The 65,978-nt window shown below is 40.4% G+C and overlaps 3 protein-coding genes across 9 annotated transcripts; 1 reads left to right on the forward strand and 2 right to left on the reverse strand.

Annotated features, from left to right (window-relative positions):
* Nucleotides 1-34,075: 34,075 nt before the first annotated feature.
* Nucleotides 34,076-38,703, forward strand: xaf1 (XIAP associated factor 1). 2 transcript variants are annotated; one of them, XM_017491020.3, is made up of 8 exons: nt 34,076-34,222; nt 36,206-36,341; nt 36,460-36,516; nt 36,608-36,800; nt 37,457-37,515; nt 37,605-37,808; nt 37,902-37,988; nt 38,136-38,703. In XM_017491020.3, the coding sequence occupies exons 1-7, from the start codon at nt 34,185-34,187 to the stop codon at nt 37,968-37,970; spliced, it is 756 nt and encodes a 251-aa protein (XP_017346509.1). In that variant the 5' UTR covers nt 34,076-34,184; the 3' UTR covers nt 37,971-37,988; nt 38,136-38,703. The 2 variants fall into 2 exon arrangements, with proteins under 2 accessions (XP_017346509.1, XP_017346510.1); XM_017491021.3 differs by having other exon boundaries at nt 37,902-37,981.
* Nucleotides 38,704-39,262: 559 nt separating this feature from the next.
* tekt1 (tektin 1) lies at nt 39,263-47,004 on the reverse strand. 2 transcript variants are annotated; one of them, XM_017491018.2, is made up of 8 exons: nt 46,898-47,004; nt 45,396-45,589; nt 45,121-45,286; nt 44,874-45,002; nt 44,533-44,679; nt 43,956-44,181; nt 42,911-43,107; nt 39,263-42,212 (listed from the first exon to the last, which is right to left on the reverse strand). In XM_017491018.2, the coding sequence occupies exons 2-8, from the start codon at nt 45,583-45,585 to the stop codon at nt 42,053-42,055; spliced, it is 1,215 nt and encodes a 404-aa protein (XP_017346507.1). In that variant the 5' UTR covers nt 45,586-45,589; nt 46,898-47,004; the 3' UTR covers nt 39,263-42,052. The 2 variants fall into 2 exon arrangements, with proteins under 2 accessions (XP_017346507.1, XP_017346508.1); XM_017491019.2 differs by having other exon boundaries at nt 46,894-46,997.
* Nucleotides 47,005-47,110: 106 nt separating this feature from the next.
* On the reverse strand, nt 47,111-60,034 carry inpp5ka (inositol polyphosphate-5-phosphatase Ka). Of its 5 annotated transcripts, none has more exons than XM_017491015.3 (14): nt 59,779-60,034; nt 59,144-59,225; nt 55,621-55,725; nt 55,189-55,297; nt 54,838-54,954; nt 54,052-54,227; nt 52,357-52,468; nt 52,173-52,282; nt 52,060-52,086; nt 49,933-50,179; nt 49,493-49,630; nt 48,508-48,591; nt 48,275-48,379; nt 47,111-48,150 (listed from the first exon to the last, which is right to left on the reverse strand). In XM_017491015.3, exons 2-14 carry the CDS (start codon nt 59,215-59,217, stop codon nt 48,070-48,072), a joined length of 1,485 nt encoding a protein of 494 aa, XP_017346504.1. In that variant the 5' UTR covers nt 59,218-59,225; nt 59,779-60,034; the 3' UTR covers nt 47,111-48,069. The 5 variants fall into 5 exon arrangements, with proteins under 5 accessions (XP_017346504.1, XP_017346503.2, XP_017346502.1 ...); XM_017491014.3 differs by having other exon boundaries at nt 59,679-60,034; XM_017491013.3 differs by having other exon boundaries at nt 59,769-60,033.
* Nucleotides 60,035-65,978: the final 5,944 nt, after the last annotated feature.

Genomic DNA, 65,978 nt, shown 5'->3' on the forward strand with positions numbered 1-65,978 from the left:
TTGCAAGGAACTGCAAATGACACAGGTGACTTGCCCCTTGCTAATGTCAATAATGGCTCTGCTGTATCTCCAGCTGAGATTGCAAATTGAATGATTACATTGCGAGTGTTGGAGGAATTCCAGTTGAGTGTAACTCAATCTGCTGAGTAACAGGAGTATGTTTCGCTCTTCGGTGTTCAAAGCATGTCGCAGAGAATTCAAACACCATTTCCTTCCTTCCTTCCTTCCTCCTTTGCTCCTCTCTGATGTGCTGATATGGTTTTCTGATCAAAGCCGCTGTTGCGATTTGAATGGAAACGCATTGTCTGATTCACTCCAGCTAAGGACAGCTGAAGTGCACGGGATGGATAATGGATCACGGTCGTCATCGGGGACGCACATCCTCTTCACTCCCCTTCTGTTCTCTCTCTCAGGGGATTAATGCAGGATGTGTCAGAACATCAATCTGTGTGTTAATGAGATGAAGAGCGCCAGTTGAACGTTTCTCTTTAGCCTGTTGGAGTGGGTGAGAACTTTCATGGCTCGCGGCCTTTTTGTGAGAGCAATTCTCCATTGATTCATGAGAATTAAATGGCACATAGTAATGTCACACCTATAAACGCACACACCGAGGTACATTCTGTCCAGTCGCGTCAGACCAGATCCAATAAGTGTAGCTACATGATGAAACTAACCAACTTGGGTCACCTTCAATTCATCATTAGAGCTTTGTTTGTGCTGGAAAAGCATACAAGCATGCCAGGTTCAGACTGACGGTGCACTTTTTTCACCTGTAGACACTCATTATTTACACAAAACAAATACTTGATCATTACAGCCCAGACCAGGTTGAGAAAGTCAGTCCAGACTTGGTCAGTCAATACCCATCCATTGAATCCAGTTCGTCCTGGAGGATTCCCAGAGAAGTCACCTGGGAGACAGAATCTCTCCTTGGGACCTGGGTTTGTCCCAGGGGCTCCGTCCAGTAGGTAGTTACAGTAGCTCCTTTTGATTTGGAGGCGCAGCGTCTCTAAGTGAGTTCCTCACATTTGGGTAATTACCTCCTTCCCATTACCTCGGGTGAGGACAAGGACATAGATGGGCTACCTGCATTCCATGTTATGAAGCATTTCCGTATTGAAATTTAGCGACTCTTGCATCTCTGCCAACATTGCTTACATTCGGCAGTGCAGTGAGACAGGTCATTTCATCTCAAGTGGTCCAATGCAGGTTGCTCAATTGTTTTTAATTTTCCTAATGTTTTTTTTGAGTGATTACCTCTATGTATTGGCATTCCAGAACCACCAGTTGTTGTTTTTTTATTATTAATTTACTTGGTTTAACTATGATGGTCATCTTTGTGTAATGGCATACAACAAATTTTGGTCATACAGCTTGTTACGGAAACCTCAGTATCGTGGTTCAGCATGAGCCTAGCTCATTGAAACAAAAACTAAACTCTAGAGCACATTATAAGGTACATGAACGTATATAAACATTTTCCACATTCTTGTTCCTTAGACTTAGAACTCAAGTCTAAATGTAATGCTGAAGATTGCTCACGGTTCCACTTTTAGGGTCAGTTTATAATGGGAAAGGTTCGAGTCTAAGTCTTAATATTTTTAGGGGGGTACCTAGGTAAGTTTAGTGTGCATGCAGAACATTTCATGTTTAAAATTTCTCTTATTTTTTATGGAGGCGAGAAAGTGCAATTTATTTAAATTCCCGTCTTTCGGATTGAATATCTCTGGTGAGGGACCAGATACAAACCTGAAATTTTCACAGAAATAAGTCCTCTATAGTAGCATTCTACTGTAAAAAAATGTGAATTTGAGTTTGGGGATAATCTCTGCAGGAGAGTAAACCTTCGGGGCCAGATTTGAAGAACCAGCCTGATCTATCATGTTGGTACAGGTGTACAGTTGGCATGCGTGAATAGATTTTATGCAAATATGGAATCAACAAAAACAATTACAAAAATTAAAAATGGTCAAGCAAACCAACTTTGCAATTATTGGACATCTTGAAATAGAATGACACTTACATTTATAGGTGTGTGTGTGTATGGCAAAGCATACAGCTTAAATCCTTTCTTCAGACTGCTACAAAAGTATTCTTACATATCTGATCAGTGCCATTGACATTCATCTTCAGGAGCTCTTGTAGACACTGAGTGTAATCAAAAGAGCCTGAAAGTTACCACCGCAAACCACTAAATTAACCTGACTTCATCTGTTTGTCAATCTCACAAGGTCCACTCAGATCATGGCAAGAACAACATCATCTGCAAATAACATGGATGTTTTTCATCCAACAGAACCACAAGCAGTAGTGGAAACAAGACACACCCTTGAGAGACTCTGACCCCAAACAGTATATACCACTTATATATCCACAAAAATAGACAGGCAAATTAATATGTCACGTATTGTCACATATTGAGTCAAGTCAGCACCAGTTTCAGCTACCTTGGACTTCTTTTCCCATCAGCCCTCACAGATTCGGTTTGTCTTGTACTTACATTTTACAGATGCTTTCATCCAAAGCAACTTACGAATCAGGAAATAGAAAGCAAAGCCATATATCAAGCAGAGAACAGTACAAGGAGTGTTATCATACAAGATTTTGAATTGAGTTCTAGAGTCAATTTGAAGGGTCTGGAAAGAATACCTCATACCTCTTTGAGTAGCTACTACCAGGCACGTAATTCCCCCTCACGCCGCTATGGTACATACTTCTGAGTTGTCCAGTGTTTGTTTACATTGGCACGTGTGTTTTGTTTTGGTTCGTGTCTTGTCGTCTCACATGTCTCGTCACTGGCTGCCTCTCTATTGTGTCATGATTACTCTCACCTGTTTTCAGTTTGCCCTTTGATTAGTCTGTGTATTGAAGCCCTGGTGTTTCTTTGTTCGTGGTGAAGTATACACTCTGTGTCTTTTGTTCCAGTTGATACCAAGCTGTTGATTCATTGTCTTACTGTATCTAGTTTCTGGTGTGTTTTTTTTGTGTGTTTTTCTTTTATCTTGCCTGCCATAGTTCACACTGTTTGTTAATAACCTGAACCTAGCCTGAATCTTGACTCTGTCTTTGGATTAAGTCCCTGTTTTGTTTGCTGCACTTGCGTCCGTACCTGCATCGTGACCGAATTTTAATAAAAAGCCTGCACGTGCATCCACCATGCTTATCTGATGGTTTATATTAGTAAATACGGTATGTTTTCAGTATAATGTATAATACTATAAAACATGCATTATACTATAGGAAGGCTATTGTATACAAAAATTATTTATTATAAAAAAATATATATTATTATTTATATAAATTGTATACTAAAACAGTCAGAGAGACACACAGGGAAAGAAAGAGAGAGAGAGAGAGAGAGAAAGGGAGTGTGACAGAGAGAATTGGCACACTGCCGGCGAGTCAAGGTTAATCATAAATACAAATGAAAGAGGCGGAATGGAAAGAAATTATGTGAAAGGAAGAGCCACTCATGGACGATTGAAAACGGGACCAAACTGGTGATTATGAAAGTGTGCTTTGAGTTTGACTTTAGTCACTGCAATCTAGGATTTAATTTCGTTTTTACGAGCAGAATCAACGAAGGATTGTTGTTGTTGTTTTTTTTTTCTTCACATGAGCAAAATAACACATCTGGTCGGTTTTCCCAATTTGTCTTAATGAATATGCAAATTGGTCAGTTTCTATTTAGCATACCATGGGAGGCAGGATGCAAGTGTTTTATTAAGAGAGATCCAAGAAGTTCATCGCGGGAGTCAGACGGAGTAATCACAGTCATTTCCACATTTACAGGTCAGGTACACAGGCATGGGTCAAACACAACAACAGGGGTGCGTAGAAACAACCGCTTGATAATGTAAAACAGTTGGTGGCAAACAAGGGGCCTCATTTACTGTGTCGAGCTGGAGACAAACCGATTTATTCACAAATCGTTCTCGGGTGAATGTCGGTATTCAAGAAAATCGCGTGATTTCAGAAAAACATTCGTATCCTACTTTACGCATATGAAGATTAACTTATCTAAATCTTTACTGATCGGCTTCAAATCATATATATTGTGATGAGTTACTGCACTTTTATATGCAGATTGCACGGTTAAGTTTAAACAGCTTGTGTTCTTCAGTTACACATACAAATTTCATGAATATTTTATGAAACCCTGACAATTCTTATTAATGGCATTAAGTAAAGAAAAAATCCATCCATCCTCTATACCGCTTATCCTTTTTAGGGTCATGGGGAGCCTGGAGCCTATCCCAGGGAGCATCGGGCACAAGGCAGGGTACACCCTGGACAGGGTGCCAATCCATTGCAGGGCGCAATCACATACACACTCATTCATACACTACGGACACGCCAGTCAGCCTACCACGCATGTGTTTGGACTGGGGGAGGAAACCGGAGCACCCCCCCGCAGCACGGGGAGAACATGCAAACTCCACACACACAGGGTCGCAGTGGGAATCGAACCCCCGACCCTGGCGGCGTGAGGCGAACGTGTTAACCTCTAATCCACCGTACTCCCTTAAGGAAAAAATAAATATGAAATAAATAAAGAAAGTAAACAAACAGAAATGCATAAATTAAGGGGGCATTCACATTGGGCAGTTCAGTCCGAAACAGTGCACGGTTTGCATGAAAAATCGCAATGTGAAAGCTGTCATGCGGACCGGGAAGCGCACCGTGGTACTGAACCCGAGAACTATAGGAGGTTGTCTGAATTCGGTCGCACTGGAACTGTGCCGCGATTCCCATGAATGTGAACACAACTCGTATTCGGGTCTTGTTCAGGAAGTAAAGTAAGCTTCGTGTGTGTTGATGACATCTGACAGCTGATGACGACATCATTAGTTTCCACAACACACATGTCCCATGAGTGACAGGAGAACACTGTGGAACACACAATAAGCTATTATGCTGTGCATAATAGCACCAAAATAATAATTTTTTTTTCATGCTGAGTCGCCCTGTGTTCTCTGTGATCAAGTGATCAAGGCAGCAGGGGGCGCTGGGAGCAATCGCACTTGGATTCGGACGGCAGCAAATGCGCCCAGTGTGAAAACCACCTAAGATTAATAAGACCAGTCATTCAATTAAGAATGTCGTGATTTAATGCTGTGCGACACTTTATCAAAGCCGGCACTAAGTTACCGATAAGTTATGGTATGGATATGGTATGTCTCAAGCTGTTACGTGCCGTATACTCCCTAGTGTGCTGTGGATCATTCGCTTCCTATAGACATATGTTCTTCTGCTTTTCTAAAGAGAAGCCACGAGGGATTTCTTTCCAAGAGTCACTAAAACTCTTCTCTCTGGAGGAAGAAAAGTATTGCAGATACTCTGCGAGATCTGTTGTTGTCAATGATCAGCTGTGCAACTGGTCATTTACAGCCAACTGGCATTCGTTCATCAACATAATGTCCACACTCAAGTGCAAATACAATCAGAGTTTCGGCAATTTTTGTAAATCTAGTGGAAACGTTTAGTTCAGTTCGGTTTGCACAAACATTTACACACAGCATTACTAAAGACGGATAAATAAGGCCCACTGACACACAGAGGAGATAAGAAGGCAAACTCATCAGGAGCCAAACACAGAACAGGTGAACACACTCAGGCAACAAAGCAATGACGGAACAGGGGCGTCATAGCAGAAACAAAGGCACAGGTGCGTAGTAAACAAATGCACAACGAGAATACAAAACAAAACTCGTGATGCGAATCTCACTGGGAATCACGATGCGCGCTAACAATGGGAAATAATAGAAGAATTTAACATTAACGGTGTTTACTGCAGCCTGAAAATAATACGCGCAAATCAGTACAACTAAAGGGCAGGTTATTATGACTGTATCTCACAGAGAGAGCATCAGAGAGGAGAAAGAGACAGAGAGAGACAGAGAGGAGAAAGAGACAGAGAGAGACAGAGAGGAGAAAGAGACAGAGAGAGACAGAGAGGAGAAAGAGAAAGAAAGAGACAGAGAGGAGAAAGAGATAGAGAGAGACAGAGGGGAGAAAGAGACAGAGAGAGACAGAGAGGAGAAAGAGAAAGAAAGAGACAGAGAGAGACAGAGAGGAGAAAGAGATAGAGAGAGACAGAGAGGAGAAAGAGACAGAGAGAGACAGAGAGGAGAAAGAGATAGAGAGAGACAGAGAGGAGAAAGAGACAGAGAGAGACAGAGAGGAGAAAGAGATAGAGAGAGACAGAGAGGAGAAAGAGACAGAGAGAGACAGAGAGGAGAAAGAGACAGAGAGAGACAGAGAGGAGAAAGAGACAGAGAGAGACAGAGAGGAGAAAGAGACAGAGAGAGAGCATCAGAGAGGAGAAAGAGACAGAGAGAGACAGAGACCGGAAAGAGACAGAGAGGAGAAAGAGACAGAGAGAAGAAAGAGACAGAGAGAGAGCATCAGAGAGGGGAGAGAGAGAGACAGAGGAGAAAGAGAGAGAAATATGAAAGAGACAGAGAGAGAGATAGCAAGAGAGAGAGAGAGAGCAGAGGAAGAGACAGAAAGAAGGACAAGAAGGAGAGACAGAGAGTATGATAGAGGAGGAAGAGACAGAGAGAGAGTATGATAGAGGAGGAAGAGACAGAGAGAGAGTATGAGAGGAGGAAGAGACAGAGAGAGAGTATGAGAGAGGAGGAAGAGACAGAGAGAGAGTATGAGAGAGGAGGAAGAGAGAGAGGGGAGAAAGAGACAGAGAGAGTATGAGAGAGGAGGAAGAGACAGAGAGAGAGTGTGAGAGAGGAGGAAGATAGAGAGAGAGAGGAGGAAGAGAGAGAGAGTATGAGAGAGGAGGAAGAGAGAGAGGGAGTATGAGAGAGGAGGAAGAGAGAGAGGGAGTATGAGAGAGGAGGAAGAGAGAGAGGGAGTATGAGAGAGGAGGAAGAGAGAGAGGGAGTATGAGAGAGGAGGAAGAGAGAGAGGGAGTATGAGAGAGGAGGAAGAGAGAGAGAGGGAGTATGAGAGAGGAGGAAGAGAGAGAGGGAGTATGAGAGAGGAGGAAGAGAGAGAGAGAGTATGAGAGAGGAGGAAGAGAGAGGGAGTATGAGAGAGGAGGAAGAGAGAGAGAGAGTATGAGAGAGGAGGAAGAGAGAGAGAGTATGAGAGAGGAGGAAGAGAGAGAGAGTATGAGAGAGGAGGAAGAGAGAGTATGAGAGAGGAGGAAGAGAGAGAGGGAGTATGAGAGAGGAGGGAGAGAGTATGAGGGAGGAGGAAGAGAGAGAGGGAGTGTGAGAGAGGAGGAAGAGAGAGAGGGAGTATGAGAGAGGAGGAAGAGAGAGAGGGAGTATGAGAGAGGAGGAAGAGAGAGAGGGAGTATGAGAGAGGAGGAAGAGAGAGAGGGAGTATGAGAGAGGAGGAAGAGAGAGAGAGAGAGTATGAGAGAGGAGGAAGAGAGAGGGAGTATGAGAGAGGAGGGAGAGAGTATGAGGGAGGAGGAAGAGAGAGGGAGTATGAGAGAGGAGGAAGAAAGAGAGGGAGTATGAGAGAGGAGGAAGAGAGAGAGGGAGTATGAGAGAGGAGGAAGAGAGAGAGGGAGTATGAGAGAGGAGGAAGAAAGAGAGGGAGTATGAGAGAGGAGGAAGAGAGAGAGGGAGTATGAGAGAGGAGGAAGAGAGAGAGGGAGTATGAGAGAGGAGGAAGAGAGAGAGGGAGTATGAGAGAGGAGGAAGAGAGAGAGGGAGTATGAGAGAGGAGGAAGAGAGAGAGGGAGTATGAGAGAGGAGGAAGAGAGAGAGGGAGTATGAGAGAGGAGGAAGAGAGAGAGGGAGTATGAGAGAGGAGGAAGAGAGAGAGGGAGTATGAGAGAGGAAGAAGAGAGAGAGGGAGTATGAGAGAGGAGGAAGAGAGAGAGGGAGTATGAGAGAGGAGGAAGAGAGAGAGGGAGTATGAGAGAGGAGGAAGAGAGAGAGACAGACAGAAACTTGGCTCTGAGGTCATGGCTCATGGACTTTATCTTCATCTCCCACTGTAACCCTGATGTTGTTGCTGCGTTGTTTATCTTTCCTCTCTTCCGCTTCTCTTCAGTCACACACACTCCTCCTGCCATGTTTCCCTTCTTCCTCCCTCCCTTCTTCCATCTGCCCTTTCCTTGTCTTTTTTTCTCATTTTCTCTCCATTCATGGCTCATTAGATCCTCTGTTGGATGTCGACTGTACAGTAATCTGGCTGAAGCTCACACACTGCTTTTTCTTCCTTGTTTTGTTTTATTCTCTCCTCCTTTCATCCTTTTCTCTCCTTCCCTTATACTTATCTCTGTCGTTCTCTTCACTCTCCTCATTCATGCACTTCCGCCATGTCTTCCTGTCTTCTTCTCTATAGTCAACACCTTTCCTTGTGTTTCCTGTCTTCTTTGCCTTATCACATTACATTTCCTTGTCTTCTCTTCATTCCTCTCCCCCTTGCCTCATGCATTCTGTTTTTTCATCTATCAGTTCATCCGTCCTTGTCTCAAACTGTGGCCCTCAATTATCTGCCCTTTCCTCATTTACTCCTCTTCCCTCGTTCTTCTTCTACTTCCTCATGTACTCCTCTTCCCTCGTTCTTCTTCTACTTCCTCATTTTCTCTTCTTCCCTCGTTCTTCTTTCACTTCCTCGTTTACTCCTCTTCCCTCGTTCTTCTTATACTTCCTCATTTACTCTTCTTCCCTCGTTCTTCTTTCACTTCCTCATTTACTCTTCTTCCCTCGTTCTTCTTTTACTTCCTCATTTACTCTTCTTCCCTCGTTCTTCTTTCACTTCCTCATTTACTCTTCTTCCCTCGTTCTTCTTTTACTTCCTCATTTACTCTTCTTCCCTCATTCTTCTTTCACTTCCTCATTTACTCTTCTTCCCTCATTCTTCGTTCACTTCCTTGTTTTCTCTTCTTCCCTCGTTCTTCTTTCACTTCCTCATTTACTCTTCTTCCCTCGTTCTTCTTTCACTTCCTTGTTTTCTCTTCTTCCCTCGTTCTTCTTTCACTTCCTCGTTTACTCTTCTTCCCTCGTTCTTCTTCTACTTCCTCATTTACTCTTCTTCCCTCGTTCTTCTTCTACTTCCTCATTTACTCTTCTTCCCTCGTTCTTCTTCTACTTCCTCATTTACTCTTCTTCCCTCGTTCTTCTTCTACTTCCTCATTTACTCTTCTTCCCTCGTTCTTCTTTCACTTCCTCGTTTACTCTTCTTCCCTCGTTCTTCTTCTCCTTCCTCGTTTACTCTTCTTCCCTCATTCATCTACTTCCTCGTTTACTCTTCTTCCCTCGTTCTTCTTTCACTTCCTCGTTTACTCTTCTTCCCTCGTTCTTCTTCTACTTCCTCATTTACTCTTCTTCCCTCGTTCTTCTTCTACTTCCTCATTTACTCTTCTTCCCTCGTTCTTCTTCTACTTCCTCATTTACTCTTCTTCCCTCATTCTTCTTCTACTTCCTCATTTACTCTTCTTCCCTCGTTCTTCTTCTACTTCCTCGTTTACTCTTCTTCCCTCATTCTTCTTCTCCTTCCTCGTTTACTCTTCTTCCCTCATTCATCTACTTCCTCGTTTACTCTTCTTCCCTTATTCTTCTCGTCTTTTCTTTCCTCATTTTCCTTCTTTTCCCTTTTTTCCCCTCATTTACCGTTTCCTCCCTCATTCTCCTATCCCTTCTTCACGTTCCTACTCTTCCCTCCTTCCTATTTCCTTTCTTCGTTTTCTTCCGCTTCCTGCATTCTTTTCCTCTCCCCTTATTCGCTCTCCTTTCCCGATTTCCGCCTTCTCCCTCATTCTTCTTCCCTTTCTGTATTCTCTTCACCTTCCCTCGTTCCCCTAACCATGCTTTCCTCTCTTCTTTCCCACGTTTCTTTCCATTCATTTGTACTTTCCTTGTGTCTTTCCTCCTCTTCTTCATTCATTTTCTCTTTCGCGTTTTCCCGTCTTCCTCCGTCCATCTGTTTCTCTTTTCTTTCCTCAGATTTCTTCAATCATCTGCCCTGTCCTCGTGCTCTCCTCTCCCCCCCCCCCATCCACTTTCCTTCATTCATCTTTCCTTCGTGTTTTCCTATCTTCTTCTCCTTTTCCATTCATCTCTTCATCTCTCCATCCACATTTTCTTCTCTCAGCCTTTTATCCTGTTTTCTTCTCTCTATTCATCCCCCTTTGCGTGTGCTTTCATTCTCTCCATCCATGTGCACTTTCTTTGTGCGCTTCTTTCGTCTTCTCCCCATCTATTTATTTATTTATTTCCTCATTGATCTTTATTCGTTTGTTTTTTCCTTCTTCGTGTCAGATCTATAACTCGGCTTCTCTTAAGCTCTCTATTACGAGCTGCTATTGTCTACTGTACGCGCACACTTTTCTCTTTCTTTATCAGAGTCCCCCCCCCCCCCCCCCCACACACACACACACACACACACACAAACACAAATCCAATATTCACAACACCCACCCAACCACCTACACTCTCCTTCCTTACACACACACACACACACACACACACACACACACACACACACACACACACACAAATCCAATATTCACAACACCCACCCAACCACCTACACTCTCCTTCCTTACACACACACACACACACACACACACACACACACAAATCCAATATTCACAACACCCACCCAACCACCTACACTCTCCTTCCTTACACACACACACACACACACACACACACACACACACACACACACACACACAAATCCAATATTCACAACACCCACCCAACCACCTACACTCTCCTTCCTTACACACACACACACACACACACACATCCAATATTCACACCTATGCAACCACCTACTCTCTCCTTCTTTACACACACACACACACACACACACACACAGAGTAAATATTCACTTACGAGTCATGTTTAGCTTTTTTTTTAAGTTGACTAACTTTTTAAGATGCATTCACACACACACAGCAAGTTTAGCGCTCCCAGTCGCCAGTCGCTGTACTATGAAGTCGACAGTGGGTGTTCCTACTACTGGTTTCCATAGTAACATATCTCAGTGGGTGGCGCAACTAGCCAGTTTTCTTGCCGCTAAAATGAAACGTTCTAGAGGGAGAGCGTTTGTATATAAAATTCACCAGTGCATCTATGCATCATATCCTACGAGATGAAGGCGAAGCAGTGTGTGTGTGTGTGTGTGTGTGTGTGTGTGTGTGTGTGTGTGTGTGTGTGTGTGTGTGTGTATCTATCTGAGGCGAAAGCACGAGCGCTGGACTGTCTGGGTCCACAAAAGAATTCGGACCACGTTCGGATCTACTGTCTTCACTCCCATTGGTAGCCACCGTACCAAGTCACTCCTAATTTGCATAAAGTTCAACTTTTCTCAACTTTATCGCATCGCTGGACACGCCCACATCTAGACACATCGCTCACGCCGCCCGAGTCGCTGCGAGAGTCGCTGTATGTGTGAACGGACCTTCACGTTAAGGTTCGCTTCGCTTAGCGCCGTACGACTCCGAGTTCTTTCATGAGACTTGAGATTTTCGGTATTGACTTGGACTTATCGGCATTTGTACTCGATCTTGGGAACTGGTCTTGCTAAATATCTCTGAACACTGTCTATCACGTCTATCTTCGCTGAGACTTAAGAAAAAAAACATGGATGAAGCGCTTTTTTGCGGTGTTCACATTAGAATTGTTTACTGCGAATATTATTAACGAATGAAATTATTCACTGTTTTATATAAACAATAAGACACTTTAGCGCAGGGGTGTTCCGATCTGACTCCTGCTCGGTTGGAACGAAAACCTGCACCCACACAGGGCCTTTCCGAATAAGATCAGACACCCCTGTTTTAGAGTGGGCCTTTCCAGGATATTATAATAGGTAGGGGGGTTTGGGGTAGAGATAAATTCGGTGTAATGCGCACCCTCTCATGACTGAGTGCTTTATTAAATAAATTCCAGGCCAAAATCCGCCCACCACGGCCCCCTTTTCAGGGACCAAAATTCCTTGCACTGGGGCTTCGGCCACTAGGGGGCGTTGGTGAGAATATATTTAGAACTAAATCAAACCATCATGCTATCACACACAACAAGACACGTAGAACATGAGCCGATGAATGTAAAGTCACAGTACTGGAAACAAACAAACAAGCAAATAAATAAATACATTTTTTTTAAATAATATAAATAAATAAATAAAGGAAAGAGAAGCATCAGAAGATAACCGAAGGAAATCCGCAGTACGCTTAAATCAGTGTTCGACGGTGTGGACGTGGACGGTGTAGAGCTGAAGTTTTCTATGCGTACGCACGCGTACACATCCGGCACGTACGCAGAAAAGCGTACGCGACCCCCACTCACGCCTGAACAGGTCCTCACGGTGCACCGTTCTGCTCTGCCTCTGTACATTTCCTCTGATGTTCAGAAATAGACAGTCGCGTTCATAATCGTCACATGCATCAGGGTTTCACAAGCACAGATTTCTCACTAACAGATGATGGTCACACTTCACACAGTGTTGCTCTGCAATATGGGTGCATGCGCACACACACACACACACACACACAGACGTATTTGAAGATTGATTTTGACTAATACAAAGCTAAGGTGACATTTCAGATCCTGCTGTTATTTTCTATTAGCATTCAGCAGCTCTTGTGTAACACACACACACACGCACCCCACACGCACACGCACACATACGCACACACACACACATGCATACACATACACCCACGCACTCACACCCCCACATGCACCAACACATGCACCCACTCACACACACACACACACACACACAATCATACTATCCTTATGAGGACCTTCCATCGACCCACCATTAATTATTAACACGGCTAATTCATGTTCCGCTCCACATAAATCTAACCCTAACCCTACTACAGTAACCAGTATGAAACCCCTCGTCTCTTTTTTTCTCTTTCTTTTTCTTTTTTTTAATAAAGCCTGCAGTTTTGGTTTAAAAAAATAAATTAATTAATAATTTAAAAAAGCACTTTTCCTTGTGAGGACCAACAAAATATCCAGCCAGCATCAGAACTGTCACATACTTATATCCTTGTGGGGACATTTGGTCCCTGCCATGATATTAAAACTATGAAAACACACACAAACACACACTCCAGAGCAGGAGAAAGTGAGAGACAAAAGCAGAGCTTTATAAAAGGTTTAATCGTGTATTGATTTTCTTTCCCGGATGATGACGTTGCTATAGATATGATGTTTGTATTTCTTACAGCAGACTGATTGAATAGTATAGAAGTGTGTGTGTGTGTGTGTCCATCAATCTAATCTCTACAGCTTTTGCAGTGTATAGTTTGATGGTCACACTTTCTTTCAGACTTCAGTGTATGTCGGGGCTAAAAAAAAATAAAAAAAACAACAAGTACACAGCAAAAAACTAGCAAAAACAGGTAAAGGTCAAAAACACACAACCGGAACTAGAAAATAAGGCTTTGCCATGAGACAAAGAAACAGACAATGTAATTAAGGACTAAACACAGAACAGGTGGATACTGTCAGCTAGTACACCAATAACCAGACAGACACCGAAACAAAAACGCACGGGGATGTAAACAAAAGCCCACGACGTGACCCGAAAACAAACGATAACACGCAAGCAGCGCTGGAAACCGTGACGTGACGAGAAAGGGAATTGACGAAACAGACCTTTCAGATCATGTATTTGTTTTTGCCTTCGAAATTCAAGCACTTCAATTTCACTTTCATTTCACCACCAGTAATTATTTGGGGAGACAAGACCTGATCACTGTGATGCATGTTGCATAGAAACTTCGCTACTACAAGTTATCGCTAAACGTATGCAAGAACCTCGGAGTCTTCAGCCCGCCCCTTCCTCAAATAAAAACAGCAGATGAGCCAGTCGAGCTGTGAATCTAAAATGATTGACAGGTGTGTATGCTTTTGGAGCTCTCTGGGCGCGTTTCAATTCAGTAGTCCAGGCACTGATCAGGGAGTCGGCCATTTTAAGGGCTGTGTCGATTGCGAAATCCTTCCAGTGCACTGAAACGCTGGCCTGCTATAAAACATCCCACAATGCACCGCAAAAAATCAGGGCGCATCGATGCTCACTATGTTGCCTTACTGAAAAATGGTGGACAAACTCTCAGACAACGTCGTCTACCAAAGTAAGCAGTCCTTGTTGTTGTAGCCTTCAAATTGCTTAGAGATGTTTCACTTCATGTGACGTTCTATATACGGTCTGTTTGAGTCTTTTCAGTGATTAATGATTTTTTTTTTTTTAAAAACCACAAGCTACTGTAGTCTACGATCCTGCTTGACGTACCGTGACAGAAACGCATGTGATTGAGCTAACGAATTTATAATGATATATCATGTCAGGAAGATATCGGTCCTGCCTGCTGTCGATAAATGCCATGTTTTTATTTTTAATTTTACGAACGCTTCAAGTGCGGTTAATTATTTATCGTGCTGTACGTGCAAATAGATGACCGCTTGAAGCCGTGGGCTGCGTCCCAAACCGCGTACTTACCGTCTATATAGTAGCCGAAACACGTGTATTTCTCCTACTATATAGCGGGTGAGTACGCGGTTTGGGACGCGGCCGTGCTCTCTCGTTTGCCGTCAAACGGTCGAGCGCTGCCGTGTGTGTACGTGTCCTGTCGCGGAATGCGGTGAAAACTCCCACACGACGTTAATAGCGTGATTAAGGTGTGTACGTGTCTGTAACGCACGTCGATAACGCGACTGAAACAGGAACACTCCACACGTCTTAATTCGATTTTAGTCGGATTACGGCGGCTTTTAGTGGAATTAAGGTCATCGACAATCTCTGTTTACATGCTAGTTCATTAATCAGAGTATCGTCTCAATCGGGTTCATATCGGATTATTGTAGTCCATGCAAACGCACTGAGTGAGTGCCACACAGCCTTGCAAAATGACAACGGACGATTCCAACGGCTGCTAATTTCAACCCCTAGAGTTCTCACTGTGAAAGGAAGGAGTACGGCATAGTCGTGATCTGTTCATGACGGACAATATGTGAACTCTAAACCTGAAATATCAGGAATAAAATGCACGTGCGGCGGTAATGACGGCGCTACACGCTGCAGAGAGAGAGTGCAATCGTACAGCCGCAGTCCTCAGTAATGACCGCTGAGTTTACAGAGGAATTTGTTTTGAGCAGCACAACGCCACCTGTTTGGCTTAATGAGCTCTGCCTCTTAACAAACGGAGGGAGAAGGACAAACGAAGGCAGCCTAATTAGTGGAAACAGGTGTTGTGGTGCATGTTGGGAAAAATGAATTTGGACATTCGCGGCCCCTTGGACCAGAGTGAGGAGTCATTATAAAACCGCAGGTGAAAGTGAGAAAAATCTAATAAGAGACTTCCCGCAGGACATGAAAAATGATGAGATCCATTTCTGCACTTTGTGCGTCAATGCATGACTCATCCGTCAGCTTAGATTCGGGGTGATAAAAGCGGGTCACTGTAGTGTTTTTCAGTTTTTAATATCGTGTTTTAACTGCTTTTGGATGGAACATTTAGATTGTTTTGTTTTGGGCTTTTTAATAATCGTTTTTGAACAAATGCAGTTTAAATCCACGGGAAAATAAAGCTTCCATTGCATCCCACACGTACACACACACACACACACACACACACACACAAACACACACACACAACTATTGTTGGGATAATGTGTACAGTTTACACCGGAATGATGTCATCTGCAGCTTGTTTGGAATCTATTTTTCAGTTGCTAGTCAGTCGTGCACCCTAGGCAGCTTAACAAATTTAATTAATCACAGGAGGAAAGTTGTGTGAAGGGAATATGAACAAAATTTACTTATCACATAGTGAGTGTGTAGACTGAATAAATCATCACCAGACGGGGTGCTGTCTTACATCATTCTGCAAGGATGGTCGAAGTAAACAAAACACTGTGCAGACGTCTTACCAAGAAGCAAACGTTTCTACCTACTTACTCACCTACTTACATACTTACTTACTTACTTACCTACTTACCTACTTACATACTTACCTACTTACTTACCTACTTACCTACTTACATACTTACCTACTTACTTACCTACTTACCTACTTACATATTTACCTACTTACATACCTACTTACATACTTACCTAGTTACATACCTACTTACTTATATACTTACTTACTTACCTACCTAATTACATACTTACCTACTTACATATTTACCTACTTACATACCTACTTACCTACTTACCTACTTACTTACCTACTTACCTACTTACCTACTTACATATTTACCTACTTACATACCTACTTACATACTTACCTAGTTACATACCTACTTACTTATATACTTACTTACTTACCTACCTAATTACATACTTACCTACTTACATAACCTACTTACATACTTACCTAGTTACATACCTACTTACTTACCTACTTACATATTTACCTACTTACTTACTTACATACCTACTTTCTTACATACTTACTTACTTACATATTTACCTACTTACTTACTTACCTACTTAATTACGTACTTACTTACTTACTTACACACTTATTTACTTACCTACTTACTTACCTACTTACATACATACTTACTTACATACTTACTTACTTACTTACTTACCTACTTACCTACTTACCTACTAACATACCTACTTACTTAAATACTTACTTACTTACTTACTTACCTCCTTACATATTTACCTACTTACTTACTTACTTACATACTTACTTACGTACTTACTTACGTACTTACTTACTTATGTACTTACTTACTTACTTACCTCCTTACATATTTACCTACTTACTTACATACTTACTTACTTACATACTTACTTACCTACTTACATACCTACTTACTTACATACTTACTTACTTACTTACCTACTTACATATTTACCTACTTACTTACTTAGATACTTACTTACGTACTTACTTACTTACACACTTATTTACTTACCTACTTACTTACTTACCTACTTACTTACATACTTACCTACTTACTTACCTACTTACTTACCTACTTACATACAGTGAGGGAAAGAAGTATTTGATCCCCTGCTGATTTTGTACGTTTGCCCACTGACAAAGAAATGATCAGTCTATAATTTTAATGGTAGGTTTATTTGAACAGTGAGAGACAGAATAACAACAAGAAAATTCAGAAAAACGCACGTCAAAAATGTTATAAATTGATTTGCATTTTAATGAGGGAAAAAAGTATTTGACCCCCTCTCAATCAGAAAGATTTCTGGCTCCCAGGTGTCTTTTATACAGGTAACGAGCTGAGATCAAGAGCACACTCTTAAAGGGAGTTCTCCTAATCTCAGTTTGTTACCTGTATAAAAGAGACCTGTCCACAGAAGCAATCAATCAATCAGATTCCAAACTCTCCACCATGGCCAAGACCAAAGAGCTCTCCAAGGATGTCAGGGACAAGACTGTAGACCTACACAAGTCTGGAATGGGCTACAAGACCATTCCAAGCAGCTTGGTGAGAAGGGGACAACAGTTGATGCGATTATTCTCAAATGGAAGAAGCACAAAAGAACTGTCGATCTCCCTCGGCCTGGGGCTCCATGCAAGATCTCACCTCGTGAAGTTGCATTGATCATGAGAACAGTGAGGAATCAGCCCAGAACTACACGGGAGGATCTTGTCAATGATCTCAAGGCAGCTGGGACCATAGTCACCAAGAAAACAATTGGTAACACATTACGCCGTGAAGGACTGAAATCCTGCAGCGCGCGCAAGGTCCGCTGCTCAAGAAAGCACATATACATGCTCGTCTGAAGTTTGCCAATGAACATCTGAATGATTCAGAGGACAACTGGGTGAAAGTGTTGAGGTCAGATGAGACCAAAATAGAGCTCTTTGGCATCAACTCAACTCGCCGTGTTTGGAGGAGGAGGAATGCTGCCTATGACCCCTGGAACACCATCCCCACCGTCAAACATGGAGGTGAAAACATTATGCTTTGGGGGTTTTTTTCTGCTAAGGGGACAGGACAACTTCACCGCATCAAAGGGACGATGGACGGGGCCATGTACTGTCAAATCTTGGGTGAGAACCTCCTTCCCTCAGACAGGGCACTGAAAATGGGTCGTGGATGGGTATTCCAGCATGACAATGACCCAAAACACACGGCCAAGGCAACAAAGGAGTGGCTCAAGAAGAAGCACATTAAGGTCCTGGAGTGGCCTAGCCAGTCTCCAGACCTTAATCCCATAGAAAATCTGTGGAGGGAGCTGAAGGTTCAAGTTGCCAAACGTCAGCCTCGAAACCTTAATGACTTGGAGAAGATCTGCAAAGAGGAGTGGGACAAAATCCCTCCTGAGATGTGTGCAAACCTGGTGGCCAACTACAAGAAACGTCTGACCTCTGTGATTGCCAACAAGGGTTTTTAAACCAAGTACTAAGTCATGTTTTGCAGAGGGGTCAAATACTTATTTCCCTCATTAAAATGCAAATTAATTTATAACATTTTTGACATGTGTTTTTCTGAATTTTCTTGTTGTTATTCTGTCTCTCACTGTTCAAATAAATCTACCATTAAAATTATAGACTGATCATTTCTTTGTCAGTGGGCAAACGTACAAAATCAGCAGGGGATCAAATACTTTTTTCCCTCACTGTACATACCTACTTACATACCTACTTACTTACATACTTACTTACTTACTTACCTACTTACATATTTACCTACTTACTTACTTACTTACCTACTTACATACCTACTTACTTACATACTTACTTACTTACTTACCTACTTACCTACTTACTTACATACCTACTTACATATCTACTTACTTACATACTTACTTACTTACTTACCTCCTTACATATTTACCTACTTACTTACCAACTTACTTACATACTTACTTACTTACTTACCTCCTTACATATTTACCTACTTACTTACCAACTTACTTACATACTTACTTACTTACTTACCTCCTTACATATATACCTACTTACATACCTACTTACTTACATACTTACTTACTTACTTAATTACCTACTAACATACCTACTTACCTACATACTTACGTACTTACTTACTTACATACTTACTTACTTACTTACCTACTTACTTACCTACTCACATATTTACCTACTTACTTACCTACTTACATACTTACCTAGTTACATACCTACTTACTTACATACTTGCTTACTTACTTACCTACTTACATATTTACCTACTTACTTATTTACATACCTACTTACTTACATACTTACTTACTTACATATTTACCTACTTACTTACTTATGTACTTACTTACTTACCTACTTAATTACGTACTTACTTACTTACTTACACACTTATTTACTTACCTACTTACATACATACTTACTTACTTACTTACCTACTTACCTACTTACATACTTACCTACTTACATACTTACCTACTTACTTACCTACTTACCTACTTACATACATACCTACTTACATATCTACTTACTTACATACTTACTTACTTACTTACCTCCTTACATATATACCTACTAACATACCTACTTACTTAAATACTTACTTACTTACTTACCTCCTTACATATTTACCTACTTACTTACGTACTTACTTACTTACATACTTACTTACCTACTTACATACCTACTTACTTACATACTTACTTACTTACATACTTACTTACCTACTTACATACCTACTTACTTACATACTTACTTACTTACCTACTTACCTACTTACATACTTACCTACTCACTTACATACTTACTTACTTACTTACCTCCTTACATATTTACCTACTTACTTACGTACTTACCTATTTACATACCTACTTACCTACTTACTTACCTACTTACCTACTTACTTACCTACTTACCTACTTACATACCTACTTACTTACATACTTACTTACTTACCTACTTACATACTTACCTATTAACATACCTACTTACCTACTTACATACATACCTACTTACATACCTACTTACTTACATACTTACATACTTACATACCTACTTACTTACATACTTACTTACTTACCTACTTACATACTTACCTATTAACATACCTACTTACCTACTTACATACTTACCTACTTACTTACCTACTTACCTACTTACATACATACCTACTTACATACCTACTTACTTACATACTTACCTACTTACATACCTACTTACTTACATACTTACTTACTTACTTACCTACTTACATATTTACCTACTTACTTACTTACTTTCTTAGATACTTACTTACGTACTTACTTACTTACACACTTATTTACTTACCTATTTACTTACTTACCTACTTACATACCTACTTACTTACCTACTTACCTACTTACATACATACCTACTTACTTACTTACTTACTTACCTCCTTACATATTTACCTACTTACTTACTTACTTACTTACATACTTACTTACTTACTTACCTACTTACTTACCTACTTACTTACATACTTACGTACTTACTTACTTACATACTTACTTACCTACTTACATACATACTTACTTACATACTTACTTACTTACTTACCTACTTACATAATTACCTACTTACTTACCTACTTACCTACTTACATACTTACCTACTTACTTACCTACTTACTTACCTACTTACATATTTACCTACTTACTTACCTACTTACCTACTTACATACTTACCTACTTACTTACCTACTTACTTACTTACTTACTTACTTACCTACTTACATATTTACCTACTTATTTACCTACTTACATACTTACCTAGTTACATACCTACTTACTTACATACTTACATACTTACCTACTTACTTACCTACTTACTTACATACTTACATAAATACATACTTACTTACCTACTTACTTACCTACTTACTTACCTACTTACATACTTACCTAGTTACATACCTACTTACTTACATACTTACTTACTTACCTACTTACATATTTACCTACTTACTTATTTACATACCTACTTACTTACATACCTACTTACTTACTTATGTACTTACTTACTTACTTACCTACTTAATTACGTACTTACTTACTTACACACTTATTTACTTACCTACTTACTTACTTACCTACTTACCTACTTACTTACCTACTTACATACCTACTTACCTACTTACATACATACCTACTTACTTACATACATACTTACTTACTTACCTCCTTACATATTTACCTACTTACATACATACCTACTTACATACCTACTTACTTACCTACTTACATATTTACCTACTTACTTACTTACTTAGATACTTACTTACGAACTTACTTACTTACATACTTATTTACTTACCTACGTACTTACTTACCTACCTACTTACCTCCTTACATACTTACTTACTTACTTACCTACTCACATATTTACTTATTTACTTACATACTTACTTACTTACCTCCTTACCTACTTACTTACTTACATACTTACTTAATTACTTACTTACTTACTTACTTACATACCTACTTACTTACTTACCTCCTTATTTATTTACTTACCTACTTAATTACATACTTACTTACTTACATACTTATTTACTTGCCTACTTACTTACTTACCTACCTACTTACATACTAACCTCCTTACATACTTACTTACATACTTACCTACTTACTTACCTCCTTACATACTTAATTACCTACTTACTTACCTACTTAAATACTTACTTACTTACCTACTTATTTACCTACCTACATACTTACATACTTACCTCCTTACCTACCTACCTACTTATTTAACTACTTACTTACTTACTTACCTACTTACTTACTTACTGACTTACTTACTGACTTACTTACTGACTTACTTACTGACTTACTAACCTACCTATCTACTTACATACTTACCTACTTACCTACCTACTTACATACTTACATACTTACCTACTTACTTACTTACCTACCTACTTACTTACTTACCTACCTACCTACTTACCTACCTACTTACTTACTTACATACTTTCCTACTTACTTACATACCTACTTACTTACTTACTTACTTTGCTACCTACCTACTTACCTACCTACTTACATACTTACATACTTACCTACTTACTTACTTACTTACCTACCTACCTACTTACCTACCTACTTACTTACTTACATACTTTCCTACTTACTTACATACCTACTTACTTACTTTGCTACCTACCTACTTACATATATACCTACTTCCTTACTTACATACCTACGTACTTACATACTTAGTTATTTACCTACTTACTTACTTACCTACTTACTTACATACTTACATATTTACCTCCTTACCTACTTACTTACATACTTTCCTACTTACTTACTTACATACTTACATACCTACTTACCTCCCTACTTACTTACTTACTTACTTACTTACTTTGCTACCTACCTATTACATACTTACCTACTTACCTACCTACTTACTTATGTACTTACATATATACCTACTTACTTACTTACATACTTAGTTATTTACCTACTTACTTACTTACCTACTTACTTACTTACTTACTTACATACTTACCTACTTATTTACTTACCTACCTACTTACTTACTTACCTACTTACCTACTTACTTACCTACTTACCTCCTTACATACTTACCTAGTTACATACCTACTTACTTACCTACTTACTTACGTACCTACTTACTTACTTACGTACCTACTTACTTATCTACTTAGTTACTTATATACTTACCTACTTACTTACTGACTTACTTATTTACTAACCTACTTGTCTACTTACTTACTTAAATACTTACATACTTACTTACCAACTTACATACTTACTTACGTACTTACTTATGTACTTACTTACATATTTACATACTTACCTACTTACTTACCAACTTACTTATCTACTTACCTACTTACTTACTTACCTACTTACATACTTACTTACTTACTTACATACTTACTTACCAACTTACTTACCTACTTACCTACTTACATACTTGCCTACTTACTTACATACTTACTTACATACTTACTTATGTACTTACTTACTTACATATTTACCTACTTACAAACTTACCTACTTACTTACTTACTTACTTACCTACTTACTTACTTACTTACTTACTTACTTACATACTTACCTACTTATTTACTTACCTTCCTACCTACTTACTTACTTACCTACTTTCCTACCTACTTACATACTTACTTACTTACTAACTTACTTACTCACCTACTTACCTACCTACCGACTTACTTACTTACCTACTTCCCTACCTACTTACTAACTTACCTACTTACTTACTTACTTACTTACATACCTACTTACTTATTGGTTCTGTTCACCAGCCTTGGCCCTTTAGAGCCATGCTCCATGGGGTATTAGGAGCGCCACATGAGCTGGATACCAGGGTTCTGAGGACGTGATTCTCCCTTCCTAGTGTTTATTTGAGGCAGACGGGAACCTTGTGGGCGTTGGAACATGAAACCAGGTTGCTGTGATCTGAAGGTGCCACACGGACAGTCCATTTGGCTGTGTTGGCAGTGTGATTATTAATCCTGCTCTGTCCAGTCCAGTCATGTGGCCACACCCGACCTGCTTGTGATCCATCATATCAGCTAGAATTTGCACTACAGAGTTTAAACTGAGACCTGTCCATACTGGCTTCCAATGGGTTCAGGTACTGGCTGTGTGAACGCAAGCCTTGCAGCATGCTTCTTTCAGCTAAAGATTCTTTGGGAAATCCAACCAAGGTGAAGAGAAAAATGAGATCTGTCAGGTGGAGAGAAAAACCACCAAAAACTCTGCATATTAGGGCAAATTAAGCTAATTTGTTGTGGCATGGCAAGGGAAAACTACTCAACCATGCTCGCCTACGCATCTCCTCAGGCGTGCTCGTCGGCCAGACAGTGCCTAGACTCAGAGGTGGAAGTGCAGTAGGAGAAACCGACCAAGCAGGGAGAGGTAAGTGGTAATATGACTCTTACTTATTACAGTGTAAAAGCAATACAGTGCAATCTTGTCTAAATAACATACCAAACAATGCACTGAGTGATAGCAAATACAGGCCAACGTGGGGAAATGACTTAAAGCTAACGGACACCGCGCGGTTTTGTAGCATACTATTAAAAACGCTTGTAATATTTTTTAAAAATTACACTCACTTAGGTAGAAGAGATGTTATCTCCAGGTTTGGGGCACAGGGTACCTGTAGCTCTGACCGTAATCACAAGCTGCTAAGCAGATGCTCCATATGGTGTACATGGTTTTTCGACAAATTAAGAAAGTTCCACAGCAAGGTGGCTGCATGACAGCCATCTTTCCGTGGCTTTGCAAACACTTCATCATACACTACTGCTGGACTTTTTTTTGAAGGTGCACACGCGAGAAGATTTCCTGGTGTTACACACTGCCCCTAGTGGTTAGGAGTAATATGAAATACATACATCCATGTTCAACACCGCTTAATCCGTTTCAGGGTCACGGGGAAACCTGGAGTCTATCCCAGGGAGCATCGGGCACGAGGCGGGGTACACCCTGGACAGGGAGCCAATCCATCACAGGGCACAATCACACACACACTCACACACCCATTCATACACTACGGACACTTTGGACACGCCAATCAGCCTACCATGCATGTCTTTGGACCGGGGGAGGAAACCAGAGTACCCGGAGGAAACCCCCGCAGCTCGGGGAGAACATGCAAACTCCGCACACACAGGGCCACGGTGGGAATCCAACCCCCGACCCTGGAGGTGTGAGGCGAACGTGCGAACCACTAAGACACCGTGCGCTAAGAAATACAACTCACTGAAATTGTAAATATTTGTGCTTTTAGGTAGAGTCATAGCACAACAGGTTTGTTTAAAATATAATAGTAAATCATTTAAGCATTTATTATATATTGTATCGTATATTTTGTGTACTGAGTTCACTGGCACGTTTCGCAGTGGGTTGGTTGCTGTGAGCAGTGCGCCAAGCAGATTGATGAACCATGTTCTTAATGTTCAAATTACACTTCCCAATATGCAAACACATGCCATCACACCTTATTTCGCACGTTCGAAAAAGCAAACCCAGTGTTGCGAAATTACAGCTTTAATTCAGTTTATATCATAAATGACACACGGCACGTGCTGAACAAAATCGCAGAACACCGTGCAGGGTAAATAAAGGAAAGACTGATTCTCTGAGTCGTTGGACTGACAGTGACTAACGACTCATGTCCAGATTTATAACAATATACAGTAATGCTCATGAAGATATTTAATACCATACGAGAGAGAGAGAGAGAGAGAGAGAGAGAGAGAGAGAGTCTCACAGTAACAGTTGGGCAGTATCTCACCTATTCTCTCTCTCTCTTTCATTCTCTCTCTCTCTCTCTCTCTCTCTCTCTCTCACATACACACACACACACACAGAGACACACACAATATGAAAATATGAAACATGAGATAGTAAGCGAAACATGTGTTATAAAAGATGCATCAAGCTTTGAGTTAGGATTAAAACATCTTACCTTGAGTCTGCCATCAGTGACTTGCAGGCTGGAGTAAACATAGCACGCAGTGGGGATGGAGTGTTTCTACACACGAGCTCTGAGACTGTGAGAGCTCGGTGTACTACAGGGAGAGGGAGAGAGAGAGAGAGAGAGAGAGAGAGAGAGAGAGAGCGAGAGAGAGAGAGAGAGAGAGAGAGAGAGAGAGAGAGAGAGAGAGAGAGAGAGAGAGAGATGGATGGATGGATGGATGAGGGGAGGGAATTATGAGAAAGGCACCGATGGGAAAATGAGAGAGAGTCTGTGTGTGTGTGTGTGTGTGTGTGTGTGTGTGTGTGTGTGTGTGTGTGCGTGTGTGTGTGTGTGTGTGTGTGTGTGTGTGCGTGCGTGCTTAAGCATGTGGGGATGCAGTATAGTTTTTGTTTTTTTTCCCTTGCAAAACAGTGGTTGCAAAAGTATTGGCGCCCCTAAATTTAATACACAGTGATGCCTCCCCTGCAGAGAAGAACAGCACTGAGTCACATGCACATCTCCTGCATGCACAACATTTTAAGCTTCTTTATTTTTCTTGGATTTGTTTAAATGAACGCGCTTCTGGAGTCCGACTACAGATTTTCCACTTAGTTCAAATCTGGGACTGAGATCATCATGTCACAACACTGATTTATTTAGGTATTTATTTGGGAGGGGGATGGGGGAGGGGGATGGGGGGGGGGGGGGGTGTTAGATAGGTGTATTTTTGTAGTCATTATCTGTTGACAAATTTATCTGCAGCCAAATCAACCAAATTTCCTGTTACTTATTGGAATTCATGGTGCTATCAGACTTCATCAAAGCCCCTGGACCGCCAACCACAAAACCGCTCCAAATCATCAATCATCATGTTTTGCCGTAATTTTCGGTATTCTTATTTTTCTCCCCATCATACACGTCGGTTATTTCATCCCCATTTTTATATCCATCACCTGAATTTGTTTTTTTTAATGATCACATGCTGAAAGATCTGTTTAACCTCATAATAATCTCACAATAATGCATTTAATAATGTTGCTCCATCCACTTTCCATACCGTTTATCCTACACAGGGTCACAGGGAACCTGGAGCCTATCCCAGGACACAAGGCAGGGGACACCCTGGACGGGGTGCCAACCCATCGCAGGGCACGATCTCACACACATTCACACACTTCGGACAATTTGGAAATGTCAATCCGCGTACAGAGCATGTCTTTGGACTCGGAGAGGAAACCCCCGTGCTCTGTACCCGGAGGAAACCCCTGAAGCACGAGAGAACTCCACACACACAGGGAGGAGGCGGGATTCAAACCCACTAACACACTAAGCCAGTATGTTATTAAACAGTAAATAACTAAAGTAGTGCTAATGTAAATTCTTCTGAGCTGGGAGAATAGTTTTCTCTGCTACCTGTCCAGGTCTCGTTGCTGAGGCGATCGATTTCTAACGCTATAACATCCCTTTCGTTCTTCCCCTCCATGAGACATGAGAAGGTCTTAATCGTGTCTGTAATTCGAATTGGTGATATGCACGGTATGACAAATCAAAATCTGTGTTTATTTCTCATTCTTCATTCCGTGATTCATCTGAATGATGGATGAACTGTTCTTCAGCCCATGACAGAGTCGCTGCTGTGATTCACACAAATCTGCTGATAAACATCAGCGTTTCACACTGACTGTTCTTCTGACACACTGCTTCCTTCATGAATGAAATTCTCGAACCATTCAGAAAGATTTTCTTCTTAATGGTCTTTTCTTGTTTTCGTTTTTTTTTTTGTTGTTGTTGTTGTTTTTTTGACTTCTTATAATAAATATCTAATTTCTTACCTGCAACACCTCCATTTCTTCAGCACCTTTTCCTCACAGGTAAATAATTTACTTGGCTATGGAATTTTTTTTGTCTGGATTTTTTTCTGTGACATGATATAATAATATAATTTATTATTATTATTATTATTATTATTATTATTATTATTATTATTACCTTTAAGCTGCAGATGTTTTTTTTTGTTTTTTTGGTCTTCTACTGCATTCAATTTCCTTTATTAGGCTCAGTTTCTTCACACTTGCTTTAAATTCTATTTTAAAAAATCCAGTTTCAGTAATAACAACCTCGCTGCTAAAAAAAAAAAAAAAAAAAAAAAAAAAGCTGCCCGTGACTGTCATGTTTATAATTCGATATGATTAGATAACCATCCCACCACTAGCACACCTTATTGGGTAAATAATGCACAAATATTTTTAATCATATATACTGTACTGGTGCTGGAATGTAAATATATCTGAGGAGGGGTTTAGTGGAAAATAATCAATGAATTTCATTGTATTAATGTTAAAGTTATACTCCAAGAATATATTTTTTGTTTTACATAACCTCTATCCACCACATCCGTGGTGTGTGCGCGTGTGATTAAGCGCAAATGTCAAGTCAATAATCAGTAAATGTTTAAACGTGTGATTTTACAGTTGTGTGCAAAAGTTTAGGCACCCCTGGCCAAGTTACATATTTGTTTTTTTTTGGGTTTTGTTTTGGGTTTTTTTTAAGAGAAAAGAAATAAACACAACCTCTGCAGAGTTATTATTTAAATAAAATAAAAATAATGATCGTTATTTGTAGTACTGTTGCTTGTATGCCCTGCCTAATCGGTTATAAACACTAACACCCCGTTTGGCAGGTATCACAGCTTGCAAACCCCTTTTTATAACCAACCCAGGAGTCTTACTATTCATGTTTTATCAATTTTCACCCACTTTTCCTTGCGAAAGTTTCTGGTTCTGAGATATTCTTGGGCCATCTTGTATGCACAGTAGAAAGTGAGTGTATATTAATAAAATACGTTGTTTAGCCAGGGGTGCAAAAACTTTTGCATGCGACCGTATGAATGTGTTAGGTATCCGTGTGCCATCAGATCAACACAAATTCTCAGACTTTGCAGCTTCAGTTACAAACGCTTTCGCAGAAATATTCTGCTCTGGACGTCTGTTATAAGAGAAGGATCTTTTCTCAGTACAGGGGAATGTACTGAAAAGGCCTGTTCACGCCGGGACGTTTTTCACAGCGCCCCAATGGCTGTCAATGGGAGCGTTCACACCCACACGTAAAAAGGCATGGCATCAAAGCATCCATTTTTTAACGTCGAGGGGTTCATTTTTTGTGTGTGTTTGGCCGACCAATGAGATTCATACTTTTGTTCACGTGCCCGGAGCCGCTGAAACTACATAAAACTACGACTCGGTGACGCTCAAGTACAAAACTGTCTTGCTGTTGAAGAAGAAGCCGGAAAAAAAGACAAAGAAGAAGATGCAAGCAAGTAGCGAGTTGAGCTGCTGGTGTCTTTGGAGTCTGAACGCTGAGAGCTTTATGATAAACGCCACAGCGAGTACAAGAATAAAGAGAGAAAGAATAGAGCAAAAGAGAGAGCTAAAGAAACATGATATTTACTTTTTTCTTCATGGCTTAGTACCTGCACTAAACAGATTGTCCCCATCCCAGCTTTCTTGGTCAAAGTCCAAATATAACAATTATTGTACGATGCTGAGTTTGGGCAGTCCTCTGTTTCTCAGTTTCCTCACCAATCACCTGTGTCCTACCATCAGGTCACCCCTCAGACCTCCACAAACTATATTTGGCCACAACATTAGGTCTTGACAACAACTGTAAACTGTCAAATGCGTGTATGTATATATATATATATATATATATATATATATATATATATATATATATATATATATATATATATATATATATATATAACTTGAAGGATTTAGCTTTAAAGTATTTGTTGCAGTGGCCAAATCACCAAATAGCTTACATTAGCATGCATAACTTCCGTTCTCAGTTAGCCAGTTCGCAAAAAGTGTGCGAAAGGCGTTTTGCAAAGACGTAAATACTGGCTCTCTTCTTCTTCTCAGTGATAAGCGGGTGTCCGAAACGGAAAGTTGTGCAGCTCCACCTTGTGCACGGGGGCTTTTTCTGCTTTTCGATAAGCGCCATCTACTGTCAGGGAGTGAATTTGCACTTTCATTCAGCGCATCGCCCGCGTTTAACGCCCGGGTGTGAACACAAAAAACCACTCTGCGAAAAACGTCCCGGTGTGAACAGGCCTAAATTCTTATTTGTGGTACATTTACATATGCTACAGATGTGCTGAAATAAGATTAGGTTGAAAAATGCTGGAGTATTCATTTAAGATAATGCAAATACTTGTGGGCCACACTTGTGGCCTAGATCAATTTAAGGATACCTCAGGTGGTGAAGAGATATCATTAATGTGAAGCTCCTCACTCACAGCCCTATGAGTGCCCATGATCTCAAATACAGAAGTATTAGTATTGATTTGAGCTCCTGGTGACATCAGTGCCCAAGTAATAGATGCAAATAATCAACCATGATCTGGTGAGGCAGCTAGAATCTCTCTCACACACATACACACCCACACACACACACACATGCCTTTAGGGTGTGTTAGATCCAAGCTTTCCTCCTGTCGAACCTGTCTTTCTCATTGCTTTTGATTGCTTAACGCCGTTGTGCGAGTCTCCTCCAATCTCTTGGCAGATTAGCTTTCTGAGAACCAGCGTGCCTTCGAACTCGTGCACTTTCTTGGGTTGCCTTGGTAACCCTTCAAAATGTTCTCGCAGTGCTCTTTTTGGAGTTCTGCCAATGCAGTACATATGAATAATCTACATATGCACATAGAGCTACATATACACATGAATCTTCTACATATACACATGAATCTTTTCACATATTTACATTTAATGTTTCCCGACCATTGAGCTGGGGGATTTTGGAACACGTGTATGATAACATTTGTCAGGATTTAGGAACATTAGGGTTGCCAGACTGCACAGAATCCCATGGATTTTATCGAATGATTTCTCAAGGGTTATTTTGAGAGTCCTAGGTTTATAAATGGTTTATAAATTGCTTTATAAATGGTTCTATTTGGAAGCCACTCTAAAAAGAAAAGGAACCCCTAGAAAAGGAACCCTTCTCTTCAGAGTCTCTTCGGTGTCCTGTAGTGTATTTGTTGGTTTATATAAACAGCTGGGACGTGTTCCAGGTTGAAATAATGGTGCTTTTTTGGAGGGGAATTACATAATCGTTCTAAATATTACAATCCACCACAATAATAAAGTCTGTGTGTGCTCCAGAGCACAAATTAGAGTCATCACGCTGAGGCCAGACCTGCAAGCCAACCAACAATAGGCTCCATTGATCTGACCTTTTCCAGCCTCCCAGCACACAACATTTAGCACTCGCTGAAAAATGAGATATGACACATCCGGTCAGTGCAGTCAGATGCCCTCGGAGCTATTTCCCACCTACAAAAACATTCGACTGGTACATGAGGACAATCCAGTCATGCACTAGTACGTGCAATGAGTAAATGAGCATGCAATAAAGCATAACACTGCAGAGACGAGGCTAGCAGTGAGTGTGTATAATTAGTGTCACTATGACAGTGTGAGTGCTGAACTGAAATAGACACCAGTGTTCAGTTACCGGCACGGAAGCTCATAACCGCAAGATAAGATGGCTTCAAATAAAGTGTTATTCCTATTCTCCTGCCATCAGGCACCAATAATAAACCTTCTTTCAAACCTATTTATCTTCATTAACAGCATTTCTAGCATTTCAGGTTTAAGGAACTGCTTGCGACAGTCAGGAAGTAGGAAGTAGACCTTCTTATTACTAATTTGTATGCCTAAAAATATATCTTGTATTAATGCCAAATTGTAATCTGCTGGTAGCAAGGATAAGTCCATAAAAATTCCTACCAATGGACTGACAGATGGATGGCCCAATGGCAAACATGGCCAGAAAATTGGCCGCGAGTTCCCGAACATGAGTGCGTAAATAACAATAATCTGTGTATGACAAACAGGAAGGACGCTATTAAAGAATAACCTATTCGAGACTTTTGACCTGCTGTGACCTCAACCCTGATTGGATCAACTTCATATAAATCCAAAATATAAATAATTCCATATAAATCCTTCAAACACTCGATCACTCGTTCTTGAAATATCACACTAACAAGAATCTCAGATAGACGCACAAACAACCTGAAATCACAACGCCTTCACCACTAAACAAAGCAAAACAAACATTTCCAATGTAATCCCTTCACAAATCGGTCGTCTAAGTATCCACATGGGTGACCTTTTCTCTACCGATCTGCTGCACAAAGTTTTTGAACATGTCTGAGTGTTTACAGGTGCAGGGAGGCTAAATAAATAAATACATAAATAAATAAAATAAACAGCATAGAGTATTTAATAAAAAAAATTTTTTAAACATTCTAATCATCATTACCATCAATATTAGTCATATACTTAACATCAGATAACTATACTTAACATCTAGTGTTACCTTCGTCGAATATACGTGAATATACACGAGAGCATGTGAGATGGGGGAGGGGCGGGCCAGATCATTTTGGTGCGTTCGAAACACCTGTGCAGATCATTCCAGATTCATATGTCGACTGGCTGATCTCTCGTTTTATTGGAGAGACAAAGGCTTCTCTTCTGGTGTATTTCTGAGTGATAACTCTTATTAGCGTACTTCACTGATATATTGTGGAGCTCCTATGCAAAATGTATAAAAGCTGGCAGGTCTGGATATATAATATAATCGGAGTAAACGTCACTGGATATCATTGCAGTGTAATATTGTATAGAAATTTTGAAATCACTATTACTATAATGTACAAGCCTCGTAACAGCTTCGTCCTGGTGAACTCGGAGAACAATGGGCATGAGATGGGGAAACACCATGAATTAACATTAACACTTAGCGTAGTGGCCATCTGGTTATTATAAAAGACCTTCTGTAGATTTCAGTAAAAAATTAGGAAACAGATCAGCCCATCAACACTCCTCATCCCCTCTCACTCTCTCATTCAATCCTATAATTACATTTGACCCGGTGTGATATTGCATGCATGCTGCATTTTTTTTAAGTGTTTATTGGTATTACCATGAATACAAGTTATGAGCACCTAAAAAAGTCATAAATACAAGTGAAGGAAGATTCACGTTGTGTATGAAAGGTCACCCTGCTCAGTAAATCATTAACACTGAGCAGTACAATAATATGGGAAATAGCTCATACTAAAAATTATAGTCAAAAAATACTACGTTTGAGATTATTTGGTTATTTCTATTATTAGGTTTATATTGTTATAGCAATGTACGGACAGTTGAGACAGTAAAGGAGAAACCAATATAAAGTGTGTTATTAAGGTTTTGGTACATTGTGAACCACCAAGACAGCCTCAGTGCTCCTTGGTATTGACTCTACAGGTCTCTGAAACTGTACTGGAGTGATGAACACTGTTCTACCAAATGATTTTCCCTGAGATGGTGTCTTGATGATGGTGATGGAGAGCACTGTCTGACAAATAACTCCAAAATCTCTCTAAACTGGGATGAGATTTGGTAAGTGTGAAGGACACAACATACGATTTTTTCCCATTACCCCCCCCCCACCCCCCACCCCCCACGCAATATATTATACTGTATATGTTTCTATGGATAGTAATATATACAGTATAAAATCAGCTGTAAATTGTGCGATGAGGTGGCAGTAAAGAAACACAGTAAGTAATGAGTTAATCGAGTTAACTGTGGTGTTTTTTTTTTTTTTTCATTTTTGGTGTCATGTCTGAAAGAATCTTCAAACTCACAGGTATAGTTGGTTTTATAAGGATCTATCTGCCAGCCAATCATCATCCAGGATGGATATAAGACGAACGCAGTGTAACTGAGGTGGCTTTGTCCAATCTACATCTACGTTCTATATATGCTTTGACATATTTGCCACTTTCGACTACCATGCCCCCTTAGCTGGGAATGTGTGCATGCATGGTGCCCTATGATGATAAACTGGCATCCCGTCCACGGTGTATTCCCACCTCATACTCAGTACCTGTGAAAGCTACAGTACCGTGACTCTGACCAGGAACCGAGTATGACATGGGAATACACCCTTTATGATAAACTGGCATCCCATCCAGTGTGTATTCCCACCTTATCCTTGGTTCCTGGGAAAGCTACCATGACCCTGACCAGGATGAAGCAGTTCTTAAAGACGAATGAATGAATGAAAGAATAAATAAAATGTAGGCCATACTGATTGGTAAATGAAGATTCCATAACTTTAGATCTTTGCATCTTAGCTGGAATGTCTAATGTTTTATGTCCCATATATCTTCACCTTATAATACTAAAGTCACGACTTGTCTAATGTAATAATTATATAATTCCAATAAGCCTAAAAGGGGGGGGGACCAGCAACAACAGAAACCATCACAGAAATTCTAATGGTTTTCACTACAAATACCATTACAAACCATTAAAACCATTACCAAGCATTATTGTCCCCACTAGACATAACACACCACCAACACAAGGTAACAAATTACCACTAGGGACCCACAAGGAGTATTACAGTTTTCAATGCAATTCCTATTACAACCATTAAAACCATTACAAATTCTAAGGGGGTTTCTGTTTATTTATTTATTTGTTTGTTTGTTTGTTTGTTTGTTTTCATCAGGGTATCCAGACAGTAGAAGTGTAAATAATATATATATATATATATATATATATATATATATATATATATATATATATATATATATATATATATATAATTTTTTTTTTTTTTTTTTTAAATGTCAGACGTCAGTGTGTGCTGAAAGTGAAACTGCGCATGCGCGGGCGGTTCCTTTAACCACGAACGGAAACTAAATCTTGTTTGTTATTCTTTCTGTTTCTCCCAATCGAAACTTTTCCGCACTGAGCACTCAGAAGGTATGGACGCTTCAGAAGAGCTGGCGATTTGTAGCCACTGGTGAGTGTGAAGCTGATATTTAGGAATATGTGTGTTTCTATATCTTTATAGCTCATGTATACTGTATTTATAGGCTATTATATTGTATATATCAGTCCCCAGTCGCTTTCTGAAGGCTGCCTGTGAACTTAAAGAAGAAAGGTTTGTAACATGTCGTGAACTAGCTGATCACTGTAAACTTCACGTTTGTTTACATGAAGAAGCTCACATTTCATGTGTAAACATACATTCAGTAAACAGATCAACATGTTGGTGACGTCATGTGGAGTGTGACATGAAAATGAAAGTGTTGTGGGAAGTAGACTGATGCTTACTGTCAAAATAACATCAATCAGACCGAATGAAACAACTTCACGACTGATTTGGTATCGATTATACAGGCTCTAAAAGTCTCTAGAACTGGAAATTAAGGTGCCATTAAAATAAAGAAATAAATAAGCAACCTCCAGAATTGAGTCATCTCCCATTGGCATGGCTGTGACGTCTATCTTATTTATAAAATAAAAAGTAAAATAACAACCACAAGAACAGATTCGTTCATTTAGTCATTCATTCATAGATAAGACATGTTAGACATTTAGGACTTTGAAACCCTTATAGGCTACTGTAGGTTACAAGGCTCAAATTTGTTGAAGAATAATTGCGAAATTAATATCTCTATAGCCTACTATATGTTGTGAAAAAATATATTAAACATTGACAGACTTTGGGTTTGAGAAAACGAGCTGAAATTCATAAATCAGGACTAATATCTAAATGTCATAGGAATACTGACATTGGCACTGAACTACATTACCCATCAGCCCCAGCACATCACATGACCCCATCTTCGTCACACGATAATTAGCGCCTCTATTTATGTTCTACTGTTTGAGCTTCTCTTGTTGTCTTTGTTCGTTTGTGTAGTTGTGTTGTTTTTTTTTTATTTTGTTTGTTTTGTTTTGTTTTTTACAGCCATGCTCGTAGTCTGCGGTTTGCCTTTGTTCCAGTGTTTGTGTCCCTAGTTCAGGTTTCACTGAATATATGGAATATATCGAATATTTCACATCGAATATATTTTTCGTTAGTATTTTTTTTTGTTTATAATCTGGATAAAGGGTTAACTACGTGCTTTACATCTTTACTTTCCTTACTTACGCTTTACTAACTAACAAACAGTCGATATTAAGTAAAGTATTCCAGTGGAGGAGGCCGGGGAAATGGTGGTGCTGCTGCAGCGCCACCTCATGGTTAGGACTTGGATAAAATCCGATCAAAGTGTCATTTGCAAAGGACTAAGTCGTTTAGACTGGACTGCTTATTTAGAGTGAAATCTGCACACACACCCTTAGAGTTAAAGGAAAATTCCATCCTAAAACACATTAAAGATTTAAGCAAGAGTGCGGTTATGACCGAATATCGGTACGTCTGTGATGCGGCCAAAGGAACAAGCCTGTAGACTGAGTGCTGTATAGAATCGTGTCATATTGCTTTTATACGACAGTTCTCTAAACACGATTATAGACTTAATTTTGAGTAAGTGCATTTTTTTTTTTTTACACAATATGGCCAAGTATTTTGTTTATTTTTGTTCCACTAGCGGAAATAGATCCTGAAGAAACTACGCTCACTTTATAGCATGTCGACTACCTGGCTAGCTAGCTCACATTGAGTTGTATATTACACTCGGGACTTACGTTCACTCTGGATGAAAAGTAAGCATTTATTTAGTAATGAAGCAAAACCTTACTGATTGTTAATTTTTTTTTCCACTGAAGAGATCGAGCAATGTAAAAAGCGATGCGACAAAGGTTAGCGTTCCAAATTACTGGTGCGATTCTCCATAATTAAGGAGTCGTTTATAGGCGTTATCAGATAAACATCAGCGAACGTTTCGGTTTTGAGTGTTCGGTTTTAGTATTTTCAGCGTTTGGGTTTGGGTGACAGTTTAGTTTCTGTGAAACTGTGCTGCGGTTTTAATATTCGCTCAACATCGCTCCGCAGCCAGAAAGACGTGGTGAAGACGAACCTTCCCATGCATGAAGCTCACTGCCAGCGTTTCCTGTGTCTGTGTCCCGACTGTGAAGAACCGGTGCCTAAGGATCAGCTCGAAGAACATCGTGAGGAACAGCACACTCCGGTCACTAACACGTTACACTTCGAACAATATTTTCTCTGCTAATTGTTGTGTTTTTATTTATTTATTTATTTATTTCTCTCTGCTAAATCTTGTATAATTTGTCAAATATCCGTTGCAGGTTAAATGCAAGAAGTGCAATAGGAAGATGGAAAAATGCAAGCTAGCAGACCATGATGTAAATGCACCATCTTACATTCATACACTCAGTCTGGGTGAAAACAAAAATATTCCTAAGGGGTTTCTGTCTATCTGGGTGCCGCTTTCAGGCAAACGAATGCACAGAGAGGCTTCAGAGCTGCGAGTACTGTCAGCTGGATTTCCCTTGGAGCAAACTGAAGGAGCACGTCGTAGCCTGTGGGAGTCGGACAGAACTCTGTCAGGACTGTAACAAGTACGTCACCCTGAAAGACCAGCTCCAGCACGCTCAGACCTGCACCTCTGAGGACTTCAGCTTTAAAAGTGAGTCTGTCTGATTTTATTCTGTCTAATGTCAGGGTCAAAGCACGTGTATAATATAGTAAATGGTGGCTGAGACGAAGGTCTTGTACGTTTTGACACATTTTTGGGACTTTACATCACACTGGAGTATAAGACAGGACCCCACATCCTGTTTAGAGCAAAAATATTGTATATAGTAGAGCTAAATAATTACAGGTTGGTTTTGATTTTGCTTTTGAGAACAACTGTGTTTCCATTTATAAGCATTGGACATTGGTTACTTCACTACAGGTTTTGGATTTAATGTTTGTATTTCCATACGTTTAAAGATGTGTATATTAACAAGCTTGGAATTATTCGGCTTCTAGCTGTCTGAATTTTTTGGGCAAAAATCTGTTAATGGTATAAATATATTATTTACCTGCCAGCAAATATATGAGATGTTTGTTCCACCAAAAATAATATTCAGGTAAATTACTCATTGTTATAAATAAAATATAATAAATACAAAAATATATACATGATTTTAGTAAATGAAAAAAGTATATACTTTTTGGGGAAAAAAAGAAGAAGAAATATATATATATATATATATATATATATATATATATATAGAAATGCTGTGATATTTTGGTTTGATCGCCCACCTCTAACAGCCCCGTTTTTGTCCATTTTAGCTAAATCCATTAATGGAAATGTAAAGCCTCTGATAGGGAACACTCTGCAGAAGGATGAGGTACGGTTCTCTCTGTATAATATATCATAACCTCATTACTGCAAATATATATATACACACTGTGATATTAAACCCACACACACACACAGCCCGATGATTACGTGGTATACGATTCGAGAGATCAGCGTGCTAGCCAATCCGCCGATCCTGAGCCTGATGACACGACTCTGTCGCTGTCGGATCTGCAGAAGAAGAAGCGGAATGAGAGAACTGGCTGGGTAGATGAGGATCAGATCAGAACCTGTCCACACTGTCACCTCGCTCTACCAGTAAACACACTGCAATGGCACGCTGTACGTACGAGCTACACATCACAGCGCTGTAGCTGACACTATACATCACCGAGCTGCATATGTGCTTAAAGTATTGCTTTATCATCATTCAAGGACAAATGCTGGATTGCTGAAGGTCTGAAACGGATGAACGAGGCAAAGGACGCGAGTGTGAAGAAGTGAGAAATAAATCTGTAAGTGGTAAGTGTCCACATAATGATAGACACTTTAATAGCAGGTTTCATTGATTTATTATTTGTTTTCTTTCATCATAAGTGATCCTCATGAGTGATTATTATTATTATTATTATTATTATTATTATTATTATTATTATTATTTCTTCACAGCTTGACTGGAAGAACCGCTTGCAGATACACAGGCGGCGACATCAGAACTCATTTTAATGAAATCTAAATTGTTTACTCTTTTCTCAAACATCTGTCAAGATCGAATAAAAGCAACATCTCTGGGTAGGATAATTACTGTGTTTGAAAACAATGCATTTTTTTTTTTTTTTAAATTAGCTTCATGTAATGGTAGGAGTTTTATTAAATAAAAAGAATGAAGCTGTGTAAAACGTTGCTGAATGCAAAGTTATGCAAAAACTATATAGGTGTAACTACATGTATACGCTGGATAAACAGCACAAAAGGAAGTAAAGGCATATTTCAGTAGCACACTATGGCTTTTTCCCACTGGTACTTATTAAAGAGGAACCATAGCATGGTAATGTTTTCGGAAAATATTCTGGAAAACTTCTTATCCTTTTTTTTATTATTATTATTATTATTTCAGTTCCTTAGCAAAATATTTTGACCAACATGAATATAAATTTGGAAAGGTATGTTGTTTTTTTATTATTATTATCTTTATCAATTTGTAAGATTTTATTAAATAAAAAGAATGTATTCGGTATGAATTTGAATTGAATGCAAAAACTATACAACTATGAAACTAAAACTGTGTAAAACTTTATATTTGACAGACAGACAGACAGATAGATAGAGAGACAGATAGATAGATAGATAGATAGATAAATAGACAGACAGACAGATAGATAGACAGACAGAGAGACAGACAGACAGACAGACAGACAGATAGATAGATAGATAGATAGATAGACAGACAGACAGAGATACAGACAGACAGATAGATAGATAGATAGATAGACAGACAGACAGAGAGACAGACAGACAGATAGATAGATAGACAGACAGACAGATAGATAGATAGACAGACAGAGAGAGACAGACAGACAGATAGATAGATAAATAAATAGACAGACAGACAGAGACAGACAGACAGATAGATAGAGAGACAGGTAGATAGATAGATAGAGAGACAGACAGACAGATAGATAGATAGAGAGACAGACAGACAGATAGAGAGATAGATACATAGATAGATAGATAGATAGATAGATAGATAGATAGATCGAGCAAAATAAAGTAAAACAGCATCTTTCAGTTCTGAACCATGGAGATCAAATGGTACTTAAACGAAAGCAGAGTAACACTGTTGAATGAATTATTTATAGCTTTTATTTTGACATTCCTCATACCACAGCACTGTTGGATTCTGATTGGTCAGATGGTGTTGATTCATTTTCTATAACAGCAGCTCTGACAGTAGTGCAGCTGCAAATTCACAGGTTTACATTAACGCTCTTGTTCTAATACCTTTTTGTTTCTATAGTAACAAACCGGATTATCTTCATTCTAATTTTAAGCTTTTAAAGTGTTGTCATTAACAAAATACAAACTTATCGTTGCTATCGTTGTTGGTGTTACGTTGCTGTTGTAAGGAAAATATTTAGCAGTTATTAACGGAGAGACTCGTGTCAGAGCTTTGGAACAATCTAATGTGATGTTGATCCGTGCAGGGAAAGACTTCAGTGCTGATGACATTGTGCTTTTATGGTTTATGAGTACTGAGACAGGCTGTAATTTTTGTCTGATTAAATGCAGGAAATCAGCAGCTGGTGAAAGGCTATTTGTAGCTGCTGGGAAAAAGAATCATATGTTGTAAAATTAAAGACATATTCTTCTTCAATAAGCAAAAAAGTGTAACAGGCAGATTGACATAATATCAGCACAATAAAATATTTTCAATTCAAACCAGCTGGTCGTTAATTATTTTCCCATTACAGCACACCCTGTAAATGTAAATATCTTGTGTAGCTTCTGAAGCGCAGTACTAGATGAAAAAATAAGATCTTTACACAAAAACATAACAGTTTACACCCACAGAGCTTAATGTATCGTGTCGCCTTCTCGAGCATCAGTGAACGATCGCACCTTTTGTAATAGTCGTGTACGAGTCCCTCGGTCGTCCTCAGTGTGAAAATATGGATCTGAACATCATGTAGCCGCTGTTGGAAAGGGGTCAAATATGCAGAAGGTGCTGGAAAAGTACATAATGTGCAGGACCTGGAGGATTTTTCTGAAGAACAGTGGGCAGTTTAACTGAACAGGACAAACAAGGGACTCGTGAACGACGATCACAAAACATAAAAACAGTCGTGGATCATCCAGGTAACGACACGCGGTATTAATAATCGAGCGTGTGTAAAGTTTCGAACTGGTTCATTTGTGTAAATTCAGTTATTATTGTGTCTTGTGGACGAGATGTAAACATCTGTTATGTGAAATAGCTTATTCAGGGCAGTGCTAAATTTAAAAATGCTATTTTATTATCCAGTCTATATATTTTTAAAAAGTTCTGAACATTTTGCAGATCCTGCAAGGCGTATGTAAACTTTTAGGCATATGACCTCAACTGTAAATCATTCTGGATGAGGGCGTCTACCAAATGAAAATGTCAACAACATGCTGTCCAGCAGTCGGCGCTGCATAATCTATTGATTGGTAAGCAGTCCAGAAAAGAAAGTCACTCTTAGTCACTCAGTGAGTCGAGCATGTAAATGATTCACTATGAGTCACTCAGTGAGTGAGCATGTAAATGATTCACTCTGAGTCACTCAGTGAGTCGAGCATGTAAATGATTCATTCTGAGTTACTCAGTGAGTCGAGCATGCAAATGATTCATTCTGAGTCACTCAGTGAGTCGAGCATGTAAATTATTTACTATGAGTCAGTCAGTGAGTCGAGTATCTAAATGATTCACTCTGAGTCACTCAGTGAGTCGAGCAAACAAATGATTCATTCTGAGTCACTCAGTGAGTCGCGCGCGCTGTAGTTTTGTCACGTTTTGGGGTTGCTTTCAGTTTTAGTTTGTGTACGATTTATTTTCTAATTTTTAATATTTATAAAGTATGAAAAGAAATACACGTTGCTTATAAATGTATCTGCTATTTCTGATCATAAAAATGGTGTTGTTTTGTTTCTCCTGCCTGGATTTTGAACGACAAATAATCGTTCAAGTTTTGTTATTATTATTATTATTATTATTATTATTATTATTATTATTATTAATAATAATAATAATAATAGTAGTAGTATTTCTGTTACTGACACGAATCTAGAAAGACCAGAAGGTACACAAAGCCTCCCCTGATGCCAAGATGTCGTGGCTTGTAATTTTCTCTGAAATAAATGCTCGTGTTTGTGTCTTGTTAAATTAAAATCCATCATTAATCATTTGAAAGTAATCATAAATCATAAATCATAGCTCATAAAAGGGGATTTGAGCCACGGCTAAAAGTATATAATACACTTCGCTGTTTGAGGATGATGTATGAAGTTCCCCCTCAGGTTATGTTATACTATACTTTAGGCCCAAGTTCAAATGACATTACACTGAATATTGAACGGATAACGTGTGCTGAATGCAGAGCGCTTTTTGGTGTAAATATCAGTGTTGCTATGTTAAAGGCGCAGTTCAGCACCATCAGATATGACCACGCTGAGGCTGATGAGATGCTGGAGCTGGGGTTATCTCACTTCAGGCCACTCACTGACTCGAAGCTCAACTACTCTGCCATGACTTCTCCCATCTATCCCATGATCAGAGTCAGAGAGGCAGAATGTTCCAGCTGATGGAGCCTGAGACACCGTGATTTACAATATAACGGATGGAGCATATAAAAACTCTTGTGCAGCCTGTTGATTTTTTTCTTTTCTTATCTCTCTTTCACCTCTCACCTTTCACACCAACATCAAATTTCCATTTTATGGGAAGACTTTATATAGCGATTAGATATTGCATTTATTTATTTATTTATTTATTTATTTATTTAAGCATTCATGAATGATTTATTTCCTATTTTATAGTTCTGCAATCTGCAAACGAATCGTTTATTGCCTTAGAAGTCGTGAATGGTGACTGCCTGACGGAGCTGAGTGCAGATCACTTCGTCGATGTACAGCGAGTTTGATTTGACCTGGATCTCCTCCTCCAGGAGCAGCTGGTTCCTGGTCAGGGCTCTGAGCTCCATCTCCGACTCGGCCAAACTTTCTTTCAGCCTGCACCGAAACAAAGAGTGTGAGGGTTTCGGCGTAGAAATTGACGCCACACAAAGTAATAAAACTAATAATAAATAAAAATAATAAAAATAATCAGCAACGGTGCTGAGATTGTGGGGTTACCGTTATCACCATGAAGTTGATTATTTTCCTATAACAGCATGCCTAGAACTGTTCTATACCTCTTATAATACAGCAAGCATCTAACAGTTAACTTTCTCATTCATTAAATAATCTCACGTCATACTTTTTATCAGTTTACAGGTACATTTAAATGTCAAACATCCACGAGTTACTGTTTTAAACACCATTAACTGTTACAACGCATTAACACTAGAGACTCCTTCCATAAACGTTTTGAATCCGCCTTGGATTATGTTAAGCGTACATCGTACAAGTCCCTATGAACGAACTGTTACCATAGAAACGATAACATTCTCTATTAGAATTTGCATTCATTTAGAACTGTGACTTGCAGCTACGCTGTTCTCAGAGCTGCTGCTACGGGAAATGAATCAACACCTTCACCAGCTCTGTGCTCTAACGCTATCTAAAATTCAGAACGACGCCAGTCTAAATCGTCAAATCAGCTGGATCGACAGCTCACACGATACCCGTGCAATCCAGAAAGCTGTCAATCTGCCACTGAGCTACTACACTAAACGTTAAAACCCTCAGTGAGGTCCTCTGTCTTTCACCTGGAGATGTGGCTGGTGAGCTGTTGCACTTCAGAGAGCAGGCGTGCCTGAGCGTGATCGTTGCACAGCTCAATTCTGGGACGCTGACTGCGCGCGTGCAGCCGTGTCTGCGCCACCTTTAGCGGCCCTTCTTTATCAGCGACGGCCACTTTCAGAGCATCGAGGTTCTGTTCCTGGCTCGCAATCTCCACAAGCAGCTTTAAAAAGACAGGAAACAGGAAGCAGAATCGTTGGTTATTGTTTCATTCACAGATCACTGTTTCGGCCTTTCGGTGTTACCGAGCTCGCCGGTGCATTCCTTCTTTTTAACAACGTACATTACCAAATTGTTCATTTGGCCGCTCCGAAAGTTCCTGCAATACCTCTGATTTGTTTTCTCAGGCTAATGATGGCCTTCTTCACCTGCATCGACACCTCTTTGGACCGCATACGGAGCGTTCCCATGAACAGCTAGCAAACGCAAATTCGACGCTTGGAATCGACTCCAGACTTTTTATCTCTTCAATGCGTCGTGAAACAACGAGGAAACAGGCCACACCCGACCCTCAAACGGCTTATCGGTCGGCTGTCCGATTACTTTTGAGCTTGTGAAAATGGAGGGACTCTCAAAGAAATGTCCGTAATTCCTAAACCGTTAAGGCAATATTTTCGTTAAGCGCCTCGAATTAAAGCCGAAAGTCTACACTCCGATCCCATCCTGATTGTTTCATTTCAGATCCATCGTGGCGGTGTACAGAGGCAAAATCACGAACGTTGTGCCTCTGTCCAAATACTTATGGACCTGCGTGTAGCTACCTATTATCAGTAGTTGAGATCTAATTACGTTGAACTATTTTGCAATGTCAAAAGAGGTTTAATGTCTTTGGGAGGAAACCGGAGTACCCGGAGGAAACCCCCGCAGCACGGGGAGAACATGCAAACTCCACAACCCCCGACCCTGGAGGCGTGAGGCGAACGTGCTACCCACTAAGCCACCGTGCGCCCCAAGAAGAAGGATAATGGAACAAATTAAAACGTAGCGAGCCATAAGTAGGCTGACGTGCACCTTGCTCAGCTGATCTTCCAGCCCCGCCTTAGCGCTTCTGATCTCGTGTATGCGCAGCGTCAGGGCCGAGCCGGCGGCCTCGTGCTGCCTCCGCATGTCTGCCGCCGTCTGCACCAGCAGGTTCTCCACCAGCGCCCTCAGAGACGTCGAGTTACTCCTCTCCTTCTCCGCCTTGCTGATGTTCACGTCGGAGAACGTCTCCCATTCGCGAGGAGTCACGGCGAGTCTGAGGAAAAAAAGAAACATGCGAAAGCCTCACAAAACAATATGTAAATACGTTCATGTCTGCTGATCACCTGACATCCTGGAGTTCCTGTTTACGAGCTTGCTTGACGTTTCGGAACTGTCCGCCATTCTTAATGCGGATTCCAAACCGTAACTGCATCCGTCTCCGAATCCGTCGCATGACACTTACTAAAGATTTCAACACTCATGCATATACTGTCCTAAAATAAAGCCTTACTCCACAGAATGGTATAGCCGGCTTTTATGATCGGTCGTACAGAACATTCATTTCTAAAGCGTTCCGACTCGGACAAGCTGCTGTCGTGAGTATAAATTCCCTGTATGTCTTTACCCTCCATCAGCACACTGTCCCGCTGGAGCCTTCTCCTCGACGCTCGCCGTGGTGCTGCTGAGCAGGGAGCAGAACTCCTCGATGCGTTCAGCCTGAAATTTGTCCCGCAGATCTTTCTCCAGGTAATATTTGGCCGAGCGGTTGAGTCTGGAATGAGAGTGAGCGAACAGGAACACACATTCAACCTCTCCACTCGACATTCTGCATTCGGCTTCACACATATTATTATAAAACTGCAGAACACGAGGAAAAAAATCAAATAGAAAGGCTAGTAAAGGTTAGGTTTTCTCATTTTGATGAACCCGACATGCAGCCTGTTCCTGTCGGTCCACCCGGTTCACCTGATCTGCTCAACGATCTGCTCCAGAGTGCGCTGGAGGAGAGCCGTCACTCCATCGATCACATCCTTCTCCTTCTGAAGCTCCTTCTCCACCTCGTCATGAACCAGGTCTATCTCCACCCGCTTCTGCCTGAGGGACGTTCAGAGACACCGGCAGTCTCAGAACGGACGGCTGGCTGTACGGCGAATTATTTGATTGTGATTCGAATTAGGTTTGAACGTCCTTGCGAGTTGGATTAGCGTCTCACCTCTCGTCCAGACAGTCCAGCGTGGCTTGAAGAGGCCCGGAGCAACTCCCCAGAGCTCTCTCTACTCGGTCCTTTATAACCAGGAGCTGCTCGATCTCCTGTACCATCTCGTGCAGTTTCTGCTCCAGCTCCTGCCTCCAGAACGTAACATCTTTGAGCCTCTTCTCTGAGAGTAACACACACACACACACACACACACAGCATTAGATATCAGACGGCATTGCCCAGCAGCTCTATAATAAACCAATCTTTGATTGCTTTCATGACACACTTACCCAGCCTGTTGTTAGCATCCTGCTGCATGCATCTCACCGACTTCTCGCTCTCCTCTATCAGTCTCTTACACTCGGCCGTGAGTCGCACGGAGCGTGCTCGCTCGGCCTCCGCGCTCCTGAAGCGCGTGTGGTTCGCATGTTTCCACTCAGAAGGCAGAAACTTAGGAGGTGCTTTTAATACCCGAGACATTACACTATTTAAAAAAAAAAAAAAAGTCGATCTAATGACAAAATGGTTTCTATAGTTGGAAAGTTCCGAAATATATATATTTTTAAAAACCTCCAGCTTTAATAAATGACCAAATATCGTGAACATTTTAACGATGTGCCTCTTTTTTTTATTTACGTTTTTTTTATTATTATTATTCTCCAGTGTAAGAAAGTAGACAGTGGCATTCAGTGCGTTTACATGGACTACAAAAATCCGCTATTAACCCGATTAAGACGATACTCCGATTAAGAAACTAGCATGTAGACAGCGATACTCGAAGTAAACACAGACGGAATTAAGACGTGTGGAGTGTTCCTGTTTCGGTCGCGTTATCGACGTGCGTTACAGACACGTACACACCTTAATCACACTATTAACGTCGTGTGGGAGTTTTCACCGCATTCTGCGACAGGACACGTACACACGTGGCAGCGCTCGACCGTTTGACGGCAAACGAGAGAGCACGGCTGCGTCCCAAATCCCAAAGGCCTGTAATGGGGAAAAATACATGTATCTCGGCTACTATATAGACGGTAAGTACGCGGTTTGGGACGCAGCCCACGGCTTCAAGCGGTCGTCTATTTGCACGTACGGCACGACGAATAATTAACCGCACTTGAAGCGTTCGTAAAAAAAATTATATAGAAACACGCAAAACTGTACACGGTACCATAACGAAGACCAACTGTACGTCGATACGTGAAATTCCGGAGGGACGTCGGACGGAGTGGCGTGGTGACGTAATGACGTGTGCCGTTAATCTAAATATTTTCTATAACACGTAAAACGGGAACATGAAAGGAGTATTCTAAAAGCGACTCATGTAAACACCTTAATCAGAATATCGTCTTATTCAGATTAAGGTCAATAATTAGATTACCGCCGTCCGTGTGAACGTAGTCGGTGTTATTATTGACAGTGCTATTTAAAGTCATGGAGCGACAATAAAAATACGTCTTTATCAAAAAGGCGATATTTAATCCTGGTTTTAGTTTTAGAGAATGGTCTCGATGCAACCCGGATTATTTCTTAAACACTTTAAAATGTGCTTAAACTGGATTAGATAGTTTTAAACCAGATTACAGTCGAAGATCTGTTGATTTATGTTTTTAAGGATAGACGAAATTTATAATCACTCCTTGATTGGCTCCAACTTCCTTCCTGTTTTGAGTTTTATTTGGTTTAATACATGAGTAACCTACCGCAATAAACTGACGTGTACTTAGTTAAAATGACTAACTGCGCAAAAATAACACAACATGAGACATTCTTTAGGATTAAACTCACCTACCTGGATGATTAAAGTGTGCAAAAGTCGTTTTAATTATGTAAATATACAGGCGCTTATCCGAAGCCAGCCTTTTAAAATCTCCAGCCAGGAAACAAACGGTTGCCGTAGCAACATCAGCGTCAGCTCCCGACGAGGGAGGGACAAACAGAACGGTTGCTGTGGAAACCAAGTCACTCACAGGGATGGGGGCGGAGTTAGGACAAACAAACGTCCTCCTGGGAAGTTTTTATTTTTCACCCATTTAAAACGCTAAACATATCTTTTAATAGAATTATCAATGAAACCGTGCCAAAAAAATAAAAATGATTCCTGATCATCAAACTCGTTGCTATGCGTTCTCACGTACTTATTTATACAGATAAAGAAACGTGAGCGATATCTTTTGGGTAATATAAACGATAAATACGGTTAAATAAAATCGTACATTCAAGTAACCCTACACATATGTAATAATGTAGACACATCTGGCTGGACAACACATACTAATAAACAGAAATACAAGTAATGCAGGTAAAATGATCTGATCCGATAACTGCGTGTAACGTAACATTATGCGTTGTACAAACTACACGTTTCGTGTCAGAGCGATCGGTGCAAAGTGCGATTTTTTTTCTACATTACATTCTTCTTTTGTAACAGATTTAAATAAACCTGACAGAACTAATAATAACACTGATGACAGTGATTACAGCATTTCAGTAGCACGGAGCAGGAAAAGGCAGATTAAAAACGCCTTAAAAATATTACACTGGCTATAAAGCTATAGGAATAAAACGTACCACTCAGAATGGTGCGATATTAATACAAGTTTTCGTCTAGACTTAGAGATTTAGAGACAGTTTTATAGGCTTACAGTCAAAATAATTATGGGGGCAACAAATATCACTGGGGGGGGGGGGGGGGGGGGGGGGGAGAGGCAGCACAGGAGTAAAAATAATAATAATAATAATAATAATAATAATAATAATAATTATAATAATAAGACACAAAAAGAGCAATGATTAAAGAAGAATGGAGAAAACCTTAGGATTAATTTAAAATAAAAACGTTGAAAGATTTGATGTTCAGATAAAATTGCACTTCAATTTAAACTAAAATAAATTCTTCTGTTTTTCTGAAGCAGAAACAGCATCCGTCACTGACGAGCCTCAAAACGGCGCGTTCGCCTGGTCCTAACTGGCCGAATCCCGTCCGAATCTGTTAACGTTCTGGGGTAGGAAGCCTTCTTCAATCGCCGCTTGCGACGCGTGAACCTACGAGAGGAAACGTCGAGTTTAACTGGCAGGGTGATGTTTCTAATCGGTGTGAAAAGCGACTATTTAAAGTAGTGCTAGGAAGATTAGTTTTCACATAGGAGTGCTTACTGTACGGACTCACTTTAAAAGGTTCGCTGATACCCACAATGCACTGCAGGTTACTACTGTAGTAGCACAGTACACATTCCCCACCTAGAACCGGGATCTCCTCCTTGCTCACATAAACCTGTAAGCAACACAAACAAATAAATAAACAAATAAATAAACAAATAAATACAAAGCAGATAAATTCATTATAAATTCAGCTTCTCGGTGTGAGTGTTGACTGCAGGAGGCAGATTTGCACCATGTTACCTGGATGAGCTCGTTACTCAAGGCCACCTGGTCATCTTTTACCCAGGTATAGGTGATGTAATCATAAATGCTCTGGAATCCAACCTGGATAGTGAGAGACAGTGTGAGAGAGTGTGAGGGAGAGCGAGAGAGAGTGTGAGAGAGAGCGAGAGAGCGAGAGAGAGAGTGAGAGAGAGTGAGAGAGAGTGAGAGAGAGAGAGAGTGAGAGAGAGAGAGAGAGTGAGAGGGAGAGAATGAGAGAGAGAGTAAGAGATAGAGAGAGTAAGAGAGAGTGCGCGAGAGTGAGAGAGCGAGAGTGACAGTAAGAGAGAGAGAGAGAGTGAGAGAGAGAGTGAGAGAGTAAGAGATAGAGAGAGCAAGAGAGAGAGAGTGTGCATGAGATTGAGAGAGAGAGTGAGCGACAGAGAGAGAATGAGAGAGAGAGTGAGAGAGTAAGAGTGAGATAGAGAGTGCGCGAGAGTGAGAGAGAGAGTGAGTGTGAAAGAAGAGAGAAAGAGTGAGAGTAAGAGAGAGAGCGAGAGTAAGAGTGAGTGAGAGAGAGTGTGTGTGTGTGTGTGTGTGAGAGAGAGAGAGAGAGAGAGAGAGCACCAGACAGAGAGAGACAGATAGTCAGAGAGAGAGACAGACCGACAGAGAGAGAGAGAGAGAGACAGTCAGAGAGACAGACAGATAGACAGAGAGCCCGACTGAGAGAGAGAAAGACAGAGAGACAGACAGACAGACAGACCAACAGAGAGACAGAGAGAGACAGTCAGAGAGACAGACAGACAGACAGAGAGCCCGACAGAGAGAGAGAAAGACAGAGAGACAGACAGACCAACAGAGAGAGAGAGACAGACAGACAGACTAACAGAGAGAGAGAGACAGACAGACAGACACACAGAGAGACAGAGAGACACAGAGAGAGAGACAGACAGACAGAGCGAGCGATATCATCCGTCACTCCTCCAGGCACGAGTCGTCGAGTGCAGATTCGGATCCTGACCTTATAAAGGCCAACCCAGTCCCAGGCGCTGGAGGGAAACTGCTCCAGAGGGCAGTAGGTCACCACAGCGTCCATGTCTGCGCTCCATTCACCCTCGGCACGCACACGCACCAGTGGAGTCTCGTACATCCTCCTCAGCTGGAGGGTTCAAAACCATAAACACATCGTTATATACTGGCACACTTAATAAAAATGAGCAAAAATGACCGTATTAAACAAACACTACACAAAATTATTTACTGCTTATCTTTCTTCTGACTTAGATTACATTACAAGTATTTTTTTTCTTAACAGTAAAAAAATCTAGACACGATATCCTGGCATGTTTGAGTTTGAAATATCACCACTTGCATGCGTAATGCAATTGTGCCTCATTTTCTAAACCGCACTGTGGATCGTTATATAAAGATGCAGCGCAGCAAAGGCGAGGCGAGCATCACCTCCAGTCTGAAGATGCCCGTGACGGGTTTATGGTCACTGATGCCGTACTCCATGTTGCTGGTGTAAGCGTCCTGCTCTACTTTGAGAGGAAATTCATCCAACGGTTCCTCGAGCTGCTTCTGCTCTCCATCATAATCACCACCACCATCATATTCATCAAGGTCTTTATCCGCATTCTCAGGGGGAGGTTTGGTGTTCATCCGCCACAGGATCCGATCGCACCACGCAGGCTTTCGCTTTTTCCCGCTGGTCAGTCACGTGAGTAGGAGAGGAGAGGAGATGGAGAGGAGATGGAGAGGAGATGGAGAGGAGAGGGAGAGGACATGGAGAGGAGATGGAGAGGAGATGGAGATGGAGAGGAGATGGAGAGGAGATGGAGAGGAGATGGAGATGGAGAGGGAGAGGAGAGGGAGAGGAGATGGAGATGGAGAGGGAGAGGAGATGGAGAGGAGATGGAGATGGAGAGGGAGAGGAGAGGGAGAGGAGATGGAGATGGAGAGGAGATGGAGAGGAGATGGAGATGGAGAGGGAGAGGAGATGGAGAGGAGATGGAGAGGAGATGGAGATGGAGAGGAGATGGAGAGGAGATGGAGAGGAGAGGAGATGAGAGGAGATGAGAGGAGAGGAGAGGAGATGGAAAGGAGAGAAGATGGAGAGAAGATGGAGATGGAGAGATGAGAGGAGACGAGAGGAGAGGAGATGGAGATGGAGAGAAGATGGAGAGGGAGAGGAGAGGAGATGGAGAGGGAGAGGAGAGGAGATGGAGAGGAGAGGGAGAGGAGATGGAGAGGAGATGGAGATGGAGAGGGAGAGGAGATGGTGAGGAGAGGGAGAGGAGAGGAGAGGGAGAGGAGAGGGAGAGGAGAGGGAGAGGAGAGAAGATGGAGATGGAGAGATGAGAGGAGAGGAGATGAGAGGAGATGAGAGGAGAGGAGAGGAGATGAGAGGAGATGGAGATGGAGAGGAGATGAGAGGAGAGGAGATGAGAGGAGAGGAGATGGAGATGGAGAGGAGACGGAGAGCAGATGGAGAGGAGATGGAGAGGAGAGGAGATGAGAGGAGAGGAGAGGAGATGGAAAGGAGAGAAGATGGAGAGAAGATGGAGATGGAGAGATGAGAGGAGACGAGAGGAGAGGAGATGGAGATGGAGAGAAGATGGAGAGGAGAGGAGAGATAAAACAAAGGCAACCCGAGTAAACACAAAATCCGGTTTTAAATGATAGCAAAAAAAAAGTTCTCCAATACCAGCTAGGCCTGTGTGAAAAAGTATTTGCCCCCCGTAGTTATTAATCCCTCAGATCTATGAAACAGCATTCATAATGGAGTTCAGCTGGACTAGACACAACCAGGCCTGATTACTGCAAACCCTGTTCAATCACATCAACACTTACACAGCAAACACTTCAACCTTTTCACCGGCATCTTACCCAGTAACACACTATGCCAACGTGAGGAATGAAGAATGAAAGAAATGATGAGGACGAAGGTGAAACTTTTGAGCGGGATGATGGGTGTAAATTATCATTTTGTCTTCATGTCAATATCTTACGTAGCTTCTGAAGGGCAGAACTAAAGAAAATAATATAATGAATAATTTATGACGATTACAAAGGAATTAAAATAAATAAAGAAAGTGTACGTAAGTACGGACTTACATACTTGCTTACTTATGTTGTTGCTCGCTTAATTAATGAATTAATCATCTCTAGTTTAACAGCCAGATTTCAAATGTAATATGTAAATCAGGCAAATTGTGACAGGATGTTATTAACACTCCGTTTCCTTTTAATTCTTTATACATCACATCTTTTATTCAGGTTATACCTACTTTATTTCATTGATACTTTTCATACTACAATTTCACACTATTATTAGCAGTATTAGTATAATCGTCTTCTGCACCCGTTAATCACGTGACACACAATGAGAGTGTTAGGACAGTAAGGTTACAGGAACGGAGAGATCACCCGACGCTCTGTAACGTGGTCTTTTTATTATATAGTGACGTTTAGCGAGTTTAGTACGAGGAGAATTTCAGCGAAAGAGGACTACGGAGTAGAGCGTTAGTGAAGAACAAGTGAGGGTTTGCCCGCGAGGGGGTTTATTTTGAATAATTGAACTCTTACGTAAGACCGAACCAAGCCGTCTGCAGCCTGTGAGGGCGAGAGAGGACAGACCTGAGTAACTGTAACGCGATGCAGCTGTAGGACGCTGCAGGAGGCGCTCACGTTACACCCACCTCGAGTCGTATTTATCAGAGTTCAAGTCGAATTTGTAGGTAGGCTGAAACTCGAGAGGTCCTTCTTCAAACTGCTGCAGTCTGGGGATCTTCTTCTTCATCATAGTCAGCTGAAGAGACAAAAGGAGGATTACGCGGCAAGTCGAGACTTTCTTCGGGAACGCGGTCGTGTCTCTGTATGTACCTGGTCTTTAGACCACAGCAGGTTGAAATTCTTGCTGCTGATGCAGTTGCGGATGAAGTGCATCCCGTGGTCTTCGATACGAAAATTCAAGTCTCCGAACCAGAAGACGAGCCTAAAAACAGACCGGCGTTGGTTACAACAGGTGCTAGGGAGTGATAATCGTTTCATTTGAATCCAGTTCAGACCTGGTCATTCAACTTCTGCGTAGAAAAGCGCTAGATAAACGTAACACCACATCCAGCAGCGACCTTAGTTTACCCCAGGAGGTCTCCCATCCAGGTACTGTCCAGGCTCAACCCTGCTTAGCTTCAGGAGAAAACCAGGCGAGAACTGCAGGTTGACGCGGCTATAACGTAAGAGACTTGTTCTGTGGACGTCAGGGATCGTCGGGGACGCATACGGCCAGTTAACGCTTGTAGAGTGAACGCCGGCACGTCCGCAACAAAAAAGCTCGTGCACCTCTCCCGCGATGCTCGCTCAAGCTAATGCGCATGCTGCTGTTTCTGCGGTTTATTTGAAAAGTTGAGAAGCGTAGCAGTAAATCCCAGGTTGACTAAAACTACAGGTGCCTGATTAACTTTTGACCGTATAAAATGACATCAGCTGACATTATCGGTTATTCTGTTCAGTGCTGCTGAATTCTGAATCCTCTAACCTGATTGGTCGGAAGGTGGTGATTAATTTTTCTATCACAGCAGCACTGAAAATTGCTCCAGCTGCATTACACGCATTACATTAACGCGCTTGCAATATGTTAATGTTATTAGGTGAATAATAACACTGATTAAAATGTGTGGTTTTTTTTAAATAAAGATAACTCTATAAACGTTGATATGGTGAGGTTTTGTTTAAGGAGATGTTTATGTAACGTTTCTGGAAGGAGTCTCCAGTGTCAGTGCTTTGTAACGGTCAGGTTTCTTATGAGAAGTAGTTTATTTCTATGGTCTTATTACAGAGGGGGGAAAAAAACGCAGGCTGGAGTGGGAACAACTGTTTTGCAGCTGCTATAGTTACAGTTACATTTATATAGAGCTTTTCTAGACACTCAAAGCGCTTTACATAGTATGGGGGATGGGGATCTCCTCAACCACCACTAGTGTGTAGCGAAGGCAGCCATATTGCACCAGAATGGAGAGGAGAGTGATGTAGCTAATTCAGAGCTGGGGAGCCATGATAGATAAGGGCCAATGGGGGATCTTTAACGACCACAGAGAGTCAGGACCTCGATTTAACGTCTCATCCGAAAGACGGTGCTGTTTTTACAGTATAGCGTTCCAGTCACCATACCATTCATTAGGACCCATTAGAGCCCCCTGCTGGCCACACTAATACCACTTCCTGCTTGGCTTCAGTGGAAAACCAGGCAAAAACTGCAGGTTGAAGTGTCTATAACGCAAGTGACTCGTTCTGTGGACGCTTCACAACATTAAATGCAACTACGAATGGATAAAAAGTGCAATGGTATTGGTCAATCGATAAGAAAGATGTAACCGCTGTGGCGTGAGGAATAAAACACTTCTGGACATGCTGTTATTGGAGAAATAATAAAACAGCAACTCCCCTATAACACCACTCACACACTCCCAAGTGTTTTACTCCTTACACATCACAGCTGGGCATGGCTGATTTCTCACGTCGAACAGGCCCTGTTATATACGGAACACTTTGCATCATACTCACTGCACACTCACTCACTTGTGGTCTAAAACAGATGGAGTGTTTTTGCCGTCAAACGTCTGGGAGTTCAGGATGTGCTCAAATTCCTCCACCCTTTGAGAGGCGTAATTGATGTGGGCTGCCAGGTGACAGTTGAGGAAGCAGAGCGAATGACCGTAGAAGGAGATACGGAGGCTCACCCCTCCTTTATTACCCTGAGCAGCACAGAGATAGTTACAGTGACTGCTAAATTCATAAAATGAGCATCGTTACGTTATACGAAGATTCCTAAGCGGTTTTCGAATACGGTCTGATATTAGATGTCTGAGAATCGACTGATTTGTCCCCCCCCCCCCCCCCCCCCCCACACTTTAACAATGCTGCGAAAGCTGTGTCCCGGACACCCCATGCGTCCTTATTTTCATTCATTCAAGTCGACCGTGAGCTCAAGATAGAAGCAGTGGTCCTAACTGAGCACACTCATTGGAAAACTCAGGCAGTATCACAAATGAAAAAAAATAACTTTTAAAAAAAAAAAAAACAAATCAACGGATCAGATCGCAAATCCGATCTGATAACCAATCCAGGTTAAAATCCCTTTCAATACCAGATCGATGAATCCCATCCTATTCAAGCATTAACCAATACGGTGGCCAAACATGAGCAAAACATGAGTAGGAATAAAAAAAGATGCATCCCGGAACACAGGTGTCCATGGAAACGCATAAAACGCAGGTTTCTGAATTGGGGTATGGCCTGTTTAAACCCATACGGAGCAGAAATATCCTGTGCTGTAGTGGGAAATACTCTGCAGCATGCACTAACCCAGTATCCGTAGATCCCGGTGCGAGTGTACGTGGTCCGGATGTCTCGGATAAAGGGGAGGTGCTCTAACTTAGAAAAGAGCAGCAGCAGCAGTCCCTGCATCCTCACAGAGGACACCTGAGCAAAGAAAGAGAGAGATCATGTGCCGTTCGATTAGCTTTAAAATGTTGCTGCCCTGATATATAGTGCATGTGAGATCTATCCGGTATCCGTCTCTCGGTGTAATAAAACTACTTCGTCTGAGAGGACGAGTCTACTGGGGTTTGTCTGAATTTCCGCCACAAACCCCAATATCGGTTCGGTTTGTCCGTTATACTAGTCAGGTCTGCGTAGAAATGAACGAAGCCGTACTTGAATATAGCCCAGAGGAGTCAGCGTGTTCATGAACAGGCAACTCCAGGAATCTCCGAAAGCCAGATCTTTGACGAACTTCAGAGGTGCTGCTCTCACTTCCTGTAAACTGGGAAAGGAAAGCAGAACGAACAAGTGACGGCGGCTTAGACGAACACCTCCGTACACAAAGGATCGAAAGTTTACAGAAGCTAAACATCGATCCAATCTGATGACTTTGCTGTTTTCGCATGAACTCGGTGCCGTGACCCGGATGGCACATTTCTGGTGAGTGACGCCATTACATACAGTATGAACCAAGAGAAACAAACCGGTCCGGTGGTTTCACTGTTGTAGCCAGCATAAGCATTGAAGGCTTTGAAGTGGAAAGCGTACTCGTCACTTTTAATAATATCTGAAATATGGAAATTACATAAGCCGATCAGCACCGACCCGATCACATAGAGGTCTGCTTTCTTCGGGGAATTAAGCTGCAGTAGGGACGTGATGTCATCAGGAGGCTCTGCTGTAGCCACGTTCCATGTGACCATGAAGAGCCTGGAAGAGGGGGGGGGGATATAAAGAAATGCATTAGAATTAAAAATAGAAGCGTACGGCAATTCAATTAACTTTCGTCAAATCTTAATGCAGTGATTTATAACACGGCAATAATTACAGCACTTTTCCAGACGGCTACGTGAAGTCCGACCCAGCCTGCTGACCTGCTGTGATTAACAAAAACCCCTTCGATTAATCAGCGCATAAAGTACAGAGGAATGTATGCTGTATAATTTTACCCTATACATTAGCAGCTTTTCATTTGTGAAATCACTCGAACACACCTTTCATTTTATTCATAGGTATAATTTGCATTAAAGAACAACATGCAGAACGGAAACAAATGAGTTCAGAGTCACAGAAACAAGCAATCTGCAGGGATCCATTTTTAAAAAATATTTTCTTAAAATGTAACTCGACCAAAATCGGAACTGATGACCGATTGCTGGAACTATCGGTTATCGGCAGAAATCCACACTGATAGTTTTTCCTGGTTGCGTGAGAAGGGTCCGCTGTCATTATACAGTACGAGAGCGGCCTCCAGAGGCGAAATAAATACTATCACTGACCAATTTTGTTGTGTTATTTGAAGTGTTTTTTGATGTCTCTATTTTTATTTGTTATTTGGAGTGTTACTGTTTGGTTCAGTTTGGAGGTATATCTTTTATATGCTTTAATATTTATTAATAATTAATTAAGTTCAGACACACTCATTCTTTACTTTTATTCTTCCCCCAAGTTTTATAATAATAATAATAATAATAATAATAATAATAATAATAATAATAATAATAAAGTCATAAAAACTCTGGAATAACACAAACGGAACTATGGGAATTATGTTGTGATAAAAAAAATCCAAAATAAATCAAAATAATTTTGTATTTTAGCATCTTAGTCGACGCCCTTTTTGGCTAGAATTTCCAGAAATGTATTCTTGTCATTTTCTCGACCGATTTCTTGAGGGATTTCCCTGTAGATGCTTTTTAAACAGTATTAAAGGAGTTCCCGCCTACGCCGGACTCTTATCGGCTGCTTTCTGGAATATTTCTCTCCGAGTCGTCCGTTTAGATAAAGTTTTTTTTTTTTTTTTTTGTAAATAAAATGTTCGTTTTCTAGTTAAAGAAACGGACACGTCGGCGCGATTATATTTCTGTCTACGTCACCGATTTCGCACGTTTAATCACACGCCTTCAGAGCAAAAGCTTTTTAACGTCATGAGAAACGTTTCAGTCGCGTGTCCACAAACTTTTGACCGGCGGTGTATATTAATACTTATTGCGTTTAAAAAAAACTACAGTACATTTTCATGGTACAGTCAGTACTGTTTATTTTTGTAATAAAGTTCAGCAGTATTTTACTTTGAGTGTTATATTTTCACTCGGTATAAATTTTAAAAACTATCACTTGATTTAATCGTTCATCGGCAGGTAGGTACTATCGGTCCACTATCCGTCGTGTTCAATCAGAACAACTGCAAAACACTCTGAGCACTTGGATTACCAAAAAACAAAGTCTACCTCACCGACTACTGATGAGTTTTGTCTTTTGGAAAATCTTTACCTCAGTAAATTAATTTTAATATTAAAATTAACTTTGCTTGTTTGTTTTTACCTCACCGTAAATCTGTGTGTACCTGTATGCAAATAAAAGGCAAATGAGGGCAGTGGTAGCTCAGTGGTTAAGACATCAGGACTACGGCTCAGAAGGTCGTGAGTTCAAACCCCGACCTGCCACTGCTGGGCCCCTGAGCATGGCCCTGAACCCTCAACTGCTCAGCTGTATAAATGAGTTAAACGTAAGTCGCTGTTGAATGGGATGACAAAATACTCATGTAGGCTACTATTATACAGTATTGTTAATCGTCAACAAACAAAGCTCATACACAGTGTATATGAAGACTTAAATGCTTATTAATTAAATAAAGCTAATAACTGTACATGAACATATACATAAAACGCATTCTTTATAACGGGAAAAAAAAAAAAAAAGAGTTATGTTATGTTCAACAAGCATCATCACTCTTTCACAATGTCTTACTTGCATCACCGAGCATTAAAGACGACGTGTGACCCTGTGGATAAAGCCAGCACACATCGGCACATGTTACACAACTTGCACGGTGTTTTCCATAAACCACTAAATCTTCACATCTCTAAACCAGAACCTAATCCAATTGTTCTGCCTGAGAAACGTAAATCCCCGCAGTCTAATCCTCTGCAGCTTTCTTTCAGGCCAGAATGAAGGAGTTTAGTGTTCATGCTGTGAATCCAGTGATGGGGATTAAAGCGAAAGACGTTCATGAGACACAACGGCACTCGGAAGCGATCGCTTCCATTGTGACCGCAGCACAATTGTTCAACTCTGACACACATTTAATGACCATCGTATTTATACATCAAGAGCTTCTTTTTTTATCCTTAAACTAGAAATATAACACCTAGAGACGTGCTGTTACGGGAAAAACATCAACAACAGGCCTGGTTCAAAGCACAGTTACTGTTAACATCTTAACGTTTTTTTATTTTCCAATAACAGCCCAAAATCCCAAAGTGTTTTATTCCTCTTATTCTACCGCAATCTGTCAATGGCTAAAAGTTTTATTTATTAAGGAACAATGCTTTTTATCTGTTTAGGACAGCACTATGAGAACCCATGTTCTGGAGAAAGAAGTCCATCTCCAGAAAAGTCCAGCAAAGTCTGGTTAATAAAGAAATTCATTCATTTAAAAAAAAAAAAAAAAAAAAAATACTAACTTTATATATATTTTTATTTTTTATTTTTTTGCATTTAATTAACCTTTATTCTTTGTCTTGCTTTTTTTAGTCAATTATTGTACAGTTATTCTATTTCACCCAATTTTTTATTATATAATATATAAACACTATATATAATTATATTATATATTATACATTATTTTATAGATACAGACTATTATTTTCTATTATTGTTTTATTTATTGTTTTAATATTATGATATCTGCTTCTTCTTCCTCTTATTATTATTATTATTTATATTACAATTTTCTGCAATTTATTGATTTTTAATCATTTGCATATTTTACTATTTTATTTTTGACTAACTTTTTTTATTACCTCTAACTGCATTTGAAAAGTATAGAAGGTGCTATATTAACAGCATGTATTCTTATTATTCTTACTAACACCAACACTGTCAATAATAATAACAATAACAACAATAATATTAATAATAATAATAATAATAATAATACATTTACTGAACATTTTTCAACTGAGTAATATTACTTTAGAGAGAGAGATAAAATCAGTAAATTGTGCTTGAGACCTACAGGAACATGGTTTTGCAAAAAAAAAAAAAAAAAAAAAAAAAAAATTATTAAAAAAAAATTTAAAATATATCCAATAAATAAAAAACACAGTATAACAGATAAACAAACCTGAAAGTGTCGATGTTGTGCGTCTTCTGCTCCAATCTGAGAGCGTTCAGTGCTTTTAAAGTTTCCTGCTCCATCTCATCACCTGAAAACACAGAAAACTGATCAATCAATTTAACAACAACAACAACAATAATAATTAAGTAAACATTTAACAACAATTAAATAAATAAAAATAGAAAATTAATTTGCTAAGGAGAGCAATTTGGACAATTGGGATACAAATTTACACATATAACTTTGATTCAAATAATAATAATAATAATAATAATAATAATAATAAATTGAAAACTTTTTTTTATTTGTAAATAGTTTAATAAATTGGCTTAAGACGTCTTCTAAAAACAGAAGCAAGCCCATAATACTGCATATATATTATACACAGTATATTTAACTCCAGAATATATACTATGTGCTGTACTTTACTGACATATAGATCTAAACCTGTCGAAAAGGTACTTTAAATGTTAATTTAATTAAAATGAAACTTGAGTATCCTGAACTGAAAACAGGATACGGTTAATGACAAAACTGTTACCTGCTAACGTCTTACCCAGACCCCTAGCAAGACATTTAAAAATAAAAAAATAATAATAATAATAAATATATATATAATATTTGAACGCACAAATAATGACCATAAAGTACAGAATAGTTCCGTATCCAGTCCCTTTCCAGTCTGCAGCTCTTTACTGGTTTCGGACTGTAGTAAACTGTTGAACCGCACCGCCCACTTCCTCACTGTTTACAGCCGGATGCTACCGGCTCACTCCTAAATCACGCGCTACACCCTATACACGTGCACTACACCCTATACACGCGCACTTACAGCAGCCAGACCGTAACAGATTTTACAGCCTACCTAGTGCACTGCATGTACCAAAGTAACGCATTTAAAATACAACCTGCGGTTACGCGCATAAGGGGAACAGGGAAAGGTTTTGATCAAAATGGCGACCCAATTTCAAAATAAGAGTGCGCAGATTGCGTGAGGTCGTTGAAATAAATTAGTATTTAAATAATTGCATTGCAAACAAACATTTCGGGGCACGTTTAATTATTTATATGTTAGAACACTTGGTGTGATGGTCATACAGGGAAATAATTGACTAACCACCCCACAGCCCCAAGTGTTTTATTCTTCTTCTCGCTTTATATTATTCTTCTTTTACTAGTTATGCTGCAATTGAACTCTTTTTACCAGCGGTCAAAAACATGGAATGTCCTCCTGTTTTGGGGGTGCGTGTTCAGCACTGAATTTATTTGTGATGTCACCCTCCAATGGCATGTGTCTTGTAGACCCCCACTACTTCACTCACTGGTCTCTCATGATTGAACTTTTCATTTATTTACAAGGAGAATCATCTGCTACACTTCACTTCCCCACTAGGTGTCAGTGACACTTCTGTTCAAGATGCTCTTGTGGAAATTAGTGTTAAGTTAGTATAGAAAAAGTCAACAAAGTTACTAAATCAAAATTCTGGCCAGTGTAAGTACAATTATTTAACACTGTCAGTTAGAATATTATTAGTTAACTTCAATCATAATGGTTACAACATTCAAGAGCGCTAAGATTGTCAATGTTTATTGAACAGAAAACTCATTGCTAATACTAATATGGCTAATGGAACTATGAAATGCTAATTACAGCTGCACATGGTACCCATGTTGGTTTGTTTTTTTTAATATGTTGTGCATCTAAGGGGTCAACATTCCCATATTGGTCCTAATACAAGTTATAATATCCTTATATATTATTACTAGATTATATTTTCCTTGTATTCTGGCAAATACAGTAATACATGAAAACAAGTTTATACTGTATATGACATTTTTTTTGCGTCAGGATTATTTCAGTGGGTAATTATGTTTTGCTTATGCCAGATGCCCAAGAAACCAGCAGTCGACAGGGATTCCATTTTCACAGTCCTCTGTTCATCAAAAGTCGGTCACAGTGTCCCTCTGTATTCAAGACAGTCTCTACCTCAGGAAAAGTGCTTTGAAAGTCATTGCTTTCAGACGAGGCTTAACCCAGGATGCTCTTGGACATTATGTGGCCTACTGCAGGAGGTCTTCATGTGTCTGGGAGATGTATGATGACCTGAGAAGTGGAGTGACAGGAATGTCAGGAAAAAAAACAAAATATGCCCACATGCTGTGTTATACACAAAAGACCGAATGCATTGTTTAAATTTACTTTCACAAATTCAAGTATTTTTGTTCTAGGCCACACACCCTTGTTTTCCTACTCCTGCTCGGAGAAGTCGTCTCTGCTTTTCTGGGAGTCGGGCTTGATGGTGTTTGCACTCAAGTCTTGGTTTGAAGACAGATAGTGGCTTGTTTAAGTGTTTAAGATTGTGTTTTTATGTTTAAGTTTTTAAAGATCCATTATTTGTGTCAAATACATACATACACGCATATATATACGCACATATATACACACACATACATATATACATGTGTCTATATATACATACATACATATACATACGTGTGTATATGTGTATGTATATATATATATATATATATATATATATATATATATATATATATATATATATATATATAATATTACGACTGTTATTCTCATAACAACATATACAGTAACAAGTAAAAACACTAACCTTGGAGTTCGTGTTACATTTCTCACATCCTGTGATCCGCTGTGTCGCTTAAAAGTTGAAAACGCACAGTGGATAGGTAACAATTACGTGAATGCGACTATTTGATGTGATTTGTCGTTTGGATTTTACCGTGTTACTTCACAAACCAGCACAAACGATTGAGACTATTTTGCTGACGTTTTGTGTTGTTGGGGGGGGGGGGGGGGGGGGGTGTCTTGTCGATGTATTTGCTGAATTTCTTCACCAACATGTTGTTGGTTTTTACATCCCTTGTGCCGTGGACTTGTTCTAACCAGGGTTGCCAGGTCTCAGCACAAATCCCACCCCAAATCTTTAAAAAAAAAAAAGAAAGAAATGCACAAAGACACAAACATCTGCTTGTTTGTCATTACTTAGTGCGAACATTATCCACACTATAAACCCTCTGTCCTTCTACCAGTCTTCATAACGTCTTATCTTACACACTGTCCACATTTACACTTTCCCTTTGTTTGTCATAGCCAGTATTTCCAGAAATTGATTAGATTTATTTACTTTAAAACAAGATCTCTGCTGCAGTCTATTTGAAGCTAGCTACATCCCAGTTCTGCCACTTTCATACATGGCTAGTCAACTACTTTCCTAATATGGTCAGCATTTCCTGTTCTTTCCCTTCTTCCAGTTTATGTGTATAAAACGTATTTTTAAACTCGCAGTAATTCCTCTGCGTTACTGAACGACATACTTCCTAGTCCGGTTTCAGTTCCTAGTTTCCGCTTATCACATCTTTCTGTTCTGGTTTTGTACTTATTTCACGTTCACCCTGGTGTTCCTGTCAAAGTTAAAGGTTAACTTAAAGGTGCAATAGTCGATTTCTTTTGTATTCCATACTACTACAAATAACCTGAGAAGATATGTTGAACACGATCAAAAATAACTCTTTAAGCCATGGCCTCAGAGTGAGTGTATCACATGGCTGAGAAAACCTGCTTGGAAAACCGCCTTACACTCTGGAGTGCTTGTTTGTGTTTACACGGGCCTCTTCGACTTGTTTGTTTTCATTACCAAGAAAAAAAGCCCACTTGGAAATCAGCATGAGACAAATTTTGTCTGCTTATAGTGTCATAACTTGGCGTCAAGCAGCTGACTGGCCTATCACTTCGCTAACGATGCTAACACGCCTCGCTAATACCGGCGCTAAGAGCTCCATCCATCCATCCATCCATCTATCTTCTATACCGCTTTATCTTTTTCAGGGTCACGGGGAATCTGGAGCCTATCCCAGGGAGCATCGGGCACAAGGCGGGGTACACCTTGGACAGGGTGGCAATCCATCTCAGGGCACAATCACACACACACTCACACACACATTCATACACTATGGACACTTTGGACACGCCAATCAGCCTACTATGCATGTGTTTGGACTGGGGGAGGAAACCGGAGTACCCGGAGGAAACCCCCGCAGCACGGGGAGAACACGCAAACTCCGCACACACAGGGCCCCGGCGGGAATCGAACCCCCGACCCTGAACGTGCTAACCACTAAGCCACCGTGCGCCCTCGCTAAGAGCTGTCAAAAAAGGACAGCGATTAGCTGAATTTTTTAGCATAGTTGCGCAAGTTGTCTCTCGAGCAGGTGAATATCCGAGTACGCTCGGACGTGATGTCCTGATGTCACGCCTTGCTATTTCTAACTCTAGTCTAATCACCATAGGTTCTGGAGGTGGTGCTTTATGTACATTTGTGGGAATATGCGGGTGAGGGGGGGAGATTGTTCGATATTCTTCAAAAGCATATTCAACTCCGTGTACTTAAGTTGCCAGATCTCTCACCTGCATGCTACTATTACCTCGGCTCACTTTTTTTTTCCTTTTTTCCCCTTAAACGATATACTGTAGCGTCAGCGCGCCTCGGTAAAGCCAGGACTAATTTGCGTACCCAGCACCCCCGTGGTTGCCCGTTAATGTTAATGCGATGTCTTAATATCTTTGTTTTGTAAGACGAAGTGTTTACTATTAGTAAAGAAATGCATCAGTGTTTGTGTGGTTCTTTTCCCAGGGTTTTTCAGCACTGCGGCTAACCACCACGCATGTCTGAGTGTTATAAGTGTGCCGATGAAAGACCAAAAGTTTATCACCGCTTCCTTAAGCTCGATTTTCACAATACACTCTAGTTGTCCACGCCGAAAGATTTTGGCTTCTTTTCTTTCCAACTGCACACATCCGCTGTACCTCCTATCACTATATCTCGTCTTTGTCCTTGTGAAGATGTTTGGCAGCGAAGCAGATTGACCAAAATCTCCCTAAACTTCATTACTTTGTGACTCACAGCCCTTCAGGCAGATTCGGATCGTCAGTCCGTGCAACCAGACGGCGATCCGAGACGGCGCTGCATTCCAAGTGTTCATGTCATTGCAAACCTGTGATCTTGTAAACAACCGTGCATGTTTTGTACATTTGTTTGTTGTGTTTCATCCTGTTTTCAATGCCTACCTTCTAAATTCATGGTTGTCACCATGTAATAGTTTAAGTCCAGGATTTCTGTCGCCACATCATAGCACTCAGTGTGTGTGTGTGGGTGTGGGTGTGTGTGCTTGCTGCTATCAGGACATGTCCCCACGTGCATCCTGGTAGATTTCTGAACAGCTTACAGTGTATTACAAGAATGTTATTATATGTGTGCGTACTATGTGTCGCTTCTTGTGTAAAATCTGCTAACCTGACGTCCTAATTTGTGTCCAATGCGGGTCAAGACTTTAACGAAGTTATTTGAAGACTTTTGTCACGTCTGAGACGTTTTCTTCAATCCCAGCGCCCTCTTTTAAATTGGAAATAAACACAACTGTGCTGCTCAATAGTTTTTATCAAACTATTACTATTTTACTAGTTTCTACACCAAAAAAAGTTTGTCGGAGGAAACTCACCAACATCCCAGGGTTGGTGATGTACTGAGGAACGAGCTAGAATTCCTCCAAGCTGATGTGTAGGACTGATCAACAGCTTCCGGAAACTTTTAGCGGCAGTTATTGGCGCACAAGCGGATCACATCACACCAGATACTGAAAGCAAAGCTTCACATACTTTTCCCACTCATATATATATATATATATATATATGTAATATTGGATCATTTTCCTCAATACATATCGCCATCCATAAATGCATCTTCTATACCGCTTATCCGGTCACGGGAAACCTGGAGCCTATCCCAGGAAGCATGGGGCACAAGGCAGGGTGCACCCTGGACAGGGTGCCAATCCATCACACACTCACATACACACTCACACACCCATTCATACACTACGGACACTTTCGACACGCCAATCAGCCTACCATGCATGTCTTTGGACTGGGGGAGGAAACCGGAGCACCCGGAGGAAACCCCCGCAGCACGGGGAGAACACGCGAACTCCGCACACACAGGGCCACGGTGGGACTCGAACCCCCGACCCTGGAGGTGTGAGGTGAACGTGCTAACCACTAAGTCACCGTGTGCCCCAAAATACATATCTGATCAAGTATAATATGTTTTGTCTCGTTTGTTTAATTGGGGTCTCTTTATCTACTTTTAGGTCCTGTTTGAAAATCTGATGATGTTTTTGGTCAAATTTATGCAGAAATGTAGAACATTCTAAAGTGTTCACAAACTTTCAAGCACCACTGTGTGTGTGTGTGTGTGTATATATATATATATATATATATATATATATATATATATATATATATATATATATGTACTAGAGAAAGAAAAGCATGACTTATAAGCGAAAGAAAGAAATAGTACTGCATATATTTACTACTATACATGTTTTAGTCGCTGTAGTTATTACTGTAAATGTAATTACTTATCATCACTAATACGAGTCCATAACTGTTTCAAGACACTTACGCAGGAATGAGATTTGCGTCAAACCGTCTCCGTCTCTATTATTATCTAATCTATTAATATATTATATACTGCAATATAGACATAATTGTTGCAGTAAATATGACCTGTTATAGCTTCAGATCTTGTATAGTAAATTCTTTCCATCTAGTATTGTGCATCAAAAGGCTTGAAAGATTATAGAAGATGAACCACAGGATGACACAGATTGTTTGAAATCAACACAAGGAAATTGTACCTAAGGGACTCTTATTTAATGATAGGTTTTGCTTAAAAAAAGATCTTAAGAAGAACGTCATAATGGGACAGAAGTTCATTCGAATAAATCCCAAATCAGAGGTTCAGGT

Source organism: Ictalurus punctatus, chromosome 17, assembly GCF_001660625.3.
Source record: "Ictalurus punctatus breed USDA103 chromosome 17, Coco_2.0, whole genome shotgun sequence".
Classification (NCBI taxonomy): Eukaryota; Metazoa; Chordata; class Actinopteri; order Siluriformes; family Ictaluridae; genus Ictalurus; species Ictalurus punctatus.

Coding starts and splice junctions, on each gene's coding strand:
- inpp5ka (XM_017491014.3), bottom strand. CDS start 59,781: ATGGTCATTATTTGTGCGTTCAAATATTATATATATATTTATTATTAT. Junction 55,298..55,620: donor GCAGACCTCTATGTGATCGG/GTCGGTGCTGAT, acceptor TTCCTTTCCCAG/TTTACAGGAAGTGAGAGCAG. Junction 54,228..54,837: donor CCGGGATCTACGGATACTGG/GTTAGTGCATGC, acceptor TGTGCTGCTCAG/GGTAATAAAGGAGGGGTGAG.
- tekt1 (XM_017491018.2), bottom strand. CDS start 45,585: ATGTCTCGGGTATTAAAAGCACCTCCTAAGTTTCTGCCTTCTGAGTGG. Junction 45,287..45,395: donor GGATGCTAACAACAGGCTGG/GTAAGTGTGTCA, acceptor TGTTACTCTCAG/AGAAGAGGCTCAAAGATGTT. Junction 45,003..45,120: donor CTGGACTGTCTGGACGAGAG/GTGAGACGCTAA, acceptor AACGTCCCTCAG/GCAGAAGCGGGTGGAGATAG.
- xaf1 (XM_017491020.3), top strand. CDS start 34,185: ATGGACGCTTCAGAAGAGCTGGCGATTTGTAGCCACTG. Junction 34,223..36,205: donor CTGGCGATTTGTAGCCACTG/GTGAGTGTGAAG, acceptor ATCGCTCCGCAG/CCAGAAAGACGTGGTGAAGA. Junction 37,516..37,604: donor ACACTCTGCAGAAGGATGAG/GTACGGTTCTCT, acceptor ACACACACACAG/CCCGATGATTACGTGGTATA.